Source organism: Jaculus jaculus, chromosome 3 (genome assembly GCF_020740685.1).
Source record: "Jaculus jaculus isolate mJacJac1 chromosome 3, mJacJac1.mat.Y.cur, whole genome shotgun sequence".
Lineage (NCBI taxonomy): Eukaryota > Metazoa > Chordata > Mammalia > Rodentia > Dipodidae > Jaculus > Jaculus jaculus.
The window spans coordinates 126,493,904-126,552,278 of NC_059104.1; the positions used below are offsets into that span (position 1 = coordinate 126,493,904).

A 58,375-nucleotide genomic window follows, 5' to 3' on the forward strand; every position below is an offset into this window, starting at 1 on the left:
CAGACATGAAGCTCAGTGAAGGACAAAGATCAATATATTATGCTGGATGAACTTCTGGATATACTTAAAACATAGCAACTTTGTTTGAACAACAGGAACTGAAAGAATATTTCTTATTTCTAAACAAACGATAGCAAAGTAATTTCACCAACATTTTAGTTGGAAAGACCTCGGTGACTGAGTGATGGGCAGACGTTGTCCTTCCCCAGCAGTCCCAGCATGGGTGGTCACGCCTTTCCTCTCCAGAAGCTCCACAAGCCACAGTGCCAACAGATCAGCAAAATGCTCCCACGGTATTCTGAGGATGGTTTCACATTAGAATCCTTAATTGATTCTGCCTTGACCTGTGCTCAGAACAGGAAATGATCTTTCCAGATGCAAAAATTAAGATTAGGAAAAGGCACTGTCCATGTAGGAGAGGAGAGAACCGGCCTAGCTGTCTACCAAGACCAATTCTGTAGATTATCACCAAAACACTTTGATTTTAGGGACTTGAACACAAGTATGCTGTAGGAATTCATTCATTCTTTTTTTTTTTTTTTCATAGATAAAATCCAAAGAATAACACAATGAGGTTGCAAGGGAGGCTCAGCAGAAGAGCCCTGGCCTGGCATGCCCCAGGCTCTGGGTTCCATCCCCAGCATTGCAAATACTACTACTACTACTAATAATAATAGTGAAAATGTTTCTTATTCATTTACTGTTGGAAAGACCAATAAGTGATCCATTTGTTTTCTAGGACCTCCCCCAAGCTCTTTGAGATATTTCTTTCCTTTGCATTTCCAAATGAATTATGAAAAACTCAATTTATAAAAATTCATTAAATCTAAACTGCTCTATGTTACATGTGAAAATGAGGCCATTAGATCCTAGTTATGACAATTACTTGGAGCTCACTATCAGGCTTGAAAAACAATGAATGACAAAATTTTTGTTCCTTTGGAACAAAAGCCTGTATCCCACTGAGTCAGCCTGCTGACCTGGGAGATTCTGACTCTTCCAGGACCAGTCACCACAGAAAGAGAAGAGCTATTAGTACCATGACATATTGTTTCAGTCTGAAAAATAAAAAAAAAAAAAAGAGAATACAAACTATCCTCTCTGAATATTCATGGTATAACTGTGGGTTTAAAATGTAAAGTACAACAAAAGATGCATTTAGACGCTGGGTGCGGTGGCGCACACCTTTAATCCCAGCACTCAGGGAGGCAGAGGTAGGAGGATGGCTGTGAGCTTGAGGCCACCCTGAGACTACACAATGACTTCCTAGTCAGCCTAGGCTAGAGTGAAACCCTACCTTGAAAATCAAAAACAAAAAAAGAAAAAGCATTTAAACTAATCTTCACATGTAAGCTGCAGTAAAAGAAATGTAATTTTCACATATGCTTTCATTATACTGACATAGCTACTTTCTTTCTCCAACACTTCACCTCAGAAAACTTTATACCAAAAACTACATTATTTCTGCTACTTAACACTTTCAGTTATGTTAAATTCAATAAATTAAGGCCTGTATTTCTATTAATACTGATTTTTAAAAGTGAATGTTTTGAGTATTCACTAACTACCACGTAATATAAAGTTTTTAAATTATTTTGTTGCTCTTCATAAATCTGATAAACCATGATCAATATATACATATATCTTCATTTCATAAAATCTGAGCCATGAGTAAGGCCACCAGAAAACCAGCTTCCTTTATGTTAAACTAGAATAGTTTCATTTAGCCTCTTTGTTCAAGTTTATTGAACTATTCCTTGGGTCTTTACTTTAGAAATGTTCTTTTTACCAAGAAAAATAAGAAATTTTGGGGCTGAAGAGATGGCTCAACAGTTAAGGCGCTTGCCTGAAGAGTGAGAAACTTTAATTGGGTATTATTAAATTGTGCATTCTACCTCACCTAATCTTCTTCTCCCAACCCCATTTTTCCCGTTGGCATGGCCCCTCTATTTAGATAAAACAGTTCATGTGAAATGTGCAATGTCATGATAAAATATTTCTAACCCTTCATGTATTGCTCTAATTTAATATATGTGGAAGGTTCTCTTGCACAGAAGAATAATCTGTGGTCCAAAATACTAAAATGATTAATGGAAGTTTTACATTAGGAAGAGGTTTGTTTTGTAGTTTGTTTTTTGATGCTGGGGAGCAAACTCAGGGCTTTGTACATGCTAATGAGGTTTAGTAAGAGGTTGAATAAGGAACTTTAGAAGGCTCTACCATTTAAAATGAGAGGGCTAAATTGTTTTCTTCCCTTTAAAAGCTATGTGGATTCTGTTTTGTAGGAGCTAAGCTCAGCTGTGTGCTTTGCCTTGTTCCTGTATTAAAGTGTACTCAGTGGATGTGCTACTAGACAGTAGTCACATTTCACAGCCATATTGTCAAGTTCAAGTTTATTTCTTCTGAATGGCCACAAATGCTTCCTAAAACAATGTGGATGTTTTTTATAGTGGATCCAAGTTACATAAGTTAAATGCAAATAAAATATCTCATGCTATTTAATCAGTGGTCTTTATTGGACAACAGCTACATACATATGGGTCAGTTTGCTCTATTGTGTTAGGTAGTTTTGACTACCTTCCAATAAATATACTATTATTTCTAACTACTTTACATATTTGTAATTTGAACATTGAACATATACACAGTAATAGTCAAATTAAGTGAGTAATTCAAGTGATAAAGGCACTGAAATTGATTTGCGCTATTGAAAAGTCCTGCCAATGGGACAATGCATCACATTCACTTACTCTTCTCTCTCTACTTGCTATTAAAATGTCTTAGGGTGGGTGTGGGGGAGTACTCCATTTGTTAGAGGAACAAAGAAAAATCAATGCATATACCTCTTATTTAAATGAGGTACCTGGATGTTATACATGCTTAACACAAACACAAATTCAGTCACACATACTATACAGAACCAGATTGCAAACAATTTCTTCCACTTCCAAAGTAACCTTCAAAGTAAAAATATTTGCTCCCCTGTAAGACTAACCAGAAAGAGCTGATCCTTACATTCTGATTAAATCATGTTAAAATGTTTTAAAAGAGTAGTCATGAAAGCTTCTAGGTTAATGGAAATGAAAATGGGATTTGTCTGGTCAGAGAGAGATGATACCCAGCCAACTGTTGGGAGCTTTGAGCTACAGAGGTCTGGGCTATACCCTGGTGCCAAAGACAGGCTCCCCACTGTCCACTAGAGCATCCATTAGTACACAAGCAACTCACACCAGGGACTGAGGGCCTCCTCTACTCCACATCTATTCAGAACCAGAGACCCTCCCAAAGCCTGTTCCTCAGCCCCCAATCCTTGATTGCATCCTAGTCTGTTTTCATATTGGATTTGTTCATCTCTCCAAGGTTGAAGTTGAACTCTTTGAACACCTGTATAAGTACAATTCCCACAGAAACGGTTGTGAATCCACAGGCCATGCCCAAGAAGTCCACCAGGCCCACGTTGCTCCATTCCCGGAAGAGGATAGCTGAGGCCAGTAGGACCAGTGTGGTGAACACCACATAGTAGATGGCCCCGAACACGGAGGAGTCGAAGCACTCCAGGGCCTTGTTGATGTACCTGAACTGGACAATGATGCTGCAGCCCAGCACAGCCAGGAGCACCAGGCACAGGCAGAGGGCTCTCTGACTGGATGGATTATTGTGCAGGATGTCTTGGGCTGCCAGCCCAATGCCCTTGGTGGAGGGCACGGTGAAACTCCCCAGCAGAGAGCAGATGCTGATGTAGACCATGATGTTGGTGGGCCCATGGGCCGGTGCAATCCAGAAGATGAGCAGCAGCAACATGAGCAGCACAATGCACAGGTAGCCCACGAACACTGCAAGGCAGACAGCACACCATGACTAGAGCAAGCCCTGCTTGAAGGGCAGGACGGAGCCAGCGCCGGCACCCCACCAGCCACCCTCTCAGTCGTGGGAAGGACAAGCCGAGGGAGCACAGGCAGACGCCCAGGGTACTAGCTTGAGTTTATTAGATCCACTGACCCCATTCCACAAAGGCTATTTCCATCACAATTTTTACCATCCAAATATATGGAGACAACAAGGGCCACAAGAATTGTTACCTTTTTAGGAATGCCTGGGCCAAGGAATCTATTCTTCCTGCCCTTCACCATCCGAGGTCTCACTGCCTCCACACTGCCCTTCCAGAGGTCCAGTGAGTAAAACCATTGCAATCATTAGGGCCTGCATACCTTGGGCAGGCAGATGTGCAGACAGCAAACACAACCATAAATTATCCTTAACCCTTCTGAATGTCTCTTTGGGTTTGGACGTGAAATATCTGTTTATGACAACATAATGTTTGGGTGGATTTCATATACATTGAATTCTCTGGAAATGTAACAGCCAGGTAAGAGGGATGATCATTCTTTGATGGAAACTTCAAGAGTTTTCTCTTATCTCAGGCTCATACTGCTGATACCAAGTCCCAGTGAGTCAGTAACACAATACCCTGTATCCACACCTGCCAAATCCTCGGCCCTCTGCCTCCACATTGTGTAGGTTCTGCCAACACTAGTCTGCCTCAAACCATAGCTGTATCTAAGCATTTACATAAGATAGCATCCTGTTAACATCTTTATGTCACAGTTAGACATTATATTGGTGGCTCTGAAATTATGTGTACATGGCTGTATTTCACAAGAGTTTAATTTGCAGTTTGTACAGTGGGTGTTGTACTTCACAGGGCTAGATATGCAAACAAGCAAGTGGACGATGAGAGCCCTGCACCTCAGAAGGGAGAGAAGGGAACTACAGAGTCCTGTACTGGGAGCAGACTCGGGAAAACGTCCAGTAAGGGTCCATAGAAGGACAGCAGAAAGCCACCTGAGAGCCTGACCTACAGTCTAGTAAAGGGGCATGGAGGGCAGAAAGATGGTACAAGCCAACAAACTGCAGGGCAGGCCTGGGAATACAGGTGGATCGCCAGAGGCAATCTAGTCTGAATGCAGGTGAGTAGCCACAGATTCAGAAACAGTAGCAGTGTGTAATGTGGAGTGGCCTGGCTCTCTCATGGGAAGGATCTTAAAGCTGGAGGGACAAAATGAGAGTACATTTGAGAAGGGCCCTAGGAATCAAGAAGGCTGAGATGGCAGGTAGGGGGATAAAGGAAGTTGAGGGTAGCAAGAAGTGTCAGCCAGAGGCACAAGTGTAGAGGGGCAGGTAGAAAAAAGCAAGGCAGTGTCTGGTGAGGTGGAGGAAAGATAGGAGAAAGCACACCAGCTTCAGGGGGCACGGGGAGAGCATCTCAGAAGCTGTATGTGCAAAGGAAAAATCTGCATCCAGGAAAACCCCTCTATTTTCATGTGCTTGGCCTTAATTTCTCTTTCTTGTTCATTATTTATTTATTTATTTGAGAGCGACAGACAGAGCGAGAAAGGCAGATCGAGAGAGAGAGGGAGAGAGAGAGAGAGAGAGAGAAAATGGGCGTGCCAGGGCCTCCAGCCACTGCAAACGAATTCCAGATGCATGCACCCCCTTGTGCAACTGGCTAAAGTGGGTCCTGGGGAATCAAGCTTCGAACCAGGGTCCTTAGGCTTCACAGGCAAACACTTAACTGCTAAGCCATCTCTCCAGCCCAATTTCTCTTTTTCTTTTCTTTTCCCTTCCTTCCTTCCTTCCTTCCTTCCTTCCTTCCTTCCTTCCTTCCTTCCTTCCTTCCTTCCTTCCTTTCTTTCTTTTTATAATTATAGTAGACATTAACTGTGCTGTGTGGTCACAAAGCTCAGTTTTGTGACTCTTCAGTCTGTGCTTTTGAATTTTTTTCATCATTATCCACTCTTAAGGAACCATTTTTGCACAGGAAAAGACAGAAGAGAGAAGGAAAGGGAAGAAAGGAGAGAAAAGAGAGATACATACATGGTAAGAGAAAAGAAAACATTGCCTGGCATGGTGGCACATGCCTTTAATCCCAGCACTTAGGAGGCAGAGGTAGGAGGATTACCATGAGTTTATGGCCACCCTGAGACAACATAGTAGTGAATTCCACGTCAGTTTGGCTAGAGCAAGATTCAACCTCAAAGAGAGAGAGAGAGAGAGAGAGAGAGAGAGAGAGAGAGAGAGAGAGAGAAAACATTTCTAAGTGCCTAGGATGATTCCATTTTATATGAAATTCTGCATTAATTTTTTTCATGTCTAAAAGAAAAACAAGGCTGGATAAATGGCTCAGTGGTTAAGGCACTTGCCTGAAAAGCCTAACATAGGAGCTGGATTCCCGAGTACCCATGTAAGCCAGATGTACAAAGTGGCGCATGCATCTGGAGTTCGTTTGCATGGGCTGCAGGCTCTAGTGCACCCATTCTCTGTCTCTCTCTCTGCTTACAAATAAATAAATAAAGATTAAAAAAGAAAAGCAAAACCCACTGGGCATGGTGGCGTATGCATTTAATCCCAGCACTTGGGAGGCAGAGGTAGGAGAATCTATGTGAGTTTGAGGCCACCTGAGACTACACACTGAATTCCAGGTCAGCCTGGGCTAGAGTGAGATCCTACCTCGAAAAAAAGAAAGAAAGAAAGAAAGAAAGAAAGGAAGGAAGGAAGGAAGGAAGGAAGGAAGGAAGGAAGGAAGGAAGGAAGGAAGGAAGGAAGGCCTTTTAAAAAAATTATTATTTATTTGACAAAGAGAACAAACGAGGCAGAGAGAGAGTGAGAGATAATGGGCATACCAGGGCTTCCAGCCACTACAAATGAACACATGAGCCACCTTGTGCATCTGGCTTACATGGGTAATGGGGACTCAAACCTGGGTCTTTAGGCTTTGCAGGCAAGTGCCTTAACCACTGAACCATCTCTCAAGCCCAATAAATCCCTTTTTGATATCATGTCTCCATACTAATTGGGGAGCTATTTAGATTGTATTTAAATTACATATGTGCCCGGTATGGTGGCACACACCTTTAATCCCAGCACTCGGGAGGCAGAGGTAGGAGGATCACCATGAGTTCGAGACCACTCTGAGACTACATAATGAATTTCAGGTCAGCCTGAGCTAGAGTGAAACCCTACTTTGAAAAACCAAAAAAAAAAAAAATTACATATGTGATTTATAATTTTACATATTTACAAATGACAAATGCATAAATAAGTTAGAACCTGAGTATATTAGTGTCATCCATACTTATCAAAAAGTAAATATTTTAAAAAAGTAAATGTAGGGGCTGGAGAGATATCTCAATGGTTAAGGTGCTTGCCTGCAAAGCCTAATGACCTGAGTTGGATTCCTAGTATCCATGTAAAGCCATATGCACAAAGTGGTGAATGCATCTGGAATTTGTCTGCAATGGCTGGAGACCCTGGCACACCCATTCTCATTCAGGAATCTCATGTTTAGTTAGATCATTCATGGATCTGTAGTGATAGTTTATAGTATCATAATTACTTTGGCTTTTATAGGAGAGGCTATCACAATGTAAAGTGTTTATAAGGATAAAATAACACAAGAAGGGAACTAGAAAGATGGCCAGTGGTTAAAGGTACTTGTTGGCAAAGTCTTCAACCAAGGTTCGATTCCTAAGCTACCCAAGCAGCAAGAAGCTTGGAGCACCCATATACACACACAACACTCAAATAAATTTTAAAAAATGCTACAAGGAGATATAGCCTTGGCTAATCCACTATGGATTCATTATCAATATTTCTATTTCTATGTTCACCACTGCTAAATTGAGAAATACAAAATTGTGTGAGAATTGTGTGAAGGCAACTTTGGAAAACACTTGATAAGCAGGATGATATAACTGAAATAATTCAGAGGAAATCTCTACTTTAGAAGAATTATAATTACAGAATGCTATTTTTCATTGCATTTGCCCTCCCTCCAAAATAAGAAAGGATTACATGTCAACTTCTCTTCCCCTAGGTTTCTGCTCTCAAAATGTCTCTTCACCAGCGGCCTAGGAGGAAACAGAACAGAAATGATAGGCACCCCACCAGTAGAGGCAGTAGGAAGGGTGTACAGGGAGAGACATGTAGCCCAAGAAATGGATAATGAAGAGAGAGCACCACAGGGGACTTCGAGACACAGAAGGAGCCAGAAGGAGGAGCAGGCCACACAGGTGAGGTTGCAAGGAGTGTGGAGAAGAGAATCCAGAGGAAGGGAGAGACTTCCAGGGGCAGGAAGTGACTCAGGAAAATGCCAGGGTACTGGAAGCATGGAGGAAGCCCCTGGGAGGAGTGCTGAGGTGGTAGCAGTATGAGCTCCTCTTTCTATGGTTCCTCTCTCGGTGGTCAAGGTGTACACTCACATACAGACTGGATAAGGAATGCAGACCTGGGTGAACCTTGTGCACCTGCCCTGCCAAGAAGTGTTAGCTTGGAGTGGGGAATAAAAAATGTCTACACTTCCTGGCCAAACTGACTTGGCAGCCCTGCTAGGAAGGTGTTACCTGGATTGGTCAGCTTCTCCTCCAGTTCGGCCTGAGTTGTCACACTCTCAGACTTTGGGGAGTGGATAATCAGCACGACAGAGCCTGCACAGCTTAGCAGACACCCCAACTTGCCCAAGATGTTGAGCTTTTCCTTCAGAAGATAAGAAGCTAAAATGGACCTTCAATTAAACAAAAAAAATCATTATAGTTTAAATCAAACCATATGACATGTTTCTACTAATTAAATTTACTTTTATATAAAAGACCCAAATTTCCTTTATAACTGAAATTATGTTACATTGAGTTTTTCTAGGTATTGTCTGTTGGTGTCACAAATTAAGCCAGCGTCCTGCACAAGCAATACCTATCCCCAGCAAATCACTCAGCTTTTAAAAATAGAAAAATAGGGCTGGAGAGATGGCTTAGCAGTTAAGCGCTTGCCTGTGAAGCCTAAGGACCCCGGTTTGAGGCTCGATTCCCCAGGACCAACGTTAGGCGATGCACAAGGGGGTGTATGTGTCTGGAGTTCACTTGCAGTGGCTGGAGACCCTGGTGTGTTCAATCTCTGTCTCTCTCTCTCTATCTGCCTCTTTCTCTCTCTGTCTGTTGCTCTCAAATAAATAATTTTTTAAAAATAGAAAAATAATGAATGCCTATATTAGGAATTATTAAAGTTATTTCAATACAAGTTGGATTTTAATACCATTTCCATGTATGTAGCTAGTGACATTTTAACTCATACAACTTGATACTACCTCATAAACAGGAAATACATCAAAGAAAAAGTCTTATGATTGACCAAAAATAAAGTATTTCTTCCATGTTTATGGAAGTAAACAAAACAAATGCATATACAAAAAACAAATACTTAATGGAATTTTATTTAGCTGTATAGAATGAAATTACAACATTTACAGAAAACTGGACAGAACTAGAAATCTTATATTCATCAAAATAAGAGAGACACAGAAGGCATCTTGGTGCTGGAAAGAAGTGACAGGAGTGCTCAGCACTGAAATATCTCTGTCACACCTTCAGGGTCTATTGAGGAAAAGGTGGTGGAAAGAATGTAAGAGCTAAAGGAAGGGTAGGACTCCTTACAACATGCTCCTCCAGACACAAAAGGGCCTGGATATCCATGACCTCACAGTGCCTGACACTACCTACACAAGACCATCATAATAGGAGGAAAAGATCATGACATCAAAAATAAAAGAGAGACTGATTGAGAGGGGGAGGGCATATGATGGAGAATGTAGTTTCAAAGGGGAAAGTGGAGGGAGGGAGGGAATTACCATGAAATATTGTTTACAATCATGGAGGTTGTGAATAAAAAAATTAAAAAAAAAACACAACAAATAATTAATCCCAGCACTCGGAAGGCAGAGGTGGGAGAATCACTGTGAGTTCGAGGCCACTCTGAGACTACATAGTGAGTTCCAGGTCAGCCTGGGCTAGAGTGAGACCCTACCTCAAAAAACCAAAAAATAAATAAAATTCAAAAAAATAAGAGACACACAGAAAGTCATATACCATGTGTGATGATTAATTTTAATACTCAACTTCATAGGATTAAGAAAGATCTAGAGTACTAGTAATGTACACCTTTCGGTGTGTTTTTGAGGGCATTTCCAGAGAGAATTAACTGAAAGGAGACCTGCCCTGAATAATCAAGGTACTATCCCATAGCTGGAGTACCAGAATGAATAAAAAGAGAGAAGGCAAAAAGTTGAGAACAAGGATCTACCTCTGTTTCCCAGTCCACTCATATGTGAGCAAGTGGTCTCATGATTCCAACCCCATGACCCTCTCCACCACTGTGCACTTACCCTCTCAAAGTAAGCCAAAATAAGTCCTCCCTTTAGTTTGTTTCTGTCAAGTATTTTGTTACAGCAATGAGAAAAGTAACTGATATGGCATATTTTATTTCCTATGTAGAATCTATATTTAAATACATACATACCTAGTACATAGGAACAAAGAGTAAAGGGGAAAGCAACAGAGAGGAAATGAATGAGGTGGCAAACCAAGAGAAAGTAACAGAATCTGTGTGACAAGAAAGCAGAAGAAGGAACTATTTGTGGGGAGTAGGAGGACCAGGAAAAGGCAAGGAAGGGGCTGAAGAGGTGGTTTAGCAGTTACGGCACTTGCCTGCAAAGCCTAAGGACCCAGGTTCAGTTCCCCAGCACCCACATAAAGCCAGATGTACAGGATAGTGCATGCTTCTGGAGTTTGTTTGCAGTGGCTAGAGACCCTTCCATGCCCATTCTTTCTATTTGCCTATCTCTCTCCCTCCCTGCCTCTTCCCACCCACCCCCCATAATAAAAGTGGTTCCTGGGCTGGAGAGATGACTTAGCTGATAAGGCCTTTGCCTGAATGGCCAAAGGACCCAGGTTCAATTCTCCAGGACCCACATAAGCCAGATGCACAAAGCAGTGCCTCGAGTTCATTTGCAATGGCTACAGGCCTTGGTGCATCCATTCTCTCCCTCCCTCTCTCTGTCTCTCTCTTTCCCTCCTTCTCTCCTTCCCTCTTTTTCTCCCCCCTTCCCTGGTCAAATAAATAAATAAATATTAAAATATTTTTTAAAGTAGTTCCTTTTAAAATAAAGGCAAGGAGGACTGGAGATATGACTTAGCAGTTAAGTACTTGCCTGTGAAGTCTGAGGACCCCGGTTCGAGGCTTAATTCCCCAGGACCCACGTTAGCCAGAAGCACAAGGGGATGCACATATCTGGAGTTCGTTTGCAGTAACTGGAGGGCCTGGTGCACCTATTCTCTCTCTGTCTGTTTCTCTTACCTATCTCTCTCTCTGAGCTTGCAAATAATTTTTTTTTTAAAAAAAGGCAAGGAGCCAGGCATGGTGGCGCACACCTTTAATCCCAGCACTTGGGAGGCAGAGGTAGGAGGATCACTGTTAAGTTCAATGCCACCCTGACTACATAGTGAATTCCAGGTCAGCCTGGGCTAGAGTGAGACCCTACCTCAAAAAAAAAAAAAAAAATTTAAAAGGCAAGGAAAATAGAATAGGGAAGACAGTGGTGAAGGGGGCAGAATGATAACAAAGTATAGTGACACAATTATGAGAATTTCATAATGAAAACAATTACTCTGATCATGGTTTATTGTCTCTATGGAAGTTGTCAATAATAAGAGTCTGACTTAAAAAAATAATTACCCTGTACATTAAAAAATTTTAAAGATGGCTAGAGAGTTGGCTTAGTGGTTAAAGTGCATGCCTGCAAAGCCTAAAGACCTGGGTTCAATTCTCCATGTCCCACATATGCCAGATGCACATGGTGGCACATACTTCTGCAATTAGTTTGCAGTGGTTAGAGGCCCTTGTGTGCCCATTCTCTCTATGTCTCTTTCTCTCCCCCTCTCTCTGTCTCAAATAAATAAATCTTTTTCTTTTCAATAAATAAATCTTTAACAAAAAAAAATTTTTTTAAAGAATAAAAAAAGAAATGGGCTGGAGAGATTGCTTAGTGGTTAAGACACTTGCCTGCAAAGCCTAAGGACCCTGGTTTGATTCCCTAGGACTCATGTAAACCAGTTGCACAATGTGACCCATGCTTCTAGAGTTCATTTGCAGTGGCCAGAGGTCCTGGCACACCCATTCTCTCTCTCTCTCCCTCTTCTCTCTCTCTCTTTCTGCCTCTATCTGAGTCTCCCTCCCCCCTCAAAGAAATAAAAATATTTTAAAAACTCAAAATTTTGAAAGGTAAAAAAGAAGCCATGTGTGGGTGGCACACACCTTTAATCCCAGCACTTGGGAGATCAAAGCCAGCCTAAGACTACATAGTGAATCCCAGGTCAGTCTGGGCTAGAATGAGACCCTACCTCAAAAACAAAGGTAAGAAAAGAAATCCATCACTGAAGTAGACTTAAAATACACCCAGGGAATTTTGTGGGTGAGGGGGCAGAAGAGGAGGACCACTGGATGGGACACCATGCTCAGAGGCACTGCCTGTCCCCAGTAACTGACTGCTGCTCTCACAACACATAACCCACAAACCCATAGGGAATACCTGCAACCCCAATGAGGAGGATCCCCATCAGAATGGCAGGGACGAGGGAAAGGATGGTACCAACACATGATGTATCCATACTAAGTATGTCTGTAATAAAATAAAATTAAAAACGAAATCAAGCTGGGTGTGGTGGTGCACGCCTTTAATTCCAGCACTTGGAAGGCAGAGGTAGGATGACTGCCATGAGTTCAAGGCCACCCTGACTATAGTGAATTCCAGGTCAGCCTGGGCTAGAGTGAGACCCCATCTTAAACGCCCCCCCCAAAAAAAGGCTGAGCTGTATAAGTATTTGTTGCTTTCTGCTTCCATACTGCAGACCTCCTTCAAGCACCTGCCATCTTACATTCCCAACAATGATGAACAGTAACCTGGAGCCACAAACTGAATAAATAAGCTGAATTTTTTGGCCAGGTTTATTTGTTTTTGTTTTTGTTTTTTGTTTTTCAAGGTAGGGTCTCGCTCTAGCCCAGGCTGACCTGGAATTCACTATATAGTCTCAGGGTGGCCTCAAACTCACAGCAATTCTCCCACCTCTGCCTCCCTAGTGCTGGGATTAAAGGCGTGGACCACCACACCCAGCTTCTTGTCAGGTATTTTATCTAAACAACAGAAAGGTAACAGATACAACAACCAACTGGCCAGACAAGATATGCTCACTGATGCAATAGTGTCTTGACTGTCATAGGGATAACCAACTGCTTTCTGACTGAATTTAAAGCCCACTCTACAGAAGGGAATTTATACCTGGAACTGAAAATCTAGTCAAAAATCTTGTGGCTAGAGAAATTATTGTCCCCAGGAAGAAAACTACTATTGTTTTTTCAATCTAAATGAGATATTGTACCCATAAAACTGCCCTCTAAATACCTATGCTTATGACCATAAATGCTTTTTACAATGGATGGTGACTACTGGGGAGACTCAAAATACATGAAAGTGCTGAAAAAGTGACTCAGTGGCTCGCCACTAAATGGAACATCTATATTATCCCCTCTATGGCTCAGGAAACATTGCAGAAGGGGGGGTGGGAATACTATGCAAGTCAGAGAATGGGGAGGAATGCTGTGGAGCGATGTCTTCTAGATATGGTATGGTCATTGTATTCATGAGCTCACAGTGGCTGTCCTTGTCTACCTGCCTAAGATGGAGCATGTCAATATTCCATCATGGAATGGACTGGAGAGCATGGGGACCTCATCCCTCCCTGAAGAACTACTGGTTGCAGAGGGAGGAGAAGATATTTTCACTGGTATAGCCAACAAGAAGTTTCCCATTCTCATGCAAGTAACCCTAATTAGACTCAGTGGGCCATACATGTAAAAAAAAAAAAAATCAAAGGAAAGATGGGACAATTTGCAAAAAGAGGTTCAGGAGGAGGAGGCAAGGAACAAGAGAAGATAATGAAAAGAAAATATGATCAAGTTTATCTAGAAATAAATTTTATTTTAAAAAAAACATCAGGGTTAAAATATTATATATTTATTTATTTATTTGCAAGCAGAGAGAAGAGAGACAGAGAGAATGGGCATACCAGGGACTCTTGCCCCTAAAAACAGACTCCAGATGCATGTGCTATTTTGTGTATCTGGTTTTCTTCGGGTATTGGGGAACTGAACCCAGGTTGTTAGGCTTTGCAGGTAAGTGCCTTAATGGCTGAGCCATCTCTCTGGCCCTTTCAAAAAATAAAGAATGTCTCTGTCTTCTGAGACAGGGTCTTGGTAGGTAGCCCTGGATGGCTTACAACTCACTATGTAGGACAGATTGTTTTAGAACTTCTTGTCATCCTTCTGCCTCTTGAATGCAGATGTGCATCATAGCACCTGGCTTCTGTTCCCTTTAATTGTTGTTTTAGTAGTTCAAAATCCTAGTTTTTCCACTTTCCAACAAACTACTTTTGAAATTGTAGAATTTCTAAAAATGTGTTTCATGTCCAGAAATGTAATATAGTGATTTTTATTTTGATAATAAATTTTAAAAGACTTTAAAAAAAAGACATCAGGAGCTTAGCGGTTAAGGTACTTACCTGCAAAACCTAAGGACTCAAGTTTGATTTCCCAGTACCCACATAAGCTGTATGCAAATGGTGACACATGTGTATACAGTTCTGTTTGCATTGGCTAGAGGACCTGGCATGCCCATTCATTCTGTCTGTCTGTCTCTCTCTCTCTCTCTCTCTCTCTCTCTCTTCCTCTTATAAATAAATAAATATTTTTTTAAAAACACATCAAAGTACAAGTGGGACTAGTTGGGAAGAAAAAGGTGCATGGTGGTTTAAATGCGAAATGTCCCCCATGTACTTTGAAAACATGGTCTTCAATTGGTGGCAGTTTGGGAGATGGAACTTTGCTGGAGGAGGTGTGCCACTGGGGCCAGCTGTAAGGTTTTGTGCAATCTTACAGGATATAGCTTGCTCACTCATATTTCTACCTCCCAGCTGATGTGACAAGGTCTGATACACAGCCTCTTCTCTGTCATGCCCTGGAGACTATAAGCAAAATAAATGCTGTCTTCCCTTCAGCTGATGCTGTTTGGGTGTTTGTCCCTGTAACAGGAAAGTAACTGCTACAAGGGGCTTACTGGGAGCAAGGAGAATGAGAAGGGAACAAAGGTAATGTGATCAAAATGCACTAAATACATGTATAAAATTTTCAATAAAACAAAATGTGTGTGTGTGTGTGTGTGTGTGTGTGTGTGTGTGTGTGTGTGCGCGCGCGTAAGAGAGAAAGTGAATATGAGTGCACCAGGACCCTCTGCATGTCTGGCTTTACATGGGTACTGGGAACTCAAGCCTAGGTAAACAGGCTTTGCAAGCAAGCACCTTTAACTACTGAGCCATGTTTCCAGCCCATTAAAACATTTTCAATAGGGCCAATCTTGGATTTTGCAGTTTCCCAAACCATAAGCCAAAATAAATAGTTTTTCTTTAAAAATTACCCAGTCACGCTGGGCATGGTGGCGCATGCCTTTAATCCCAGCACTTGAGTGGCAGAGGTAGAAGGATAGCTAAGTTCGAGGTCACCCTGAGACTACATAGTGAATTCCAGGTCAGCCTGAGCTAAAGTAAGACCCTACCTCAAAAACCCAAACAATAATAATAATAATAAATAAAAATTATCCAGCCTTAGTCATTTTGTTACAGCAACAGAAAATGACTAAGGCATCAAGTTCATAAAGAGTAGCTTCACTGACTTTTGACAACATAAAGCCCTCAAATCCTCACTCTTCCCCAACTTTCCCAAGTCTAGGTAAGCTGATAATAAGCCTGCTCATATGCTCGGCCCTTAAGAGTTCTTGATCCTTAGTGAAGGCAGATAGTCTAAACATAAAACTTCAGCTTGAGTATTCAAATCACCACATGGCTCACCCCTAACTATAACAAGAACAAAGTATTCCCTCATTTCTCTCTGAACCAAACTAAAACTTTGGGGTATCCTATTTGTTGCTGATTATGTGAGATTTTACTGGAATGAGGTAAAAGAGCCTAGAAAGGGACACCAAACACCCAAATAAAACACAACATGGCTCATTTGCTTCACGAGTTCTCAGAATAACCTGCTGCGATGTCAGGAAAACTCTCAGGTTCTAGAAGTTTTCCAGGACACAGTCCAGAAGAGTGAGTACCATCAGAATCACTGACAACAATGAACAGTTAGAACTCAAAATTCATTCTAGTAAGTGCCAAGAGAAAGCTTAGAAATACACAGAAATCATTTAAGAGAATAAACTCAGCACAGAATGGGTCACAGAAGACCTACCTTCCCTTACAATTTTTTTTTTTCCTCGAGGTAGGGTCTCACTCTGGTCCAGGCTGACCTGGAATTAACTCTGTATTCTCAGGGTGGCTTTGAACTCATGGTGATCCTCCTACCTCTGCCTCCCTAGTGCTAGGATCAAAGGCGTGCACCACCATGCCTGGCACAATTTTGTTTTTTAACAGAAACATTTAAAATGATAAGTTTTTTAAAATATCTAAACTGTACATTAAATACCAAACACAGATCTAAACTCTTACCCAAATGGTACTCCAAGGGCACCCAGGGGAGTCACCAGAACAGTGGGCACTGCAGTGTAAGCCAGGAAGTTTCCAATCTGCCCAACAGCCACTGTCAAAGAGAATCAGAGGGACACCACTTGTGATTACTGAGCACTCCTTGATCATGGTCAGAGGCAGACTTCGCAAGGCTCTGTGGGGAAAGGGCCACTTCCTTTCTGCTATTGTGAGGAAGCAAATCTGTTTATGGGTCCTCGTGGCAGAGCTGGTCTGGGCAGCAGGTTCAGCTGCATGGAAATGCCCAGTGATAGCAGCAGTAACTGACAGCAAGTGTGACACTGAGTATATGTCCACTCTCTTAATAATAGTTTTGGTGTCTTTTTAATGTTTGAGGTTTTTTTATTTTTATTTATTTGAGAGTGACACAGAAAGAGGCAGTGGGGGGGGGGGAGAGAGAGAGAGAGAGAGAGAGAGAGAGAGATAGAATGGGCGCGCCAGGGTCTCCAGCAACTGCAAACGAACTCCAGACGCGTGCGCCCCCTTGTGCATCTGGCTAACGTTGGTCCTGGGGAATCGAGCCTTGAACTGGGGTCCTTAGGCTTCACAGGCAAGTGCTTAACTGCTAAACCATCTCTCCAGCCCATGTTTGAGTTTTAATGTACAATACTACTTTTACATTTATTTCTTGTAAGATTTATTTTTCTTTATTTTTTTTATGTTTTGGTTTTTTGAGGTAGGGTCTCACTCTAGCCCAGGTTGAACTGGAATTAATTATGTAGTCTCAGGGTACCACACCCAGCTTCAGATTTATTTTTAACTAAAACATAAAATCTGTATATATTCACAGGGTCCCGTGTGATGTTTTGACACAGGTATTATATGTTGTATACTATTTTAATCAAGCCAAGTATATCTGCCTACTCAAACATCTGTCACTTCTCTACAGAGCCAACACTTAAAATTCTTTATTCTAGCTTTCCTATATAGTGACAATTATCACTAGTGGCCTTCACGTGTAGGAGCACATCAGAGTGTATAAATTCTATTTGGCCGTGACTAATCACTCAATAATCAACCTCTACCTGACGAGCCAAGCAGGGCTTCCCAGCTGCCTTCAAGTGGCCTAAGGCCTACTCCAGTGTGAAAAGCTGGACTGCATATGACCCAAAGGGGGCTCTTCCCATACAGAACTTTAAAGAGAACTCCTCAGTGAACACAATGAGTCTTAGCTAGGGTATATTTGGCCTAAAAGACACTATGCAACAAATAAGCTACAAGGTTTTTGAAATTCATAAATGGAGTTCTGAATTCTACTGTCATTATTTATTTTTAAATTACAGCACATGCCCTTTGATATGCTTTTTCAATCAAAATACTCTCCTTTGCTAAATCAACTGTGTTGCACAAACCAAGGAAACCTAACACGGTATTTCATCAGTGCCATCTTCCCAGCTACAGGCGAGCTAAGCAGTAGCTGTTTTAATTTCTCTAGATCCAGGGCAGGATGACCTGAAGTAAACTCAGTCAGGGTCAACTGTAGACAACCAGAGCCTGTACCTCCCTCTCCCAGGTCATCACTCAACACTCTCCCAGCTACTCTCTTCCAACAGCAGGAAGGGGTAAATCTCAGGAGCAAAAGATGAGCAGCATGGAGCGGACCTTCAAGAGCCTAGGAACAGACCAGCAACATCCTACTCCAACACACTCATCCCACCACCCACAGCTCTACACAGGTGAATAGCTAATGTTTTTTTTTTTTTAAAAAAAAAAAAACAAACCATTTGGGGGCTGGAGAAATTGCCTAGTGGTTAAGGTGCATGCCTGCAAAACCTAAGGAGCCATGTTCTACTCCCCAGATCCCATGTACGCCAGCTGCACAAGGTGACTCAAAAACAATGTCGCACATGCACACAAGGTGGCACATGCATCTGGAGTTTGATTTCAGTGGCTGGAGGCCCTGGAGTGCCAATTCTCTCTCTCTCTCTCTCACTCCCTCTCATAACAAAAAAATACCTTTTTTTTTTTTTTTTTTTTTTTTTACCACTAGCCACTTACTTGCAATTGTGCCAGCCCACCACACAATGTCTGTTAAGTAGGACGTACCTATAAAAGAATGAGAAAAATGTCAGGGAAATGGGTTTATAAGCTATGTACGTCAGCAAGCGTGACATTTAAAATGATACCCTTCAAATGACAACACATTAAAATAAACTTGCAGGGCTGGAGAGATGGCTTACCTGTTAAGACATTTACCTGCAAAGCCTAAGGACCCAAGTTCAATTCTCCAGAACCCACATAAGCCATATATACATGGTGGCACATGCGTATGGAGTTCGTTTTCAGTGGCTAGAGGCCCTGGCGTGTCTACTTCCTCTCTCTCTAATAAATAAAAGGTTTTTTAATTAAAAAAAAATTAATGCATGTTAGCTGGGCATGGTGGCACATACCTTTAATCCCAACACTCAAGAGGCAGAGGTAGGAAGATTGCTGTGAGTTCAAGGCCACCCTAAAACTATGTAGTGAATTTCAGGTCAGTCTAAGCTAGAGTGAGACCCTACCTCAAAAAAAAAAAAAAAAAAAAAAAAGAGAGAGAGAAAAACATGTAAAAACTAAATTTGGAAGAATGAGGGTCCTATTGTTCATTTAACCCTTAAGTCATCTTTATTCTCTAAATAGAAAACACCATAAGTAGAAAGTTTTGTTGTTGTTTTATCAATGCAGGCTGACCCAAAGAATAAACAAAAGCCTTATAAATTGGTTTTCTTTGGCTCAATAAGTCACTTCAGAGACTTATTCTTTAGACTGGAGTTTTACATTGTTCTTGAAAGACAATCCTTATAGCCCAGCTCTCTCAGACATTAACTCTGGCCCACTTATATATTTTTTACTATTGTAGAGCTTCCTACTTAAAAGGTTAAAGACTTATACTTAACTCTAAGACTGCCTACTTAAGCAGATTACTCAATTTCCCTAATGTTGAGATGTTGAGAGTCAGTCCTTCTGATACGATTTTTTGGTTTGTTTGTTATGTTTTGTTTTGTTTTTCAAGGTAGGGTCTTGCTATAGCCCAAGCTGACCTGGAATTCACTATGTAGGCTCAGGCTGGCGTTGAATTCACAGCAATCCTCTTACCTCTGCCTCCCGAGTGTAGGATTAAAGGTATGTGCCACCACGCCTGGCATCTGATATGGTTCTTTTTCCAACCATTTGGGCACAGGATCCTTACAGTCATTCTACTGACATTTTACATCATGGTTTCCTTGAATCCTCTTGTCATCTTTACATATCCCTCATACAGGCCAGGTAGAGGGTAGGACTGTCAGTCTTCCCCACAGTTCCTCTATGGGACAGACATGTTTGTCCTTCTTGAAACAGAACAAAATGCTCCTAGACTAAGAGTTGCTTTCACTGTAGATGAACGTACCTAATTCTAATGGGATGCTTTAATTCTCAGAAGTTCAGCACAGTAATTTAGCATAAGGAAACACAGTGAGCCTGTTTGCGTAATGTGAGAGCAGAGTTACAGCTACGTCACACAGTACGCCATGATTGAGCAGGGAATGGTACCTTGTGCCTATAATCCATGATACTCAGGAGACCGAGACAGGATAATGAGATGAGACCAGGAGTTCAAGGCCAGCCTGTGTAACACTGGGAGACACAATCTCCAGGAAAAAAAAAAAGTAATTACCATGCAAGGGGAACGGTTGAGTTACAATGTCACTGACAGCATCACAGTAAAAACTAAATCAAGGGGCTGGGGAAATGACTCAGTAGTTAAAGGCACTTGTTCGCAAAGCCTGCTGACCCGGGTTCAATTCCCCAGCCACCCATGTAAAGTTGGATAGATATTCATTTTCAGTGGATGCGTGTACACACACATAAAAGTAAATAAATAAATAATATTTTAAAAATTTAAAAATCCAAATCAGCCAGGCATGGTGGTGCACACCTTTAATACCAGCATTCATGAGGCAGAAGCAGGAGGATCTCTATGAGTTTGAGGCCAGCCTGAGACTACATAATGAATTCCAGGCTGTTGAGCCCTAAAAGGCCCAGGCGTGAGGCCTAGTGGAACTTCCTGAGTCTAGCTAAAGTTTGGTGACCTGTCTCTGGCCAGCTATGACTCAGTAAGACGCCTAATGGCTTCTGGCCTGCTATCTCTGCATGGCAGTTGTAATTACCATTTCAATAGTTAAAGTTTACTATTGGCCCTTACCTTTTCCCCCATCCTAAAATCCCTGCTTCATCCCCAACATGATATAGGCAACTGTTCAGAGTAATAAAGCGAGTTGTTTCTGCATGGAAAAGACTCCCGACTCAGTGTGGTTTTTCTCCAGTGGCCAGGAGAGGTTTCTGAGTCGTCCGACGCTCATCGTCCCCTCAACCCCTAGGGAGGAACCAGCAGGCCTGGTCCTTCCCTCGGCACTACCTGAGCGGGAAGGAGCCCCGACACCAGGCCACCTTGACAAGTGCGACCCTACCTTGAAAAAACAAAAACAAACAAAAAAAATCTAAATCAATGACCCCTCCAAGGCTCATGGAATCTTGTGGAAAAAGGAATGAAAATAATGTAAGAAAGAGCTGGAAGACAGAGTGTTGTGGAATGCTGGCACAGCACCTGGCCATGACATGGCTACTGGATTTAAACTCGCAGAATACATGATTTGCACAAGATCTGTTCAAGATTGGGTCTGTCAGGATCCTGTCATGAAGAGGGGAGGTGATCCTGAGGCCCTACCCCTCCCTGAGAATTTAACAGTTAATGGTTGATGGGGGATAGAGAGAGACTTTCTTCAGGAATGTAGCCACTGGTAAAGTGCCCATGTGCCTGTAAACAACCCCAGTGAAACTCATTAGGACACACGCACACAGTGTGATTGAAAAACATTATGTACATGTATGAAAATATCACAATGAAACCCATTATTATGTGTAATTAACATATGCTAAAAATAAAAATAAGATAAATCAGGCAAATTCATATAATAAAACAGATAAACCTCTATATTATTTTATATTATTAACTACAAAATATTATTTTTATACTTGGGAAGTCTTGCAGACATCAATTTAACCACATGGTCAGAGTTACCATCACCAACCATTGGCCATAATTCCTCTAAAGGTATAACCTAAATTTAATCACTAGAAAACATTACACAAAGACAAGCTGAAACAGTCTTCAATTCACTGGCCTGCCTGCACCATTACAACTTGCAAGGCCATGAAGACAATAAAGGCTGAAGAATCATTTCAGATTGAAGGAATCAGGAAACCAGATCACATAGGATGCACAGGTTGTTACTGAGGACAGTGCTGGGATAAGGGGAAAAAAATGAATGACTGTAGACAAAGGACTGATAAAAACTTTTGCTTCATAAGAATGTAACTTACTGCTCATCTTCTGGATCTACAAAGCTGACATTTCCCAGGTAATAACATATATGGTAAGATGACCTTGGGACCCTTGAGAGTAATACCTCTGAGAATACACATTCCTGTGTGGTCACAGCCCTAACCCATCACTGCTACACTGAGGTAAGGCTCCAGTGAGGGGCATCTATGCTCCCTGCCAATTGCAACTGTTTCCAGGCCTTGAAATGTGCTTTACCTCTGCTGCCAGGCTCCACGGAGGAAAAGGGCCTGACAGTGCTAGGGCTCCTGTATGTGTTGCTGTGACAGTGTGTCCAATGCAAACATGGCATAGCCTGTCCAATTGAGTTGGAAAGTTTAAGCCTAAAAATGGCCCAGGCAGATCAGCTGTTAGTACAAAATCAACATTAATAACTGTTTCTGTTCTTGCTCTTAATGTATTTCTTTTTTTTAAAATTTTCTTTTTTAATTTTTATTTATTTGAGAGCAACAGACACAGAGAGAAAGACAGACAGAGGGAGAGAGAGAGAATGGGCGCGCGAGGGCTTCCAGCCTCTGCAAACGAACTCCAGATGCGTGCGCCCCCTTGTGCATCTGGCTAACGTGGGACCTGGGGAACCGAGCCTCGAACCGGGGTCCTTAGGCTTCACAGGCAAACACTTAACCGCTAAGCCATCTCTCCAACCCTTAATGTATTTCTTGAAAATACTAACCAGAGGGGTTGTTTTAAGAGAATGTCCCCATGTAAAAGTGATGAGTGACATGTCATGAGAACCATGACTAGAATACTGTCATAGTGTGAAAAGCTTTGCAGATCAATTTCCCAGAAAAACCATCACCATTAATTAATTAAAAAAAGAAACTGTCCTAAGGGAATATAACACATGTCTTACTTTTCATTCCCGATTTTAGGAATCAGAGTCTACTTTTGCTTGTTCAGTCTAGCAAAAGGTTTGCCAATTTTTTTAAATATTTTTATTTATTTGAGAGAGACAGACAGACAGACAAAGATGCAAACAGACTTGAGTGCCGGGATTAAAGGTGTGCACCTCCTCCCCAAAAAGATGCAGACAGAGAGTGAAGGTGAGTATACCAGGCCTCCTGCCACTTCAAATAAACTCCAGATAGCTGAGTCATTTTGTGCATCTGGCTACAGGTAGGTACTAGACAATCAAACCCAGGCTGCCACGCTTTGCAAGCAAGTGTCTTTAACTGCTGAGCAATCTCTCTAGCCCAGGTTTATCAATTTGTTGCTTTCTTTCTTTTTTTTTTTTAACATTTATTTTATTTACTTATTTGAGACAGAGAGAGAGTGAGAATGGATATGCCAAGGCCTCCAGCGACTGCAAATGAACGCCAGAAGCATGTGCCACTATGTGCCTCTGCCATATGTGGGACCTGGAGAATTGAACCTGAGTCCTTTTGCTTTGCAGGCAAGCATCTTAAACACTGAGCCATCTCTCCAGCCCAGTTTGTTGCCTTCTTAAGGGAACCAACTTTAAGGCTGGAGAGATGGCTCAGTTGTTAAAGGTGTTTCCTACTCAAGTATTAGAGCCTGAGATCACCCACATAAATTGCTGGACATGACCATGCATGCCTGTAACCCCAGTCCTGTGGGGAGCAGAGGCCAGTGCATCACTGGGACTTGTGAATAGCAAGCTCCAGAATCAGTAAGAGACTCTACTGCAAGGAAAACTAGGAGGGTAAGTGATGGATTCATTCACTGATGCTTTCCTCCAGCCACTGCAGGCAAGCCCACAGGGTGCTGCAGGCAAGTGCCCCCCCCACAGGTACACACACACACACACACACACACACACACACACACACACACACACACAGAGCTGGGAAACTGGCTCAGTGGTGAAAGGTGCTTGCCTGAAAACCTGCTAACCCCTAGGTTCATTTCCAAGTCACCCATTTAAGCCAGATGCAAAAAATAGCAGAAGCATCTGGTGTTTACATGCATTGACACAAGGCCCTGTTGTGCCCATACACATACACATGCACACACACACACACACAAAAAAAAAAAAAAAAACAAACAAACAAAAAAAAAAAAACGAATACTTTTTAAGGAACCAATATTTGGTCTTGTTAATTTTCTGAATTCCTAATTGTGTCATTTATTTTCACTCTAGTGTTTGTAATTATTTCCTTTGGGTTTCATTTGTTCCTTTCATTCTAGCATTGAAGTGATAAATTACTAACTCAAGATGTCCCTTTTTGTAAATACAGGCAGTTGAAATTACACATTTTCTAACAAATACTGTATCTCTAGAAAATTGGGCTGGAAATATATCTTAGTGGCAGTGTTGCCTAGTGTCTTCATCTCACTGCCTAGCACCTTCTAGTCATGGGAGAAATGCTCTTTTAGGACATTGTGAGATGCAGTTCCCATCTCCTCTCTTCCTCGAGAACTTCTTCACTTCCCCACCACCATGAGATAAGCAGTTTGCTTTGCACAAGCTCCCAAACAGCAGCATACTGGCCCCCCAGGTCCATAGACTGGAACATCCAGAATACATCTTTCCTTTTTTAGTTAATTATCTTAGATATTTTGTCACAGTAACAGAAAGCTGACTAACACAACTGGGTTTAGTTGTGGAGCCTTTACAATGGGGAACAGTTACTTTGTTTTCAATTAATCAATGCCTGTTTTGTGTCCCACTATGTGATTTATCTCTGAGAATGTTCTATACCCATGTCAACAGTGTACATTTTTCTTTTGTTGGATAGAGTGTTTGGTCTTGATATCACACAGAGTCAGAGGATTACTGATTGGCAACACAACTAGTCTGAGGATGACCCACTCTACAAGTGACTTTCCTCCTTGCTGTGACCACATATCTGACGAGAAGCAGCTTAACAGAGGAAAGGCTTATTTTGACTTACAGTTTAAGAAGGGTTTATTGTGGCAGGGAAGGCCTAGTGTCAGGGCATGATGTAACATGAGGAACAAGTATATTGTGTCCTAAGTCAGGAAGCAGAGAATGAACAGGAAGAGCCAGGCTATAAAATCACAAGGCTCACCCCTAGTGACCTAGCGTAGCTCCTCCAGCATAGCTGCGTCTCATAAAGATTCCACAACCTTCCAAAACAGCACCACCAGCTAAGGACAGTGCTCAAACACGTGTGCCTACAGGGACTACTTGACATGGTGGAAGTAGGCTCCATGTTATCCGTAGCCACAGCAATGGTTCCCAAGGCTCTCCCTTTTCACTGCATTTCACTGTATTTTTACATTCTCAACCCCAGTGACCTCCAGAGATTAAATGCTTTCAGTGGTTTGCAGCTGATAATATTAACAAAACAGGGAGGAATCTGAGATAACCAGACACCTAGAATGAGGAAATGACAAATATTTGTTTTAACAAAAGGTTCTATTCAATTTCCAGCATTTCAGGCCCTTCTACTCATTTTCTTCAGCATGAGATTGTATTTGTGCCAAGGTCACCCTCACTATTTACTGTCTTCTGCACACGGGCATTAGGTCAGACTTTTCTTTGTATACATATCTCCTGTGCACCCCAATACCTGCCCTGTACTCACAGTTGGCAAAGCTCCTACATGTAACCTCAGAGACAGTCTAGGAGAAAAATGTGTTCTGCACTGAAGTATGTACCCAGCTTTGTGCATCTACCCCAATATTCCTCCTTTTCCTTCAGCCAGGTTCTTCTAGAAACATGCATTCCCTATCATGTCCTAAAACCACTGGACTTCTTCATTCTCAAATGTCACTGTCCCTACAGCTCCAATTCACATGGCTGACACTCACCCTCAGGAAGCACCAACTGAAACCTTACCCACAGCTCTTTCCCAGCTGGTGCGAACAGGAGGTGAATGTATGAGGCTCTGCTGTAACTGACCCATGCTTCTTCCCTCACTCCCAGGGACAGGCTTCAGCAGTAACAACAGTCATCTTCCAGGAGCTTTTTCTCTCATTGGAAACCTGGTCACTAGCTGACAGTTCCATAGTGGTTTTATTGTTTGCTTACTTGCATTTTGTTTTTTGAGGTAGGGTCTCACTCTAGGCCAGGCTGCCCTGGTACTCACTCTGTAACCCCAGGCTGCCCTTGAACCCACTGCAATCCTCCTACCTCAGCCTCCCTCCCAAATGCTTGGACTAAAGGCATGCACCACCATGGCAGCTATAGCTGCATCATTGTTTACAACAGCTAGCCAATATGACAAAGAAGTATTTGTGCAAATACAATAGAGACTTAGTAGGGTAACAACCAGAAGATGCTTTACAGCTAGGGGCTTGTGGCTTCTAAGAACTTTCTCTTAGTTATAGGTGTGCATAGGAAATGTCCTTAAAATACAGCTTTCTGAGCAAAACAATTAATTAAGATATTCATCTAAATTATTTACCTTCTGATTATACCACAGAGAAATCAGCTTCATTCATTTACTTTTCACAGCAAAAGGAAAATGAATCACAATGCCCTTTCTCAATCAATGTCTTAACTTCAAAAATGTGTTACAAGACTGTTGGGGAGGTGTTGCTGGAGAGATGGCTTAGCAGTTAAAGCACTTGTGGGCAAAGCCAAAAGACCCAGGTTTGATTCCCCAGGACCCACATAAAACCAGATGCACAAGGTGGCACATGTATCTGGAGTTCTTTTGCAGGGGCTGGAGCCCTTGCTATGCCCATTCTGTCTGTCTATCCCTCTTCTCTCTCTCTCTCTCTCTCTCTACTTGCAAATAAATAAATAAAATAATAATAATAATTTTTTTTTTAAAAAGACTGTTAGGGGGCCAGAGAGATGGCTTAGCAATTAAGGCCCATGCCTCTGAAGCCTAAGGACCCAGGTTCAATTCTCCAAGTCCCACATAAGCCAGATGCACATGGTGATGCATGTGTCTGGAGTTCATCTGCAGTGGCTGTAGGCCCTGGTGTGCCCATTCTCCCTCTGTCTCAAATAAATAAATATACATAAATCTTTTTTAAGTTTTTTTGTTTACTTTTATTTATTTATTACACAGAGACAGACAGAGAAAAAGGCAGAGAGAGAGAGAAAATGGGGGTGCCAGGTTCTCTAGCCACTGCAAACGAACTCCAGATGCATGCACCACCTTGTACATCTGGCTTATGTGGGTCCTGAGGAATCAAGCCTCAAACCAGGGTCCTTAGGCTTCAGAGGCAAGCGCTTAGACACTAAGACAGCTCTCTAGCCCTAAAAATAAATCTTAAATAAAAAGATTTTTAGAGTTCTTTTAAAGGGACTAAGACTAAAGCAACAGTCTTTCCAAATATCACAGCTATATGAAGGCATTACCTAGAGTCAATCTCAGCACTTGTATTAACTATTTACACAAATCCCAAAGATACTTCACATGATCGCAGCAACTGACAATGTTGGTGTAATGAAAAAATTTATTACTTGAGGTGCTTTGGCATGTTGGTTATTAGAGATACAGAATATATGTTCCTAAAGAAATAATCTGGCAATCATGAATAATAATAAATTTGTAGGGCTTACATTATCTGATTTTGAGATTATTTATGAAACTACATAGTCAAAACAGTATGGTACTTGCATAAGATAGACAGATACAATAGACTGGAATAAACCTCAGAAACAGTCCCACTCAGGTATAGTAGGATTGCAGACTAAAGTACCAGTAAAATTCAAAAAAGAAAATCTCTTCAACAAAAGATACTGATAGAAAAAAATACTGAAATTTTTGTTTTTGTTTCTGTTTCTGTTTTTTGAGGAGTGTTACACTCTAGCCCAGGCTGACCTGGAATTCACTATGTAGTCTCATGGTAGCCTCAAACTCACAGTGATCCTCCTACCTCTGCCTCCTGCCTCTAAGTGCTAGGATTAAAGGCATGTCCTACCATGCCCAGCTAAAACTGAATCTTGAATCATACCTCAAACCATATGCATAGACTAACTAAAGCATTATCCCAGGAGAAAATACACAACTATGCAACTGTGACCTGAGGAAACACAAGGATTTCTTAGGCAGAAATCAAAACAGTACTCACCACATAGAAGAAAGATTGATTAGATTTTGTCAGAACTAAAAATGTCTGCTTTTCAAAATGCACCATTAAGAAAGTGAAAGCTTGGACTAGGGATATGCCTCAGCAGTTAAAGGCACTTGCTTACAAAGTCTGGTGGCCTGGGCTTGATTCCCCAGTACCAAAATGTGGTGGTTTGATTCAGGTGTCTCCCATAAACTTGGTTGTTCTGAATGCTAGATTTCCAGCTGATAGAGATTTGGGAATTAACACCTCCAGGAGGCATTGTATTGTTGGGGGCGGGCTTATGGGCGTGAGAGCCAGCTTCCCCATGCCAGTGTTTGGCATACTCTCCTGTTGCTATTGTCCACTTTATGTTGGCTAGGGGGTGGTATCCACCTTCTGCTCATCCCACCATTCTAGATGCATGCATCTAGAGTTCATTTGCAGTGGCTGGAGGCCTTGGCATGCTCATTCTCTCCCCGCCCCTTCCTTCTCTCTCAAATAAATAAATTAATTAAGTATATTATTTAAAAAGGTACTACTCAATAAAATTTAAGATCAATTCCTGAAAAGATACTGATACTTCACAAAATACTATAAACAGTGGATAGGAAGATGGCTCAGTGGTTAAGAGTACTTACCTCTTAAGTATGAGGGCCTAAATTTCCAGAATCTGACTCCCCAGAATGGAGGTGAAAAGCTGGGTATAGCCATGCTCACCTCTAATTCCAGTGGGGGACAGGAGTGCACAGATGAACAACAGAGAAGGGTACCTGAGTGAGTGGCTCACACTATAATCTTAGCACTCAGGAGGCTTAGGTAAGTAGGAAGAGTTTAAGGTCAACCTCCACTACAAAGTGAGTTCCAGGTCAGCCTGAGCTAGAGTGAGACTCTGTGAGAGAGAGAGGGAGGGAGAGAGACAGAGACAGACAGACAGAGGAGAGAGAAGGAGAGAGACTGAGAGACGAATCTCCTCTGCTTCTGCATGCACACACATCTGCACACACACACATGTGCATAACACACACACACATGCATTGTGATAAAAAGAATATATACAAATGGCCAATAAACTTTTAAAGGCCATTCAGTATCACAACATACCAAATTAAAACCACAAAGAGATATCACTACATGCCCAGAGTAGCTAAAATTAAACATGACCACACCAAATGTTGGGAAGAATGGAGAGCAATTGAGACTGTCATGGATTGCTGAGGAGAATGTAAAATGATCCAACTGTAGTGGGAAAATATTTAGCAATTCTTTTAAATCTAATTATATATCTCCACTCCTTGATTCAGCACTATAATTCCAGGGTATTTACCCAAAACAAATGAAAGCATTAAGTCCAAAAAAGTAACAGGAGTAGGGAGGGTGGCATAGTTCAGTGGTAGAATGCTGGCTCAGAATGCAGGAGCCTGTGTGTGTAATCCCCTGTGGGGGTGGGGTGGGGGTGGGGCTGGCACTGGGGTATAGACAAAACCAGTCCAGCCAAAACCAGTGACTGCTGAAGCAGGGGAGCCAGCTTCCGCTTCCTCCACGTTGTTACCATAATACAAAGTCTGGAAGAGGGCTGCACTGCAACCTAGTAGTTGAGCACAAGATTAGTACGCACAGAGCCCAACACCACAAACAGGCCTTTGTGGAGATCTTAAGTATTGCTTAACTGTCTGATGGATGGTGTTTATTATTATTTTCTGTACCCTACATGTTATATATAAAATTTGTAATTAATATTTTTTCATTAAAATTCAGCTTTGAAACAGATACATGCTGGATATAACTGAAAGAGCAGCTTTCTAAAGTTGAAATGATGAATAATTTTTACTTTCCTATTCTGAGTTTTCTGTGCTTTCCATACATAATGATGATGTATTCTACAATTAGGAACAAATGCTTTTTTTGTATGAAAGTATTTAATACACATTCACAAAAAGCATTAAAAAGCAGAATTAGAAGACTAAGCTCATTGATGAATACTTTCAAGGCTTTTGAGTATGTTCCTCTCTCTACTGTGCCTCACCCTTGAGCATTCTAAGAAAGCACACACAAAGTCCCTCAAATGGAAGCTTCCCAAGACTCAGTGCAAATGAGAAGTGGCTCCATTATACTTTCAAATTACTTTAAAATTTAAAAATCAAAATTTAAAAGGAAAGACATCCAGGCTTAGGTCATTACAAGGTTTATCAAGTATACTGAGCATCTCATATAAAGCACATGAGTGAATATGGGCTCCTGCGATGCTCTGGAATGTATTTTCCTTATACAAGGTTCACTCAATAAAAACACAACCTGGGGTTGGAAAGATGGATTAGCAGTTAAGGTATTTGCCTATGAAGCCAAAGGACCCAGGTTCAATACCCAGTACTCACATAAGCCAGAAGCAAAAGGTGACATATGCACCTGGAGTTTGTTTACAGTGGCTGAAGGCCCTGGCACGCCCATTCTCATTCTCTCTCTCTCTCCCTCTCTCCCTCTCCCTCTCTCTCTCTCTCTCTCTCTCTCTCTTTATCTCTGCCTCTATCACTCTGTCAAATAAATAAAACAAAAAAAAATGCAACCTGTTGTTCAAGTATGTTTTACCTGTGCTGTACACATTATTGAGTCAAGTTGATGGGACAACAGTCTATTCTAAATGAGCCATTAAAAACATCAGTGTCAAGTGGTCTTTGGTTCTTATTAATAAACACTTTGTTCTTTTGTTAGTAAAATTTAAAACAAACAAAAACTTTTCTGGCTAGTGAAAAAGACCTAAAAGCACAGTACTAGTTTTAGCACTGTCTGCCCAGAGAGCAAAGTTGTAGGGAAATCCAAGGCTTGTGAATTTTATCTCTGAATCTTGAAGTCCTAAATCAGCTCCCTTCTCTAACTCTCTCTCTCTCATAGGTATTACATTCCAAACATGATGCTGTCTTGGAGGAAACCCAGGCTTTTCCAGTTCAAATTCCAGCACAAGAATTGGACCAATTTCTTTTTTAATTTTTTTTTTAATTTATATTTGGAAGAGAAAGAGGAAGGGGGTTGAGAGAGAGAGAGAGAGAGAGAGAGAATGGGTGTGCCAGGGCGGTCAGCTACTGCAAACAAATTCCAGAAGCATTCGCCACCTTGTACATCTGGCTTATGTGGATCCTGATAAATCCAACTTGGGTCCTTTAGCTTTGCAGGCTAGTGCCTTAACCACTAAGGCATCCCTCCAGCCCTGGACCAACTTCTTTAACCTCTAGGTAGTACCAGCATTCATGGGATTTAAATGGTATTTGAAAAATCAGGTTGCCCAGGCAATAAAATCTTCTGAACTGCCAGACATGGGGGCACATGCCTTTAATCCCAGCACTTGGGAGGCTGAGGTAGGAGAATCTCAGTGAACAAATGCTTTTTAAAAAAATTATGACTATGCCTGGGAGATGGGGATTAATGACATACTCTGTTGAGTAATTATACCACACTGTTGCAGTCGGGTTAGCATTGCTGGCAGGAATCACCTGACCAAGAGCAGCTTGTGGGGGAAAAAAGGTTTATTTTGGCTTACAGACTTGAGGGGATGCTCCATGATGGCAGGGGAAAATGTCAGCATAAGCAGAGGGTGGACATCACCCTCTCTCCTACATCAAGTGGGCAACAGCAATAGAGAGTGTGCCAAAAACTGGCAAGGGGAAACTGGCTATAATACCCATAAGCCACCCCCAACAATACGCTGCCTCCCAGAGGCATTAATTCCCAAATCTCCATCAGCTGGGAACCTAGCACTCAGTTTATGGGGGATACCTGAATCAAAACACCACACACACCAAACAGCTTTAAAACAGGGCAAAAAAAAAAAAAAAAAAAAAAACAAGCCAGGCAAATCCTCATCCCTGCAAGACCTGAACTACCTCAAATTAATTCAGGAATCATCTAAAGGTGGCAGTTTACACTCACAGGCTTCTAGCCTGGAAGTACGATGGAATAAGTTATAGAGCATACCCTCTCTGTGACCCTCAGAGGTAAACCCAAAAAACAAAAGAATTTATTATCCATTAAGGACTGAAAGTATAAACTGTATATTCATGCTCTATCTACACTTTTGGAAGAGCTGTGACCTAAAACAGGGCCTCACACACACTAGGCAAGTGCTTTGCCACTGAGCTACACCCCCAAACATCTATAAATAGTTCTAAGAAACTAACACATCTTGTCTAACAGAACTCAATAAGACAAAGGGGTATTTGTGCCATGGAGTAACTATAACAGTTATCTCCTTGTTGTTGATACAAAACCACAGATCAGAAGCAGCTGATGAAGGGAAAGGGTTTATTTTGGCTTTACAGTCTCAAGCAGTTTCACCACAGTGAGAAAAGCATGGTATGAGCAGAAAGCTGGCTCACATCATCATATCATCAGCAGGCAAGGAGCAGCACAAGTAAGTTCACTAGCACTGGCAAGGGGGGTCTAGGCTATAAAATCCCAAGGCCTGCCCCATTGACACACTTCTTCCAGCAAGGCTCCACTTCCTAAAGGCTTTACAACTTTCACAAATTGCCACCAATAGGGGACAAGTATTCAAAACCTATGAACTTATGGGGACATTTCATTCAAATCACTACAGTAGTTTAACTACATTGGTAATCTTTTTAATATTTGTATTATATTACTATATTTATATAAATGTTTAGATTATGTGAAAGCAAGTATAAATTCTTACTTGTCCTCATATTTTGGGGTATTCTCTGTACTAATAACCAGTCTCAGAGTACAGCTTTCCCCAAGTAAATGATGACTCCCTTTTTCATACAAACATTATCTACAGTGCTCTCTCCTCCTTCCCTGCAGGGAGCAGAGGGAGGAAGAAAATGACTTCTAGATCAGTCCAAACCAGGCATAGTCTCAGCTACGCAAAAGCCTGAGGCAAGAGGAATTATTGACTTCTAGAGTTTAGGGCTATCCTGAGCAGCATATTGACATTGTTGAAAGAAAAATATGTGGGTGAGGTAGTGAAAAAGAAAAACTATTCCAAACAAGGTTCAAATTCTGCCACCAGAAAGCATGGGATCAGGCACACAGTATGATCTTTCCAAACTGTATCTCTTCTATATCATGTTACCTAGGATTCATGTTCTTAAAAAGTGTCCCCCCTCATGCTAAACCAGAGCTGGCCCCAAGAAAGTCAAAAGAGTGAGTCATGAGTAGTCATTATGGTCTCTGAGAGTCTAGATCAAGGGGAGACTACCCACCGTGTAAGGAAAGTAAATGTTTTGTGCCCACCATGCTCTAGGAAGTCCAGGGTGGTTAGGTGCAAAGAGCCTGCAAGGAAAGTGAGAGGCCAGGAAGGAAAGGGGGGAAGAGAATGACTCAGCAAGCTCTACCTGTGTGGTGGTTTGATTCAGGTGTCCCCCATAAACTTAGGTGTTCTGTATGCTAGGTTCCCCCACACACACACTGATGGCAATTGGAGATTAAAGTCTCCTGGAGGAGGTATATTATTGGGGATGGGTATATGTTATTTTATGGCCAATTTCCCCATGCCAGTGTTTGACACACTCTTCAGTTGCTATTTTCCACTTTATGTTGGCCAGAAGGTGATGTCCACCCTCTGCTCATGCCATTGTTTTCCCTGCCATCATGGAGTGTCCCCTCAAGTCTATAAACTAAAATAAAGCCTTTTTTCCCCCCAAAAGGTGCTCTTGGTCGGGTGATTTCTACCAGCAATGCAAACCTGACTGCAATAACCTTTCTCCACTATCCCAGACATGAGAGTGATGAAGCCATTGTGTGTATGTCAGTACTAGAAGACACCAACCCCAGGCACCACTGCACTCAAACCACATGAAAAGCCCCACGCAAAAGCTACACAACCAAGGGCAGGGAACAACAGAGCAATGACGGAGGCATGATTTTGGTAGCAGGCCCCTTTATCTTCCTTTCTTGTGGAAACAGTGTCAAGGGACCTAAGAGAGAGAGAGTGAGGCCCCTCCAGACCACGTAACTCTCATTGTTCTTACCATGCTCCCTATTCATGATCTTTTTCTCCAGGTTAGGTAAAGATCAGGTAAGGTTACAAACTTTCAGATCTGCACTTCCTCTGAATTTGGTTACCTGGAAGAGACTACAGGTAAATGAGGCCAGCTTTGAATAACTTAAGACTGCTACTAAACCCCTTCATAAAATATGAAGGATTTTGTTTGTTTGTTTTTGTTTTTTTTCGAGCTAGTGTCTTGCTCTAGCCAGACTGGCATGGAATTCACGATGTAGTCTCAGGGTGGCCTTGAACTCATGGTGATCCGCCCACCTTTATTCCTGCTACTCAAAGCTGGTTAGGTACCATTATCACGTGTCAACACATACCTCACATGTCTCCTGATTTTGAACATCTGAGCTCTGGGGATATTCAGTTATTTTTCTCATCACTGAAAACAAACAGCAACTTAAGGGAGGAGAGGGTTATTTTGGCTAGCAAACTGAGTGGAAAGAGTCCATCATACTGTGAAAGACATGCTGACGGGAGGCTCTATGGTGGCCAAAATATGGAGGAATGGCTTGCTTACATCTCAGCAAACCAGGAGCCAGTGACAGGCTGGAGGTGGAAGCAGGGCTAGACTATAACCCTGAATGTTCACCATTCAGTGACACACTTTACCTAGTGAGGCCACATCTATTAAAGGTTCTACAAACTCCCCAAACAGCACTACCAGCTAAGGGCCAAGTGTTTACCACTCATGAGCCTACAGAGCATGTTGCACATTCAAACCATAACACTCTAAACCTGCCTTATGGCTCATGCCTAGCCCATAATTAAAAATGCATTAAGGGGCTAGAGATGGTTAAGGCAGTTGACTGAGAAGCCAAAGGTCATAGATTCAATTCCCCTGTACCCACATGAAGTCTGATGTACAGGATGGCACATGCATCTGGAAATTGTTTGCAGTGGCTAGAAGCCCTGGTGCACCAATTCATTCTCTGCCCCCTCTCCCCCCCCCCTTCATTCTCTCCCTCACTCAAATACGTAAATAAATATTTTTGAAAATGCACTCAGTCCAAATTCAAAATATGCCTTAGTCTTTAACAGTCTAAACATTGTTCAAAAGACCAAGATCTAGCAGGCTTTGCAAACAAGTGCTTTTAACCACTGAGCAATCTTCCCAGCCCAGGATCAGCATTTCTAGCAGTATTTTAGTCTTCCACACTCTCACCAGAGTTGCTCATTAAGTTCTGCTTACAGCTTTCCATCACTTCTTAAGCCTGTGGCTTCAAACTCTTCCACAGTTCTCCATAAATCAGTTCCAAAGAACTACAAACCACATGGTCAGGTTTATCACAGCAGTGACTCCACTTCAGGTACCAGTTTTTTATTAGTTATTTTTCTCACTGCTATGACCTAAACTTAAGGGAGGCAGATTTTATCATGACTCATGCTTTGAGGCTATAATCCATCATTGGGGGGGGGGGGAGGCAGTGAGAATACCTCTCAGCTATATTCAGATTTCTTTTGACCTTTGCTAATGCCTTACACTTGGTGGTATGTCTGCAGGTTCTTCTTGGTTGGGGGAATTTCTCATATTTTATGACCCTGACTAGAGGGCCAGTCAGGTATTCTGTTACTCAGTTGAAGTTTGTGTCAAGTTTTCCTCAGGGTTACATTAGGGCTGTGGGATTTGGAAGGACATCACACAGGTGAAGTATACTTCTTACACCATCTTATCAAGGGCATTTGTGTTATTTTTTAATCACAGCAAAGATCATGCCCAGTCTTTGTATCTGTTAAAACTGACAGCCATTCCCTAAATGTACAAGTGCAGCTGTCAGGTGTGAGCCAGATGTGTTTGTACCTTACAGATCCATCTCTGCAATGCTATATCTTGAAGTTAATTAAAAAAAAATTTTTTTTTTATTTATTTGAGAGAGAAAGGCAGGTAGAGAAAAAGGAAGAGAGAGAGAGAATGAGAGAACAGGCACACCAGGGCCTCTAGTCACTGCAGACACATTGTGCCACCTTGTAAGGCTGGCTTCGTAGGTAATGGGGAATCAAACTTGGGTCCTTAGGCTTTGCAGGCAAGCACTTTAACTGCTAAGCTCTCTCTCCAGCCCTTAAGTCAATTTTTAAAAATAAATATCTGTGATGCCCCACTTTCACTCAAAATGCTCAGCCCTTTATCTCTAGTTTGAAGGCCCCTGGCTCTCTAGCCAGGGCACTCAAAGAAAGTTTCACCTATGTTCTGGAATCTGAACTACTAAATGTGCTTATTCCCTCTCAAAAGCTACCGCCTGGCACTCAGGTCTTTTCCACAAGAGGTCTTAATGAGGCTACGGCTACCAACCACCACCACAAGCCTTCTCTTAGTCTCTCTGGAAGCAATGTTAGTCTTCCACTCCAAAGTATACTACCTCCAGCGTTCAGCAACCGTCACAGGTCTCTAATAACAGGAATGCCAGGGACAAAGAAAGACTGCCACTTCCCACTTCCTGTATCAATCACTAAGGAGTGTTATTTGGTAGCCTATTCACCCAGGAAATAGTCAGGGGGCTTATTTTAGGGTTTGTTTAAGTGTGTCTTGCATTTTCTTCACACATGTTCTCAACCAGAGATAAACAGGGATGCCAGAGCTAAAACTACTGGGACGAAGAGACCTCGTACTCCAGGGCAGGAGCCTGCTTGGCTTCTGCACTGGTGTGGCCACTGCAGGAAGCTTTTCACATACAGCAGGTCATACTCTCCCAAGCGCACCCCGGCCTCGAGCCACTGCGAAGGCAGGCCCGGCTCCAACCACCTGGATCCTGTCGACCGGAAGAGCTCCCAGTCGCAGTACTGGGTGAGTGCGGACCACTGGGAAGCATGGGATGCAAGCAGGTCGGTGGGCTGTGAGGCAGGCACAGTGGGTCAGCGGGGGCTAGGAAAAAGTGTGCACGTCCTCTTCAAATGCTGGAAAGAGGAAATTCGCCGGGGCAAAGAGGAAAATGAATAACAACTAAAAATAAAAGCTGCGGATGCTCTAGGCGTACCAGCGTCCCGCGCCGCCCCAGAGCTGCGGGCGGACCCAGAAGCGGCGGCAGCGGCTCGGGCCGGCCGGCGGCCAGCAGGGCCTCGCGGACGCCGGCGCTCGGGAGGGCCGGGCCGGCAGGTGCAGGCCCCGAGCCCTGGCGACCCCGCGCCCGCCCCGCCGCGCCCCGAGCCCCCCGCGCGCGGCCCACCGCCCGCCCTACCTCGGCGCTTGGCACGCACGATGCCTTTCTTCTGCAGCACGAACGTGGACCCGTTCACCAGGCTCGACACCACAGCCACGCCCAGGCCGAGCGACACGGCGGCGGGGCTCGGGCCGCGCGCCCCCTCCCCGGCCGCCGCCGTCGCCGCCGCTGCAGTCCCCATTCCGCCCGCGCCCGCCGCCGCGCCTGCGCCTGCGCGCCGCGCCCCGGACGGCGGGGGCTGGGCGAGCTCGGGGGCCCGGCGAGCCCGGGGCGCCGCTCCGCCGGGCCCCGCCGACACTCGCAGCGAGCCGGGCCGCGCGGGAGGACACCGGGGCCCCGGGCGGGCTGTGGGGGTGGGAGGGCACCGGGCGGGGCGGGGTGCTGGGGAGGACGGGGTCGGTGGGCGAGGAGCGGGTGGCGGCAGTGGGCAGATCGGGCTCCAGGAACTCTTAAGTTTGCATCTGGGAGAAACGAGGAAGAATGGGTGGCGTCGGGGTGGGTGCAGTACCCGCGGCAGGACGAGCTCCTGGTGGACGCAGCCCGGACGGGACCGCGGCCCGCAGAGCGCCACCGGAGCCGCCGCCCGGCTGGCTGCGCGCGAAGCCTGCCCCGGGCGGGGTCTGCGGGCTCCCCAGGTGAATTCTTCCCTCCTCTCTGTGAAGTCCGCTGCCCTCACCCTGGACCAGTGAGTTTGCGATCATGCTATGTAATTTCTTCATGGTGATTTTTAATGAAATAAATCAAAACTATAGAAAACTGGAAAGGGTTATTTTAACTTAATTTCACAAATATTACATTGTAAATTGTTTACTCACGTGCCTATTTAGTTTCTACATTCCTCATAATAGTACGTCACAAAACTTCCCTTTCATTTAGTATTACATCATAATCTAGTTCCATGCTACCATGTAACAATAATAATTACTAATTATTATTATTATTCTGGTTTTTCGAGGTAGGGTCTCACTCTAGTCCAGGCTGACCTGGAATTCACTATGTTGCCTCATAGTGGCCTCAAACTCATGATGATCCTCTTACCTCTGCCTCTCAAGTGCTGAAATTAAAGGCGTGTACAACCACTCGGCTCGTAAATATTACTTTAATAGCAGTGTAATGTACATAAATTTAGTTAGTGGGCATAATCACTCATTTGATTGTTGGTTAGATTGCTACCGGATTTTTTCTTTTATATTAAATGATGCTATAAGGCAAACGTTATAAATTTACAAAATACAAGGCTAAAAGAAAGCGTTTTTTAGATAATAGATGTTTATTATTCATTTATTTGCCAGAGAGAGGGGAGAGATGGAGAGAGAGAATGTGTATGAGTTGGATGGGGGTCTTCCGATGCCATGTTGTGTATCTAACTTTAGCTGGGTACTGAGAAATGGAATCCGAAATGGTAGGCTTTGCAAGCAAGTGCCTTTAGCACTGAGCCATCTCCCCAGACCAAGAGTATACGTCTTTTTGCAACTCTACAGCATTATTAATGAAGCAATATAAAATTATAATCTATCAAAACTACTAAGTCTACTAATTCCTTCATTTATTATGGTAACTTACACATAAAAAACAAAAGGTGGGCTGGAGAGATGGCTTAGCGGTTAAGCGCTTGCCTGTGAAGCCTAAGGACCCCGGTTCGAGGCTCGGTTCCCCAGGTCCCACGTTAGCCAGATGCACAAGGGGGCCCACGCATCTGGAGTTCCTTTGCAGAGGCTGGAAGCCCTGGCGTGCCCATTCTCTCTCTCCCTCTATCTGTCTTTCTCTCTGTGTCTGTCGCTCTCAAATAAATAAATAAATAATTTTTTTAAAAGGTGCTGTTTTAACCATTTTTATTTTAAAACTTTACTTAAAAATTTACATAATTGGCCCCCAAAACATTAGGCTATTGCCGAGGCCCTTGGTTTCCCACCAGGAATCAATGGTAAGACCCTATTGCTGAAGACTCCACATACTTGGGCTGCAAGGCCACTGAGAAATCCTGCTGGAACTGAGCTGGTAACCTCCTCCATGTAGACCAGCTGACAGAAAGCTGAAAGAAGCCATTCTGCATGCAGTTCAATGGGAGAAAGAGAAACCACCAGTGAAGATACTCATCAGTGGACGCTGCAAGCCTTATAATTGGCCAGCCAGGGCTGGAGAGATGGCTTAGCGGTTAAGTGCTTGCCTGTGAAGCCTAAGGACCCTGGTTCGAGGCTCGGTTCCCCAGGTCCCACGTTAGCCAGATGCACAAGGGGGCGCATGCGTCTGGAGTTCGTTTGCAGTGGCTGGAGGCCCTGGCGCACCCATTCTCTCTCTCTCCCTCTATCTGTCTTTCTCTCTGTGTCTGTCACTCTCAAATAAATAAATAAAAAATGAACAAAAAATATAAAAAAAAATAATAAAAATAATTGGCCAGCCAGGCCAAATGAGCCAACGGGTGCAATAGTGGCACATCTGTCATGGTGGAAACCAACTGCCCTCCAATTGGACTGGAGGCCTGCTCCATGGGGGGAAACACATCCCTGATACCAAAAACTTAAAACAGGGGTAGTCATGATCCCTAGGGGTGTAACATCTGCTGATGTCTGGAAAAATGTATATACTATGCTTATCAAACTGCCCAGTAAGCACTTCTCTTAATATGTATACCCTTATATTAACGCTACTCTCACTTTGGGTAGAGAATCTTCTCTTTTCAGATGGCAGTGACCTTGGGATGACTCAGAAGGTATCATAGTGCTGGAAAGAAGTGACTGGAGTACTGAGTAACATCTCTGTCACACTTTCCAAGGCTCAGGATCTAATGCAGAAGAGGTGGCAGAAAGAATGTAAGAGCCAAAGGAAGGGTAGGACTCCTTACAGCATGCTCCTCCAGACACAAAATGGCCTGTCTATTCATGACCTCACTGTGCCTGACACTACCTACACAAGACCATCATAAGAGGAGGAAAAGATCATGACATCAAAATAAAAGAGAGACTGATTGAGATGGGGAGGGGATATGATATTACCATGGGATATTTTTTATTTATAATCATGGAAAATGTTAATAAAGTTTGAGAATAAAAAAAATAAATACATTTTAAAAAGGAGAGAGAGACAAAAAGTTTCTTAGCAACCCTTTGAGATATAACTTGAGAGCCACCAGTATGGTATATATGTCTTAAGACAATTGTGACTCTCCTTTGAGAAGCCCACACCCACGTCCCTGAATGTGCCTGTATTATTTTCCTAAGTGACTTTCTTTCTGTTTAATAAACCCCATGTCTGCTAAAAAAAAAAAAAAAAAAAATTTACATGATTGGACTGGAGAGATGGCTTAGCAGTTAAGGCATTTGCCTGCAAAGCCAAAGGACCTCAGTTCAATTCCCCTGGACTGACATAAGCCAGCTGCACAAGGGGGTGCATTCATCTGACGTTCATTTGCAGGGTCTGGAGACCCTGGCATGCCCATTCTGTCTTCCTGTCTCTGCCTCTTTCTCTCTCTCTCAAATAATTTTAAGAAAATTTACATAATCCCTTCCTACTACCACCCCTTTTGTCCTCAAACTCCTCCACTGAACCCCCTCTTCTTGCCAGTAACCCCTCTTCTATCTTGCTGTCTTGTGATATTTTACCCTCCATCATCCGTGACATGTTGATGGACTCACTATTATGCAGGTCTTATAATGACAACTGCTATGAGATCAGGAATGCAACCATCACATTGTGTCTGGAAAGTAGCATTCCAAGGCATCCTTAGGCTCTTAAATTCTTTCCATCACCTCTTCCGCTAGTCCTTGAGACATGCTTCAGTACTGAGCACTCACCTGTTACTTCTTCTCAGCACTTTGACTAATTTTGAGTCTCTCCTATAGTCACCACATCTGAAAAGGGGAGCTTCTTTAACCAAAAGTGAGAGCAGCACTAACATATGGACAAAAACAAATACTAAGTGGACAGTTTGGTGGGCATAATATATCCAGTTAGCCAAAGAGCAGTAATAACTTTCTCCCGAGGATTTATGCCCTCCCCAGCCATAGGCCTGCTTCTCAGTTGCAGGCATGAATTCCCCTCCAAGGAGCAGGCCCCAAATCCAATCAGAAGGCAGTTGGTCATCCCCATAGCAGGAATCTCACCATTGCACTAATGGACATATTGTACCTGACTGGCCAATCATGTAGCTTGCAGGTCCACTGCTGGTTAACATTGCTGATGACTTCTTTCCCAGCAGGCTTCATAGTACTTTCTATCACTATGACAGCTAGCCAGCTGGGAAGAGGCTTCCAACTCAATTCTGCTTCATTTCTCATTGTCCTATAACCAAAGCATGTGGTGCCTTCAGCAATATGGTCTTACCATCTAGTCCTGGTGGGAAACTAAGAGCCTTGGCAGTAGCCTATATTCTTTGGGGGCCTTAGGAGCCTCTCTAACCAGCAACTCTCACTGAGAGGTTTCCCACCCTTGTCATTAGAATTTTTCCCTAAGAATATAATGTCTCAGCATTATCTACCCCCTAGGGTACTTCTGACAAAACTCTTTCTTAAAATTATATATTTTGGGGCTGGAGAGATGGCTTAGTGGTTAAGCGCTTGCCTGTGAAGCCTAAGGATCCCAGCTCGAGGCTCGATTCCCCAGGACCCATGTAAGCCAGATGCACAAGGTGGCACATGCATCTGGAGTTTGTTTGCAGTGGCTGGAGGCCCTGATATGCCCATTCTCTCTCTCTCTCTTCTCTCTCCCCCTCTTTCTCTCTCTGTCACTTTCAAATAAATAAAAATAAACAAAAAATTTTTAAATTATATATTTTTAATTATCCAACAAAGAAGTGGGTTTCCATGTGGCTTATTTATATCTTTAGTTTTGGTTAGCCCATCCCTCTTCTTCATTGCCCACCTCTGATCCCACATAGACTACAGAGGGAATTCCAGGTCAAGACTAGAGTGAGACCCTACCTCAAAAAAAAAAAAAAAAAAAGACAAAAAAATGGGCTGGAGAGATAGCTCAGTAGTTAAGGCACTTGCCCATAAAGCCTAACCTGAGTTCAATTCCCCAGAACCCATGTAAAGCCAGACACAGGGTGGTGCATGCATTTGTTTGCAGTGACTAGTGGCCCAGGGCATGATGGCCAAGGCTTTTAATCCCAGCACTCTTGAGGCAGAGGTATGAGGATCACTATGAGTTTGAGGCTAGCCTGAGAGTACGTAGTGGATGCCAGGTCAGCCTGGGCTAGAACAAGACCTTACCTTAACAAAAGAAACTGGCAGGTCACAATGTTGACTGAATATGGAGACACAAATCTTCCAAAATATTGACTATATTCCCAGAAATCTGTTCTCAAAATACCCTTCTCTCTTTTTATAAAATTAAATACTTTATTAAAAATTTACATATTTTCCTCCCACCAGCTTCCATCTCCCTCTCCAACCCCTGCACTAAACCTCTACTTTTCCCCTCATATTCCCTTTACCATATTATTTTGAATATACACATGCCTTTAATCCCAGCATTTGGGAGGCAGGGGTAGGAGGATTGCCTAGAGTTTATGGGCCACCCTGAGACTACATAGTGAATTCAGCCTGGGCTAGAGTGAAACCGTACCTCAAAAAACCAATATATAGGGCTGGAGAGATGGCTTAGCGGTTAAGCGCTTGCCTGTGAAGCCTAAGGACCCCGGTTTGAGGCTCGGTTCCCCAGGTCCCACGTTAGCCAGATGCACAAGGGGGCCCACGCATCTGGAGTTCCTTTGCAGAGGCTGGAAGCCCTGGCACGCCCATTCTCTCTCTCCCTCTATCTGTCTTTCTCTCTGTGTCTGTCGCTCTCAAATAAATAAATAAATAAAAAACAATATATATATTTGTAAGCAGAGAGAGATAGAAGACAGATAGACAGAATGGTCACACCAGGGCCTCCAGCCACTTCAAAGGTACTCCAGATGCATGCTCCACTTTGCATCTGGCTTATGTGGGTAATAAGGAGTTAAACCTAGGTCTTTAGGCTTCTCAGGCAAGTGCCTTAACCACTAAGCCATCTCTCCAACCTGTTTTCTATATTATTAATGGCTTTTCTGGCCCTCCTCCATCATCTACAACAACCTGTTGGTGGGCCCAATATTATGCAGGTCTTGTGCAGTTAGCAACAGCCACTATGAAGTCATGACTGCTAATGAATACTGTGACCACTTTATTCTGGGAGACAATGTTCCAAAGCATTCTTTCCTACCCTTGGTCTCTGAAAATTCATTCCACCACCTCTTCTGCTATCGTTCCTGAGCCAGTGGAAGGTGTGATAGAGATGTCTCATTTAATACTGAAGGCTCAACTTCTTCCCAGCACTTTGACAAGTTTGGAGTGTCTCACCAATCACCGCCATCTGAAAAAGAGACTTCTCTAGTCAAAAGTAAGAGCAGCACTAATAAACATGTGTAAACATACGTATTTAGTCGGCAGGTTGGTGGGCATGATATATCCATGTAGCCAAACAACAGTAGTAATTTCCTCTCTAGGGCTTGTGACTCTCCCAGCCATAAGCTTTTGACTAGGTTTCCAGCACCAGGCATGAAGTCCCTCCCATGTAGCAGACCTTAAATTGAATTACAGGACCGTTGGTCACGTCATAATAGGCATGCCACTATTGCACTAGTAAGCACATCTTGCCTGGGTGGCCAGTTGTATAGCTTACGGGGTCCACTGCTAGTTGAAACCATTGATGGCTTTTCTTCCCCAGCAGGCTGCATAGCCCTTTCTAGCACGATGACCACTAGTCAGCAGGGATGAGGCTTCCAGTTCAGTTCTATCTTGATTTCTCAGTGTCCTGCAATTGAAGCATGTGGGGTTTTCAGCAATGAGGTCTTCTCATCTAGTTCTTATGGGCAACCAAGAGTACTAACAATTGTCTGTATTGTTTGGGGATCTTAGGAACCTTCTTGACCAACATCTCACTGGGAAGTATCCCATCCCTGGCAGTGACACTTTTCTGTGACAACCTATAACTCCTGGACATTTATACCTCACAGGGTACTTCTTCCCAAGTTCTCTCTCTTTTTCAACATACATGTATGTATGTATGTATATATTCGCAATAGGGTCTCATTCTAGCCCAGGCTGACTTGGAATTCACTATGTAGTCTCAGGGTGGCTTCGAACTCACACCAATCCTCCCACCTCAGCCCCCCAAGTGCTAGGTTTAAAGGCATGTCCCACCATGTCTGGCCTCAATTTATATAATTTAAAATTAGCTAACAAGAAGTAGGTTTCATATGGCTTATTCATAACCTCTTTAGTTTTGATTAACCCTCTTCCTACCCCTTCCCTTCCTCTGTTCACGTCTCTTGACTTCACTTAGACCATTCTACTCTCAGTATTCATCCCCTCTACTTACTTGTTTACTACTCCCCTCTCTTATGCCCAAAACATAAAATTTTAAATGAGTGGCCTTACACTCCATTTTTTTTTGGGGGGGGTAGGGTCTTGCTGTCTAGCCCAGGCTATAGTCTCAGGGTGGCCTCAAACAGCAATCCACCTACCTCTGCCTCCTGAGTACTAGGATTATAGGCAGTGCCACCACATCTGGTTCTCCACATTTATTTTTTACTTTTCTTTTTCTAAAATTCACTTAGCTATAGTCTGGTGAGACAAACTGATTTTAGAAATATGCCCCCTTTGTCCAAGACATGCTATACCTTCCATGCATGGATTAGTTGGCTCAATGTGAGAAAATGTATTAATTTTTAAACTACTAAATATGCCACTTCAGGGCTTAGTAGTTAAGATGCTTGCCTTCAAAGCCTAAGGTTCCGGGTTTGCCTCCCTAGTACCCATGTAAGCCAGATGCACAAGGTGGAGTATGCATCTGGAGTTTACAGTGCCTGGAGGCCCTGCCACGCCTGTTTTCTCTATCTGCCTCTTTCTCTTTATTTAAATATTTTTAGATAAAATATTTTACAAAATAAATATGACACTCCACACTAGTTTGTACAATAGAAGCCATCTGGATTGTAACTTTCAATTTTTTTTTTTTTATGAAGGCAAGGTGATGAATTAATGGTTAAGAGTCCTTACGACTTAAGCATGAAGGCCTCTCGGGTTGGAGAGAACTAAGTTCATCGCCACAGAACCCATGTAAAAAATAGCTGGACATGGTGCAGTGCGTTAGACTGTGGCGGGGGGAGCTGGAGAGGCAGCTTTATGCTAGTACCACCACCCATACTAGCTTCAGTTTGTTTCAGAGACATTGACTCTAGGTGAAGCTAGAAATTTTTTTTTCTTTTTTCCTTTCTTTTTGTTTTTAATGAGGCAGGGTCACTTGCCCAGGCTGACCTGCAATTCACTATATAGTCTCAGTCTAGCCTCAAGCTCACAGCAATCCTCCTACCTGTGCTTTTCAGGTGCTGAGATTAAAGATGTGCACCACCACACCCAGCTAGAATTTTTGACTACACATAGAAAAGAATTTGAGGATAGTCTGTATAAGGCAGAGCTGGAGTTTATCAAGAAAAGGCTTCAATATATATTTAAGCATGGTGTTAAAGGAGAGAGAAAGAGAGAGAATTAGAATAGTAGACACCTAAGTATGGGTGTGGGCTTCTCAATAGAGTCAAGTAACTTAACTAATATAAATATGATTTTTTTAAATTTATTTGAGAGCGACAGACACAGAGAGAAAGACAGACAGAGGAAGAGAGAGAGAATGGGCGCACCAGGGCTTCCAGCCTCTGTAGACGAACTCCAGACGCGTGCGCCCCCTTGTGCATCTGGCTAACGTGGGACCTGGGGAACCGAGCCTCGAACCGGGGTCCTTAGGCTTCACAGGCAAGTGCTTAACCGCTAAGCCATCTCTCCAGCCCATAAATATGATTTTGATGGCTTCTGAAGTCTCATGTTCAAAGGGTTTCTGAACCTTTTTCCTCCTTTTTTCCTTTCAGTAAATGAGGACATAGGAAGTTGTAATGGACAGGATTATATACTGAAGAGATTAAAATCAAAGGCTAAAAAGTCAAAGGAATCCTTGCTACATGTAGGTAACAAGGAAATTGAGACATGATAAACAAGGTTTATCAGAGGAGTGTAGAGACAAAAAGCCAAAAATTAATGCAAAATTCCCACACTTTAACAAGGACACAACTACTAGGTGTGGGACCCTAATGACTTACAAGGTCTTATATTAACATTTGGAACTTAACTTCAGTCTCAGAAAAAGATTGTAAAATTGACTGCTTAAAAAAGTTAGTGAAGGGCTGGAGAGATGGCTTAGCAGTTAAGCACTTGCCTATGAAGCCTAAGGACCCGGATTCAAGGCTTGATTCCCCAGGACCCATGTTAGCCAGATGCACAAGGGGATGCATGCATCTGGAGTTCATTTGCAGTGGCTGGAGGCCCTGGCGTGCCCATTCTCCCTCTATCTCTATCTATCTGCCTCTTTCTTTCTCTGTTGCTCTCAAATAAATAAATTAAAATTAAAATTTAAAAAAAATTAGTGAAGCCAGGCATGATGTTGCACACCTTTAATCTCAGCACTCAGGAGGCAGAAGTAGGAGGATCACTGTGAGTCAAGGCTACCCTGAGAGTATATAGTGAATTCCAGGTCTGCCTGAGCTACAGTAAGACCCTACCTCAAAAAACAAAAACAAAAAATTAGTGAGATGCCCAGATATGGGCCAGATACCCAGATTTAGAGCCCATGAGATAAAACAGATAAATTCCCCCTTACCTGTTATAAAAAGAACCCCCACTCCCATTCAGGCACAATAGCCACTCTGGGAACTCACCCGTTTCCTTTTGGCAGTGTATCCTCTACAACTTCTCTCTCTTTGTCTTTTCATGCCCTTGGCAAATTATCCCCCCCCCCCCCATGTCACCAGCTTTTCAGACTCCATTTTACATGCATGCCATTTTGTTGACCTGTAAAGGGACTCTTTCCTTGTCTCCCTTGGCCTGTCTTTTCTCTGGTGCTTGTGGTGGTTGGACAGTTGATCTGTGGCCTACTGAACGTCTCTGGCTGAAGATGTTCTCCAGAAAACCCTGAAGGACCCCCCTCCCCCAGGCTGTGACTGCATTGTTGCCACTCACAGAATACAAACTTAGGCATTCCCTTTGGATGCTTATGAAAAATCTTACTTGAGGTTTATATCTTAAGGTCTCTGGCCAAGATACACCTCTTTGGTGGAACCTGATGGAAATGGGATACAAGATGATCCAATATGTCTGTAAGAGTTAGGGGCTACTTTTCTTTTGGGGGATCCCCTCACTGCCAATGTATGGGACAATTGAGAGTGGAAGCTTGTCCAGAGTGAATTCAATCACAGTTTGAGGACCCCCACTTTCACTCCTCTTCTCTCAGTAGAAAGAAAAAGAACATGTGTGGCTACCATCTGCATACTGACCACTCTCCCTCTCACCAGACTTCCTGATCTGAGAGACTTATAAATGACCACATTTCCACTTCTCTAACTTGATGAGTCTGCCCTTTCCACTCATGGCCAATCTGGGGCTGAGTTCAGTTTATAAGTTCCCTTTTGAGGTCATGTTGAGCCTGACCACCTGGCTACTTTGGTCCAGTGCCATAAGTAGCTCCAATGTGAAACTCGGTTTCATGTTCATAAGCTGGAGATCTTCTGTTCTCAGGGTAGAGTTGTCTCAAGTCATTGTCTCAAGACATTCTTATAGAACATCTGTCACCTATGGGGAAATCTTTTGGGTGGATGTTGTATCTTGGTAGATATATGATGGATCATGCACCTTCTATTGCTTCTTGGGCATATTCTCAAAAATTGGTCTAACTGCAAACCTTATTCTTTTAATCCCAGCACACAGGAGACTGAGTTGTAAGAATCACCATGAGTTTACAGCCAGCCTGGGGTTACAGAGTGAGTTCCAGGTCAGCCTGGACCAGAGTGAGAAAAGAAAAAGAAATAACAAATCTCAGACCCTTTGCAACAGCACCTAGCCCTGTACACTCTTCCACACTAGGAATGCTGTCTCCTTGATTGCATACTGAATTATTATACCATCATTAAGTTTCTTGTCATAACTTAGGAAAAGACTCTGGTCCCTTATATCCAGGCTTTTATGGTCTTGTCACAGGAACCTTGTGTGTGGGAAGGATATTATAGGTGCCTGTAGCAGTTATTATTGTTGGGACAAAACACCCAACCAGAAGCAGTTTATGAAAGTAAAAGGTTTATTTCTGCTTACAGTTTTGAGGGAAGTTTCATGGCAGGAAAAGCATGACAAGAACAAACAGTGGGGTATCAAATTTCCATAGCAATAGTGTGGAAATAGAGAAAGTGAGCTTTGAACACCCAGCCAGCCTACAATAATAAACCTCAAGGTCCACCCCCAGGAACACACATCTTCCAGCAAAGCTCTACCTGCCAAAGACCCCATGGCTGAGAATCAAGTTTGAGGCTTAATCACAAACACATGAGGCTATAGGGGACATTTTACATCCAAACCACCACAGTACCTTACTAGACCTCTTCCTTCCTTCCTTCCTTCCTTCCTTCCTTCCTTCCTTCCTTCCTTCCTTCCTTCCTTCCTTCCTTCCTTCCTTTAATTTATTTTTTTCTTTGAGGTAGGGTATCACTCTAGCCCAGGCTATGTAGTGTCAGGCTAGCCTTGAACTCACAGTGATCCTTCTACCTGTGCCTCTCAAGTGTTGGAATTAAAGGTGTGCACCACCATGCCAGCTAGATCTTTTGTAGTAGCCCATCTTCCTTAAATCCATCCCCAGATGACATCTTCCATGTTCCTTCTTTCGGATTCATTCAAGGCCTGTTCAACCTGGGCCTCAATCCCTGGCCTCTACTACCAGCCTCGCTTCTACCCCCTAATTCTGCTTCCCCTTCTCTTCTGTCAAGTTCTCTTGCTCCTTCTCTTCCTTCCCCTCCACCTGTGGAATGCTATTCGACTACCCTTCCACCTTACCCATATGCACTTTCTTGCTAGCACACTTGCCCAAGAACTTCTTATAGCAAACTGAGGGAACTTCTAAAAGCATACTCCTTCCGTCAGAAAACTTTCTTTCCTTCATTAGGTGGATAGTGGGGACCTCTGCACCATCTGGGTTTATGTCCCCTTTCCAATCCAAACCAGAATCATTTAGCCAAGATCCCTCTACCTTCCTTAAGGAGCTCAAAGTTCTCTTTGTGGCCTTTAACCCAACCTGCAAGATATTTCTATCATTCTAATCACCCAATATACTCTTCCTGAATGTGTGTGTAATATGTGTGATGTAGTATGTGTGTGTTGTATACCCATGTGTACAACATTCCCCATAGAACCAGGGTTACAGGTGTATATGGTAATACCAATCCTTTTACATGCATGCCAGGGAACTGAACTCAATCAGTCCCTCATGCCTGTGTGGCAAACTATCTTTCTTGCTTAGCCATCTCCTCCATCTCAACCTGCCATACTCTTCCATTTTAAATATTTTTATTTATCTCAGAGGGGGGAGGAGGGGAGAGAGATAGAGAGGTAGAGAATGGGTGTGCCAGGGGATCCAGCCATTGTAAACAAACCCCAGACGCATGCACCACCTTGTGCATCTCGCTTACATGGGTGCTAGGGAATTGATCCTGGGTCCTTTGGCTTCACAGGCAAACACCTTAACCACTAAGCCATCTCTCCAGCCACCAACCTACCATATTTTTTTTTTGTTTTTGAGGTAGGGTCTCACTGTGGCCTGGGCTGACTTGGAATTTACTATGTAGTCTCAGGGTAGCCTTGAACTCACAGCAGTCCTCCTACCTCTGCCTCCCTGAGTGTGGTGGCACATGCCTTTAATCCCAGCACTCAGGGAGGCAGAGGTAGGAGGACTGCTGTGAATTCAAAGCCACCCTGAGACTATATAGTGAATTCCAAGTCAGCCCAGGCCACAGTGAGACCCTGTATCAAAAAGCAAAAAAAATAAAAACAAAACAAAATAAATAAATCTTTAAAAAAATATTTTATTTATTTATTTGAGAGGAAGACATATATTATATATATACAATATAATATATATTACTATATATTATATTATATTATATTATATACTACATATATATGTATGTGTATATATATATATATATATATATATATAGAGAGAGAGAGAGAGAGAGAGAGAGAGAGAGAGAGAGAGAGAAAGAGAGAGAGAATGGGTGCTCCAGGGCCTTCAGGGGCTGCAAATGAACTGCAGATGCATGTGCCACCCTGTGTATCTGACTTAAGTGGGTCCTGGGGAATTGAATCTGGGTCCTTTGGCTTTGCAGGCAAACGCCATAACTGCTAAGCCATCTCTCCAGCCCAGTCCTCAAGGTTTTTAATAATTTAAGGAGTCCCTGACAGCCAGGAGGGCCAAACCATAAGATGAAAAGAGTGCATAACAAACTCAATACAAGGCTGCAGCAATTGCCTTTGTCTAGGCTTATCTCAAGAAACCCAAGAGCTCCCTCTACAGGGTACCTGGCTCATTCTAAAGGAATAGCCTTGGGACAAAAGATCCTTTCCCACACCATCAGTACACTTAGTCAGAAGTGTCAAAAGCTATTGCAAGCCTAGGGCAATGTCCAAACTGAACATTGGAAGCCAATTTGTTCTTCCTCCCTTATCGAGGAAGCCATCTTCTACCCACTGACTTACCATTCAGGTCAAACCTGAAAATGGACAAATGTGTTTAGAAGAGCTCAAGAAGTCCCTCTCCCTTTGAGGACTGATGGAGCCATGGGGCTCTGGTGATTTCCTTCTTTATGGATGAAACTTGGGTGACCACAGATGTATCAGAAACTAAGATTATACTCTTTACTGACCATGCAAGCCATTTTTTTTTTTAGCACTGAGTACACTTTCTGGTTTGATTTTCTGGTCTTTGACTTGCCTTACAAGCACTGAAAGTAAGCCACAACCAACCTACTTTATGCCTCTCTTAGCCTGTGTGATATAAAAATACCCTTTCAAGCATTCATTTTTAGTCCTACCTAACTAATTTCATTACCAATGTTTGTCACCCAGTCCAAGGACATGATGTCTAAGCTCCAGCCCATCTATGACTTTTTAAATTAAAAAAAATTAAATTAATTTATTGACAGAGTAAGAGAGAGAGAATGGTCATTCCAGGGCCTTTTAACCACTGAAAACAAACTCCAGATGCATGTGCCACTTTGTGCGTCTGGCTAGTGTCACATGGGTACAGGGAACTGAACCTGGGCCATCAGGCTATGCAAACAACCACCTTTAACTGCTTTGCCATCTAACTTACTGATTTTTTTTTCAAGGTAGTGTCTTGCTGTAGTCTGGGATGACCTAGAATTTACTATGTAGTCTCAGGGTGGCCTCAAACTCATAGTGATCCTCCTACTTCTGCCTCTCAAGTGCTGGGATTAAAGGTGCACACCACCAAGCCTGACATAATTGTTTAACTTTTGAGGAAATGTTCCTTTTTCATTTTTATGAGGCAGGGTCTCACTCTAGCCCACGCTGGCCTACAAGTGACTGGGTAGCCCCAGGCTGGCCCTGAACTCAAAGTGATCCTCCAACCCCAACCAAGACTGAAAGCATGTACCACCATGCCCAGCTTAATTATTTTATTTATTTGAGAGGGGATCAGAGAGAGGATGGGTGCACCAGGGCCTCCAGCTACTGCAAACAAACTCCAGATGCATGCACCACCTTGTGCATCTGGCTTTTCATAGGTACTGGGGAATTGAACCTAGGTCCTTTGGCTTTGCCAGCAGGTGCTTTAACCACTAAGTCATCTCTCCAGCCCCCATCTTAGTTTTTTTTTTCTATTTTATTTATTTGTCTATGAAAGAGGGAGAAAATGGATGTGCCAAGGCCTCTAGCCACTGCAAATGAACTCCAGATGCATGTGCCACCATGTGCATCTGACTTATGTGGGTTCTGGGGAATCAAACCAAAGTCCTTAGGCTTCCCAGGCAAGCACCTTAACACCTAAGCCATCTCTCCAGTACCCCTCCCCCAGCTTAATTTTTAAACTTTTGTTGACAACCTCCATGCATATAGATAATACATCATGATTATAATTCCTTTTCCTACCCTCCTTCTCTCTCTCTCTCCATCCCCTATACTAAATCCTTTCTTCTTTTCATCTAGTCTTCCTTCTATTTGTCATCTATGATGACTTTTTAAGGCCCTTATGACATTTCTAACATAACCCTGTCCTGTAAAGGCTGATGGTGGTATCACGGGCTTTACCATGATTCCTATGTTGCCCAGCAAGTTTCTCACAGAGTCTGGGATATCTCCATTCTGGTTGCTAGCCGTCACCCCTGTCATGAAAGCAGGTATCTTTGCGGGGCATAGTAGTCTAGATAATTAGCAGTTGTCTGTTATATCTTGAAAATACATCATTTCAAACCTTCCTGGTTTTAAACAATTATTTGAGACCTCGTCTGCTATTCTTTTTTTTTTAATTAAATAGATTAGCTTTTCTGTTTTTTAAAAAAATTTTTTTTTATTAGAACTCAGGAGGCAGAGGTAGGAGGATTGCCATGAGTTCAAGGCCACCCTGAGACTACATAGTGAATTCCAGGTCAGCCTGGGCTAGAGTGAGACCCTACCTCGAAAAACCAAAAAAAAATAAAAATAAAAAATAAAAAACCAAATCTAAGAATTATGGGCATAGAGGAAGGAGAATTTCAATCTAAAGGCATAGATAACATTTTCTTTTTTGAAAAAAAAATTTATTTATTTATTTGAGAGAGAAATGGGTGCCTGGGTGCTAGCCACTGCAAACAAACTGCAGATGCATGTGCCACCTTGAGCATTTGCCTTATGTGGGTCCTGGGGAATCAAACCTGGGTCCTTTGGCTTTGCAGGCAATGCCTTAACTGCCAAGCCATCTCTCCAGCCCAGCATAGATAACATTTTCAACAAAGTCATAGAAGTTTCCCAAATCGGGGGTGGGGGGAGATGCCAATCCAGATACAGGAAATATTTAGAACACCAAAGATCAGTGTGGCAGTTTGATGGCAGATGTTCCCCATAAACTTACGTGTTCTGAATGCTAGGTTCCCAACTGATGGAGATTTGGGAATTAACACCTTCAAGAGGCAGTGTTATTGTTGGGGGCAGGCTTATGGATGTTATAGACAGTGTCCCCTTGCCAATGTTTGGCACACTCTCCTGTTGCTATTGCCCACCTTAAGTTGGCCAGGGGGTGATGTCCACCCTCTGCTCATGCCGTCGTTTTCCCCGGCCATTATGGAGCTTCCCCTCAAGTCTGTAAGCCAAAATAAACCTCTTTTTCCCAGGTGATTTCTACCATTGATGTGAACTTGACTGCAACAGTCAGCAAAGAAACTCCCCACCCCCTTTTTTTTTGTCTGGTTTTCGAGGTGGGGTCTCACTCTAGCTCAAGCTGACTTGGAATTAACAATGTAGTTTCAGGGTGGCCTCAAACTCTCCGTGATTCTCAGACCTCTGTTCCCCAAGTGCTAAGATTAAAGGCATGAGCCACCATGCCTGGCTGAAACTCCCTTTTTGCCTTGTAACTAAACTACTAAATATATAGAACAAATAAAATATATAGAACACAGCAAGAGAGAAGCACTTACAAAGGCAGGTCCATAAGAATAACAGACAAGTGTTCACTTTGGCAGCACTTATACTAAAATTGGAACAATACAGAGAAGATTAGCATGGCCCTCCCTGTGCAAGGATATGCAAATTTCATTTTTTTCTTTCTTTCTTTTTTTCTTTTGGTTTTTTAAGGTAGGGTCTCTAGCTCAAGCTGACCTGGAATTCACTATGTAATCTCAGGGTGTCCTTGAACTCATAGCGATCCTCCTACCTCTGCTTCCTGAGTGCTGGGATGAAAGGCATGCACCACCACACCCAGCTCAGATTTGTCTTTTAATAGAGTTTCAGATATCTTGAAAATCCTTCTCATATATTGTTATTGATTTACTTTTTTCCTTGTTGCAATGTTCCAACTTTTCCAGTTTATCTTCAAGTTCAGATATTTTGTCTTCTCCTTGGTCTGTCCTATCGGTGAGGCTTTTTACTCTGAGTTTTTATTTGATTTACTGTGTTCTTCATCTCTAGTATTTAAGATTGGTTTTTCTTCAACATTCCTGTCCCTTTACTGAATTACTCCTTAATATCTTGCATAACCCTCCTTGTCATTTATGGATTTATTTGTTCTCTGATTTCTTTTTTAATATTTATTTATTTATTTGAGAGAGAGAGAAAAAAAGAAAGCATGTATATATATATATACATGTCTCTCTCTCTCTCTCTCTCTATATATATATATATATATATATATATAGAGAGAGAGAGAGAGAGAGAGAGAGAGAGAGAGAGAGAGAGGAGAATGGGCACACCAGGACCTCCAGCCACTGCAAACAAACTCCAGATGCATGTGTACCTTATGCATATGGTTTATGTGGTTCCTGAGGAATTGAACCTGGGTCCTTTGGGCTTGTAGGCAAGTGCCTTAACTGCTAAGCCATCTTTCCAGCCCCATTCTCTGATTTCTTTAAACATATTTTAGAAATCATTCTTTTGAGGTCTCTGGTTTCATCTAATTCATTTTCACTGGAGGACATTACTGCAGGATTTGTCATTTTTGGAGGAGTTATATTACCTTGACCTTTCATGCTTCTTATATTACTGAAGCAGTTTCATTGCTTGGATTTTTAAATCAGCTGTATTATTTCAGTTGAGATAAAAAATATATTTATTTATGTGCAAGCAGAGAGAGATAGAAGAGAGAATGGGCATGCCAGGGCCTCCAGCTGCTGCAAACAAACTCTAGATATATGTGCCATTTTGTACATCTGGCTTTACATGGGTACTAGGGAATTGAACCCAGGTCATTAGGCATTCTAGGCAAGCACCTTAACTACAGAGCCATCTCTCCAGCCCTCAGTTGAAATTTTTACAGTGTACAAATGAGTTTAAGTTTTGGTAGAGTTGAGGTGTACAGTTATACTAGAAACTCAAGGTACCTGATGTGACCTTTATATTAATACCAGAGTGGAATCTTAACTACAAGAACAACCCCAGCTGCTGGCTATGCTCATTATAAAATGTCATACTGTCCAGTTAGCATTAGTAGTCACTTTGACTTCAGTCACTGTTGTAAGATAAATGAACAAAGATGGTGTAATATTTATTTTCATGTCTCAATTTGATTTGACCTAAAATAACCTAAGAAATAAACTCTTGGCATATCTACAAGGACATTTCTAGATTAGGTCAATTAAAGTGGGAAGACTGACTCTAACTGTGGGTGGTACCTTTTCATGGGTGGGAGGAAGCTAGCTGAGCATGAGCACTTACCTCTCACCCCTTCCTGGCTGTGGAGTCCATTTGAGCAGTTGCTTCATGCTCCTGCTGCCCTGCCTTCCCCAACATAGTGGACTGTAACTTCAAACACTGAACCAAAATAACTTCTTTCTTAAGTTGCTTTTGTCATAGCAACAAGTAACTAATACAGAAATTTTTGGTACCTGGAACTGTGGCTGTTGTTCTGATAAATCTGAGAATATTGTTTTTAGGCCTTTGGAGATGGGTTGCAGGAGGCATGTGGAAGAGTTTTGAATTTGTGTTAGAAAAGTCCTTGATGGGAGACTCATATAGGCTGCTAGGGAGCCAGAAGGACCTGGCCCATCAGCATAGACCCTTGCCCTGGTGAGCTCATGATTGGCTGCTCCCTCCACCTAGTCGTGATCCATTTAGGCCACCTGAAAGCCCAGTGATCAGGCCTGCACAGCATATGCCTCTGCCCCCTGCATGATCTTACAACCAGCACCCCTCTCAATCCATATGTGTGAGTGACCATGTACAGCAGGAGGACCAGGCCTGCCCCATAAGGCTCCAGTGAACTCAGTGAGCTTTACCTTAACCATCTTTCCTTCCCAGCCAGACTCAAGTAGACCACTTGAAGTAGTCCTGGTTCCAATCTACCCTGTGCCCTTCAGTGGAGTTGTTGTTTCCATATTCTCAGCAAGGCAAAAAGATTATTTCCAACTGGGCAAACCGTAATACAAGGCAAGTAACAAGAGAAACCAAGGCAAGATATTTCCACCAAGAATGCCTCATCTCACAGTTGAAACCTCCAATGAGAGCTACTTAGAGAATAGTCTAGACAAAAAATTCCAGAAGACGACTATGATAAAGTTCCCAACTAGGGGAATTATAGAAACTAACACTTGAGGTCATTTATCCAATTTATCCAGTGGGACAGCTGCTTGTTAGAGCGGAGCCTAAGGGGCAGGCGACTAACCCTTGGTGTTACCCACGGTTGGGCTAGCTGCTTCTAGCAGCAGAGCCTGAGGAAAAGAAACTGACCCCTTAGAATTGTTTAAACCAAGGTGAACCTGCTGCTTCTGCCTTCACAGATGCTTTGATATTCTGTGCTGTACCTTTTGTACACAAGCACTCACTTTTTTTTAAAGTTATTTATTTATTTATATTTGGTTTTTTCAAGGTAGGGTCTCACTCTAGCCCAGGCTGACCTGGAGTTCATCTGTAGTCTCAGGGAGGCCTCGAACTCTCGGCAATCCTCCTACCTCTATCTCCCGAGTGCTTGGATTAAAGGCATGCACCACCAAGCCTGGCACGGCTCATTATTTTAATTTAATTTTATTATTTATTTGAAAGAGAGAGAAAGAGAGGAAGAAACACAGAGAAAGAGAGGATGGACTCTCCAGGGCAAACAAACTCCAGACGCATGCACCTCCTTACATGGCTTACATGGGTCCTGGGGAATCAAACCAGGGTCCTTAAACTTTGCAGGCAAATGCCTTTACTGCTAAGCTATTTCCCCAGCCCTCATAATTTTTTTTTTTTTTAATGGGGTTTCACTCTGTCCCAGGCTGAGCTGAAACTCACTCTGCAGTCCCATGCTGGCCTCAAACTCACAGTGATCCTCCTACTTCTGTCTCCCGAGTGCTAGGATTAAAGTTGTATACCACCACTCCCCATCACTCACTGATATTTTTCTTGAATAGTCAACAAACAGTAATATGTGAACAAGTTGAACATTGTATGGGTAAGAGAATTTTGATAATCTTTAAACATTTGTTAAAGAAAGGGAATTATGAATATGACCTGATGGACTCTGATGACCCAGAATACCCACATTTCATTCACAATGTGATCACACTAAGCCTACCTATTATCTTCAACAGATCTATGGCAGTTCTGTGGGCCATTCATTACTGACTATGTAGCCTTCAACACTATGGTGAGCACTTCGCAAGCATGCACACTCTTTTTAGGTCTGGAGTCTAGCCAGGCCAATCAGGAAATTGGGCAAAGAGCATAGCTTAGGATCAGTCAGTATCTCTAAATATTCCTTGTCAATATTGGTCATCTATGCTTTCAGATCAAAGGTACACGAAGGCATAACAAGCCTAATCACATTGGTTTAAGTGGGTGGATTACATGGCTTGTTCTAAGAGTTCATTTTCACAATAAACATATATAACACACTTAAAAAGGACTTGAACAAATGCCTGAGTACAATAGAATGCAAAAGAATCAAATAAAATATCTCGGGGCTGGAGAAATGGCTTAGCCATTAAGCGCTTGCCTGTAATGCCTAAGGACCCCAGTTTGAGGCTCAGTTCCCCAGGATCCACGTCAGCCAGATCCATAAGGGGACTCATGCGTCTTGAGTTTGTTTGCTCTGGCCGGAGGCCCTGGCACACCCACTCTCCTCTCTCTTTCTCTCTCTCTGTAGCTCTCAAATAAATAAATAAAATATTAAAAAAAATAAATATCTCAATAGACATCTGAATAAACTCAAAGAGGATGTGAACAAATGCTTGAATGAACTCCAAGAGAACACAGGCAAGTAAATGTAATAAGGAAGAAAAACCAGGGCTGGAGAGATGGCTCAGTGGTTAAGCAGCTTGCCTGCAAAATCTGAAGACTAGGGTTCAATTCCTCAGTACCCATGTAAAGCCAGATGCACAAGGTGGCACATGCATCAGGAGTTCATTTGCAGTGGCTAGAGGCCCTGGTGAGCTTATATTCTCTCTCTCTCTCTCCTGCCTCTTTCTCTCTGTCTCTCTTAAATAAATAAATATCTTTAGCAGGGCATGGTGGTGCACGCCTTTAATCCCAGCACTTGGGAGGCAGAGGTAGGAGGATTGCTGTGAGTTCGAGGCCACCCTGAGACTCCATAGTGAATTCCAGGTCAGCCTGGGCTAGAGTGAAACCCTACCTTGAAAAACCAATATATATATATATATTTCATATATATATATATAATACATAATATTATACATTTCATATATATATATGAAATATTATACATAATATATAATAATATAATATATAATATTAGATAGACACATGGTGCATGCTTTTAATCCCAGCACTAGGGAGGCAGAGGTAGGAAGGATTGCCATGAATTTGTGGCTACCCTGAGACTACCCAGTGAATTCCGGGTTGGTATGAACTGCAACGAGATCCTACCTCAAAAAAAAAAAAAAAAAAAGGCACTGTGGTGCCTTTTGAGTCATCCCAGTGGTCACCAC

At 42.7% G+C, this 58,375-nt stretch overlaps 1 protein-coding gene and 1 non-coding gene across 3 annotated transcripts; one reads left to right on the forward strand and one right to left on the reverse strand.

The window, feature by feature from the left end:
• Positions 1-510: 510 nt before the first annotated feature.
• Nipa1 (NIPA magnesium transporter 1) lies at positions 511-37,099 on the reverse strand. Of its 2 annotated transcripts, none has more exons than XM_045145972.1 (5): positions 36,937-37,099; positions 18,462-18,509; positions 16,428-16,518; positions 8,400-8,560; positions 511-3,833 (listed from the first exon to the last, which is right to left on the reverse strand). In XM_045145972.1, exons 1-5 carry the CDS (start codon positions 37,097-37,099, stop codon positions 3,322-3,324), a joined length of 975 nt encoding a protein of 324 aa, XP_045001907.1. In that variant the 3' UTR covers positions 511-3,321. The 2 variants fall into 2 exon arrangements, with proteins under 2 accessions (XP_045001907.1, XP_045001908.1); XM_045145973.1 differs by lacking the exon at positions 36,937-37,099 and adding an exon at positions 33,741-33,765.
• Positions 37,100-53,463: 16,364 nt separating this feature from the next.
• Positions 53,464-53,573, forward strand: LOC123459733. Its single transcript, XR_006636484.1, has one exon. It is a non-coding gene; the product is annotated as a U6 spliceosomal RNA (small nuclear RNA).
• The last annotated feature ends 4,802 nt before the right edge of the window (positions 53,574-58,375 follow it).

Excerpts from the sequence above, each read along its gene's own strand:
- Nipa1 (XM_045145972.1), bottom strand. The coding sequence starts at position 37,099 with ATGGGGACTGCAGCGGCGGCGACGGCGGCGGCCGGGGAGGGGGCGCGC. Across the intron at positions 16,519-18,461 it reads GTGGGCTGGCACAATTGCAA|TGGCTGTTGGGCAGATTGGA; the intron begins GTAAGTGGCTAG and ends TCTCTTTGACAG. Across the intron at positions 3,834-8,399 it reads GGAGAAGCTGACCAATCCAG|TGTTCGTGGGCTACCTGTGC; the intron begins GTAACACCTTCC and ends TCTGCCTTGCAG.